This window comes from Silene latifolia, chromosome 8 (genome assembly GCF_048544455.1).
Source record: "Silene latifolia isolate original U9 population chromosome 8, ASM4854445v1, whole genome shotgun sequence".
Classification (NCBI taxonomy): Eukaryota; Viridiplantae; Streptophyta; class Magnoliopsida; order Caryophyllales; family Caryophyllaceae; genus Silene; species Silene latifolia.
Genome location: NC_133533.1, coordinates 57536668 through 57608756, shown reverse-complemented (window position 1 = coordinate 57608756; position 72089 = coordinate 57536668). Strand labels below are relative to the sequence as shown.

General features: G+C 37.3%; 1 pseudogene; it reads left to right on the top strand.

Annotated features, from left to right (window-relative positions):
• Window positions 1-14030: 14030 nt before the first annotated feature.
• On the top strand, window positions 14031-47873 carry LOC141595233 (potassium transporter 5-like; annotated as a pseudogene).
• The last annotated feature ends 24216 nt before the right edge of the window (window positions 47874-72089 follow it).

The following is a 72089-nucleotide window of genomic DNA, read 5'->3' as shown; positions in this document are numbered from 1 at the left end:
CGAAGCCAGTTGCTGGAAAAGAAAATGTTCAAGCGTGGGCCGATGATTACGAGTCTGGATCTAAGATCGCGTCAAAGTCCGAGTCCGAGTCTTAGGCTTTCTATCCCATAATTGTTCTAGTATTTTTCTTCGTGTCCATTTCCATTTCTAGTGACAACCTGGGGGCTGTCCCACGAGTCACATGTCTTTTTGAGTTTATGTTAAATATACATTCATTATTCATTTCAATAAAAGTACACTTTTCAATCCACATACTCTATCCTATCTCTTCATTTCCTCTTTTCCTGTCACAACAAGAGTTGATTTGAGACATTTTAAAATAAACGACAACGCATAATAGTCGATGTGAGTACACTTAAACGATGTTCCATTCCAAGTTGTAGAGGACCTGAAACTCCGTGTCCATTTTTCTTACCTATTCCATGTCTGGCAATAGAAACCTCGCTATAACCCCAGTTTAGGACAAGCATATTTCAAGAGATTCTAGGACGAATCCAAACCATCTCCCTTGTTAACGATCCATGACGGAAGGCAAGCCCATCCCCCACAATAAACAACCCGTGTTACTGGAAACCAACCCGTTTCACACCAAAGGTGTTAGTCTGACCCAAATCCATGGTAGCAAACAAATCCAAGGCGATACGAGCCATGATCAAAGACAAAGGCTCAATCAGAAGAAATGACCAAAGATCAATATCCAAAACAAAAAAGTCAAAAGAAGAAGGCTCAATCAAGCAAGTCAAGTGAATATCCAAAGTTAAAGTTATCTTCAAAAACCCTGAATCAAGAATCTGAGCAAACATCCAAGATATATTCTAGACAAAGAACCTGAGTCTGAATCAAGAACAAGTCTGAAATCAAATGCTAAACAGAATAATGCTGAAGTCTATATAGAATCAAGACGTCAATAAGATGGTCATCTAGCACCCTCACTTAGCCTTCCACACATCACACACCCTAAGTCCTTCTCGAGAACGTTACAGGGAGATGGTTAGGAATTTTGAGAATCCTCTCAAACTCGTCTAATATACCCATCCTTTAGGGCCAAGACATGAAAACTTGAACCCACGACATTTTAACCTACCTTTATGTGCTCAGGCTACATCAAGCCAAGAGACTCCATTTTCAAACCACATTACAAGCCATAATCCCATCGAGCCTTAACTCCACAAAATCAAGCTCCAGAGATTTGTTCGTCAAAGCCTCTTATTTCCGATCTTCACATTCCAAATATCCAATCCAGTTTCACCTTGACCCATACACGAAGTATTCAAATACTTTACTACCTAGGGCAGGACATACCCATATCATCCTTAGGGTCCACTTTCAAGTGCGCTCACACGACAAGGAAATTTTTACAAAACAAGTTAATCCTCTTTGGTCTATGATCAAAGAGACTTATCTCAAATCAATTCTTCGAGTCACCAAAGGAATATACCCTCGTGACCCATGCACTTTAAGGTCCTAAGCTTAGGCACACACCTGAACTATGATCTGGTTTGATTTCACTTCACGTGAATATGTAGGCAGTCCTTTCTTACACAAGAAGGATACAACCACAACACCCAAATAAATTAACCAAACCCATCAACTACGATATTGTTTGATTTCACTTCACGTGAATACGTAGGCAGTCCTCAAGGACACAACCATCCCAACTTTCAACCTCAATTATCAACTTTCAACCTCAATCATCAACCACCTCAATTATCACCTATCAACCTCAATTATTAATCACACCAACCGTAAACATTCAACCTCAATTATCAACCATCCCGATTTTCAACCTTCCAACCTCAATTAACATCCCTTCCACAACCAACATCTCTATACTGGGGGCTCCTTCTTGCCGCCAAGTCTCCTTTTTACCAAAATCAGAGTCAACTTCTCATCCTGGGGGCTTCTCTTCTGAGAAGCCACCCTTCCTTCGCCCTTTTGGTCTTCAAGTCTCATTTAAGTCAAGCTAGTTCTTGGTCCGGAGAATGACAAAGGTTTTAGATCGACTCTCCAAGTTATCGTGCCTCAAGAGGGGTCTCTTTTACAGAAAAACGGTGGCGAAAGACATCCAAGTAGACAGCTAATCCATGGCTCATGCCTTGCCTCTTTCTTATAATTCTTCTACCTTTGGAACTGATGCGCATTGTCACCCACACCTGGCTTGGGGTTGCGCATACTTAGGCAAAGTCTGTCAAGGTCATCCCCTGTGTCGCGTCAAATCTAAGTCAGTGTTGCATCAGTCTATTGTCTTGCATCCTAGTGAATTGATGTTGTGTCAAGTCCTGTGACTAAAGCCCATTTGAATATGCATAACGCATTACAAACGACAAATTTCTTTTTGCAAGTTAGAAATAACTTTTGTAAAGAAACAAATTTTGCAAAACCTATGTGTTTCCTCATTCGAGGTCCGTGTGATAATTGCTTATGTGCATATGTGTTTATGTGCTATTTGCCTATTAGATTGCGTTCTTTTGTGGCCACTAACCATGCAGGTAAGTATCAGAAGCAGTGCTCGCTCCAACCGGGGGCTTCGCTCAAATCCGAGTAGACTGTGAATTGTCGCAGTACTTTATCAAAACTTCGCTTGCAACAACGAGCGGATATTCTCTGACAGGTGTTTTGACACACCTCAATTATGTTCACCCAGCGAGAGTTCAAGACAGCCAATTGTCCCTCTCAACACGTGGAGTTCAGCATCAATCTCAAGTTTTTACCGAAGTTTGTTTGAAGATCGACCCAAGCAGATTTCTCCCAGCGAGAGTTCAAGACAGCCAATTGTCCCTCTCAACACGTGGAGTTCAACATCAAGTTTTACTGAATTTTGTTTGAAGACCTACCCAAGCATATTTCTCCCAGCGAGAGTTCAAGACAACCATTTGTCCCTCTCAACACGTGGAGTTCAACATCAATCTCAAGTTTTACCGAAGTTTGTTTGAAGACCAACCCAAGAATATTTATCCCAGCAGTTTCCACCATCGACCTTAGGTTCATAAACCCATAAATCCGTTTGGAGTTCTCATACCTCAGAAAGCTTAAACGCACGCGTTTAAAATAAGAATTAGTAACCCAGTAGTTCCTAAACTTAACCCTAGGATCCCCATTCCTCTTAGGTTCATAAGCCTTTAAATTCCCATACTAGCCGTCCTTTTAGGTTCATATGCCTAGGTTCACGCACCCACCTCTTTAGGTTCCCAAACTCTCTAGAGTTCATAGACTTCTACCCTTAGGATCATAATCCTTTAGGATCACCTTTTCTTAGAGTTCCTATACCCAAACCTTGGATACCCCTTAGGTTGAACTTATATTTGACCTCCTTCCCGTCAATGCGTTCCTATAGGGTCCCATACCCTAGCACAATCCTTATATATCTTTTAGGTCTTAACCTTAGCTCCTACACTTAACCTTAGCTCCTACGCACCTCCAGAAACATCTCGAGAAAGAAGTCTAAGGTATAATTTCTTCTTATGGCTGGCGAGCCTCCTCACGTAGTCTAATGGACTTTAAACAACCCTCCTTGATAGTCGACAGACTCTAAAATGTTTCCGACGATAGGTCCTTGGCTCAGACCCCTTGAGCCGCCTCGCGTCGCCATAGTCGTCAGGTTGTAATCTTCGATTGACCTGATGGCTATACTTTGACTTTCGCCTTGTCTAAGCCTCAGTCAAAGTAGAGGCTCTGTAGATACCTCATTTATGCACCTCCCGCAAACCACCCGGTGATGATTGGGCCGCATGTTTGGTACACGCAACGATTTATGACAGTTCGTAAGTTTATCATCAAGTGATAGCTAAAATACTTGTGTCAACCCCTTGGTCGTCATCTACGCGCAATTACGGTCATTTTGACAGTAATTAGAGTACATTTGGAGTCCGGGTCAAAAATCGTCTTCATTATCTAATAACCGTTTAAAATGCTGAGTCAGAATATTCTAGAATGTTCCGGATATTTCTATTCCATATTTTCAATCTTTTAATCTATGGTAAATTATATCCCGAAATTATATTATAAATAATAAGGAAATCAAGATCAAACCACAATTCCATAATAGAAACGCGGAAATCTTTCTTCCGCAGGAAGAAACCCTTGAGGAAAGGACGCAGCAGGTGCTGCGCCTCTTCCAAGAGACGCAGTGGCTGTTGCGCCTCTTCCCCAGCTCATTTCTGCGTATTTTAAGATCTTTTCGAGATTTACTTTCAAAGTTTCACCGAAACCCTAATTCCTCCATATGATTAGTATAAATAAGAGCCTTCATTCCTCATATTTCTCACGCGAGTGTCCGCCCTTCTCTTCTCCCTTTGCATTCTAAGACCACGCTCTTGCTTTTTGGCGTCTACGTGCTTGAACTTTCGACCACGTAAGCTCGGATCCTTCTGAGTACCAGCCTCGTTTTGTATGACCGACCAATTTGACCAACTCCACACCAATCAACTCAATCAATCTTATTTAATTTCCTCTTAGAGGGCACTTTCATCGTACATTCGAGTCGAGCATCACTAAACGTTAACTTAGTTAATCTCGTTTCGTCAAACATGTAAGTCTGAGGGTGTAAATCCCATCTTTTATTATTGTACTTTATTTTTGTAATCATTATTGTAAGGTTTACGTCGAAAACATATTCAAAACCGATTTACAAAACCTTTATTCAAACCCTTTTTACGGATTAACGGGAGACAGATGTCGAGAAGGAACGCAGCACCTGCTGCGCCTCTTCTTTAGGCCGACGCAGTTCCTGCTTTCCTTCTTCTTCCTTCGTCTTTTGTTTAATTCGTTTGTTTATCTTGTTTCGTGTTTGCTTGTTCTTATTTTATTAACATAATAATTTTAACATGTAAATTATTAATAATCTATCATCATTAAATTCCCGACTTAAATCCCAAGTAATTAATATTTGCGGGTTTTCGTCATTAAAATCAATTCGGATTTTTAGAGACTCGGTTCATCAATGTCAAGTCTCTGAAATTCACCTTTGTATACTTTCTTCTGTTATTTATCATCACCATCATTAGTTCCTCGATAATAACCTATTTAATTTAATTCATTATTAATCCTTGTAATTAATCTTGTAATTAATTTGTTCTAATTAGCTTTATCTCATCTTTTATCGTTTTTTTGACCAATTCACATGTAAATAATATATTAATCCACTTCTATCCGAGTCAAATATCAATAATCGATCGTTTAAATTACCAATGAACATTAAAGATATGCAATTCCGGCTTCACAACCAGAATTCACCTCAGGAACAAACACAGTGAGCACTGCACCTCTTCCAAAGGACGCAGCAGTGCTGCGCCTGTTCCGGGTTGAATTCTGCCCCTGAACTTCCGTTGTTGCTTTGACATAGTTATTAGCTTACGTATTAATTAACTATTACTCGTATTATCGCCTAATAATTTGTTCGTCAATTTATTTTCCCTTTCTTTTCTAAAACCATCCGTTTTAAATGTATTTTCGATGTAAATCAATTAACCCGTTGTAATTATTGTAATTTTTATTATTGTACTTTGTTTTATTCTTTATTATCGCTTGTTTGTATGTTTTCATATGTAAGCAATCTTATTTCCTACTTCGACCTAATGTTTGCTAATTACGTGTTCACCGACTTAGTTAATTCTCACATGTTAGGATTAATCTAATGGATGTTGCATTGCATGCATATAACCTTCAACATATCAAGTATAGACGATTTTCCCTAATCATTAGTAGAGGCCGCTATCGAGGCGGGCGGGATTAGGTGTTCGATCAAAAGAACTTCCTAATACGTACCCTCACCCCTTACTCCAGATCTCTGTGAACATCCGTGTTCATTGACATTCACGAGAGTTATTCTAGACATAGAATGCTAAGGGTAACGAGTTCTTGGTGTTTATGTCACTATTTTGTGTCTTGACATGGCACGAGGTATTCGAACGATTTCCAATTTTCCACAATAAATTGATGGCGACTCCACAAATGCAAAGCTTGCTCGTTTTCTACCCGAGCGACCCCCCTGTGGGTCCGCGTCCATAGATCCACACTTGTTACGCACACTTACACTAGATCCTCAAATTCTTTTCTTTTATTACTGCAAAACTCATACATAACTTAACATGACACTAATTCTCAACACCCTACACTCACTGTCTAAACAAAAGATTATAAACCACTTGCAGCTCTCAGATCATTACAACACATGTTCCACTATTCACTTGCCATTACTATGTCTACCAATGCCTCATCTTAAAGCAAGATCAAAATTACTGTAGCAACCTCTCACAATTGTGTCCCATCAACAGAATATCGCTATACCATGCCGGCAACAGAAACATACACAACTCTCTTCCATATCATACTCTACCCTCACACCCAAGCTGAAACTGGTAAGAAACATCAATAAACAAAACAACTATCTATATGTACAACCCGAAACTCATAGGAAGCAACATTAAACAAAACAACAATCTATGTATTACTAGTATGTACTTTCGAAACTCGAATCGTAATCATCCCGCCTACTCCACCACAACCGGTGACGGCATCGCAACACCGCCTCCAACAGCCGCACCGCAACGCAAAAATACCCGCATCACAACACGAAGTGCCATGCCCGGATCACCAACCGAGGCACAACAACCACATTGATAGACATCGCCACTTACACTATTCTCATACACACTGACTCAGGACAACTTCCCGGACAAGAAAACTTACTCAAAACCGCTTTACTAGATCACAACACAACATATTGTATGGAATAAACAGATAAGCACCTCATGAACATCATCCCTACCATTTCACGGAATACACATGTATTATCAATACACCTACAATTATAACTAGCCATGCCAGATCAATCAAATTATTACCTTTTTGAATATCATTCAATTAGGTTACCGTACTCAACATATAGAACATTTAGATAACTTTATAACTATCACACCCTACCACTTCTCGTGAGGTCAGAACCTCACACAAATATTTATACACATCATAGACCCGTAATCACATCCAACTAGTCAATCCTGATCATGTAAGTTACCACCTGATAAAGGTTACCTCTCGCCCGAGCTTAACTCGTATGCCTCTCATAACACATTCTCCCATTCGCATAACCATCACCTCCTGCCAAACATAACCATACCATTAACACTCAACTACTAGCAACCGCCTCCTATAACCACATCTTATACTTCCTCATAACCATACACATCAATCGGGTCTCTACAAAACCAACCTCTTTAGAATGGTCATCTTTCCTATTTATCACCGCCCTTAACCACTAGCGGCAACACCTCAACACTACCATCGTTCGGACATCAAACCTCTTACACCCATCTCTAAACATTACGATTTCTTTCCTATCTTTAGCTAACATCCCAAATAACGAACATTAAACCCATCAACATAATTACCTAAACATTATTCGCAATACTATCTTAATTTTATTGTCATCCAACCCTCCACCAAATATCTCGTATCGTGCAAATACTCCACCAACTTCTTACTCCCTTAATTCCTCGAAACTCATGATTAATCATGTTGTCCTGAAACTCCTATATAACCATTAATTAACATCCTCATGATAATATCACACATCTCGACGATTCATTACTTCTTTATCATATAACTCCGGTCAACATTTCTCCCAGCTTACTTTTTACCCTTCTTTTCCCTTTACACTCAACAATACCAATTAATAGTTCAACTCCTTATTACTTCTATCTAACTCTTTAGTGCTCCGGTTACCATCTCATTGCTCCAAAACTCGAATCCCATTATTTCATATCAGTATCATCTCACTCTTTCTTACCATGGATCTTCTCTTATCATGCTATCACTCACACTTATCACCAATAAGTCCAGACCATCTCATGCTATCACTCACACTCATCACCAATCATCATTTTTTTTTGAATTCCAAAACTCATTTCTTGCTGTTTCTTGCCCAAGGAAATCACACATTAGTTTCACCTTTTGATACTACAAATTCCCAAACTCATTCACTATCTGTAAATTCACATCATGACATGTCTCCATTAAGTCCACTATATACCACTATTCTCAATCCCTCTAAAACGTTCTTTCATTGCATATATTCTTAACCAACACAATTCCTAACCATCTCCCTCCATAATTCTTTACACAGCTCAAGTTGCTACTATCCACATCCTTCCTTTCAATCTTTTCATTCTCACGTTCCTTAGACTCACATCATCCCTTGCCCATCTTCATTTACTTTTACATTACTCAACACACAATCATATCACTCATGTCATCGCACCAAAACATGCTCCATGCCTCAATAAGTCTTACCAATCTTCCTTTTCTTTCCCACTACCTATCACAACCACATATAACTCATGTCCTCCCTACCGAACTCGTACTCACCACGGGTGCCACTCCTTACATCATAAGATTGGGTAACTTACGCATTCGGACCAACACATACGTAAAATAATGCATGGAGAAGCCAAAGAACACCTTTGAATTAAACATAATATGCAACAAAGTCAAAAGATAAGCAAATGACCCAAAATAGGGGTCACTAGATCGAGTACAGGCCACTCGATCGAGTGAGTGACTTACTCGATCGAGTAGGTGAAGGTCAGAAGCACGTAAAACAAATTACTAGGGCTACTCGATCGAGTAAGGGTTACTCGATCGAGTAACAAGAGGTGCACTCGATCGAGTGAGGGCCACTCGATCGAGTACCCTACGCATTTCTCTGCACTGTTCAAGTTTCGTAAAACGGTCATAACTCACTCGTTTCTTGGTCGTTTTGGGCGTGTGACCTATCGTTAGAATCGTAATAGAACATTATATCACCTCCAATTGGAATCACATTAAAATAATTTATGCATCTCAAGTTATAACAGTTTAAAGACAACTTCGCTGTAATCAGACGACATAACTATTCGATTTTTACTACCAAACAACTTAAACAACAACAAGGTAAACAAAACAACTCAATACTCATAAAAATAGTATCCTTAACCATATGTTACTATTTAAAATGCCAAACAACAACTTCCATCATGCACATATATTATTCAACTTGTCAATCATGTATTACCCACATGCTTTTATTCTATAACTTTTCGTACAACAATGACATAATATATAACATCAAACTCTCATTCGTGTGTTACTAACATATCAACATTACAACAAAAAATCCACTTCAGTCATATAAACATGCTTAAATCTTGAAATCATATTCTTATGCAACATTATCCATCATCTATCATACACTTTGTCTAAACTATGCATATAGTATATACCTTTATTATATTACTTTACGGAAACAAAATCATGCATAACCATATCACATCGCCTAATGTCATGTTACTAAAATTGCAACCTTATAAATCATTCATCCTGCAACATCATTATTCATCACATATTATCATATATGAACTACTTCCTTTTTCCACCACATCATTCATCATTCTCATATACTTTTCCAACAATTCCAAACAACATTGTAAACCAACTATCATGCAACATGCCTATTCACAACACTTTATCATTTACCACATCCTCATTCCACAACAATCATTTTGAAACATTGCTATACAACACATCATTCAACATACGCAATAGAACATTAGCAAACACATAGTGGTCCCATGACACCCCATAGTGACCGGTTCAAAATTGTAGGGCGAGTTCGCCACTTTAGGACGTCTCCCAAGTCTTTGCATTAGCTTCTACAACTTCGACCCGGGTTCATTTTAGTTTGACTCCCTATGTTCATTAGGTTCATTGGTTACAGGTTTCAAGATCGTCGCTCTGATACCACTTTGTGACACCCCCATACTCCAAGTGCCTTACCAGGACCACTTAAGGTATGAGAACGTCACCATCTCTTTTACCCGAGGCAATGATACTCAAATAGACAATAACGAAACGTATTTAAATGATAATAAAGTTTAAGTGATACAAGCTAAACTCCAAAACTGTTAAAAAGAAAAATACAAGGTTCTGAAAACTGTCAACTACTAAACAACTACAAAAAGTTCGACACAGCGGAAGACTTCTAAAACTGCTACGTGATGACTCATCCCAGCTATCCCATGCGCATCGTCTCATACCTGTTCAATAACTGCTCACCACCCCCGAATGGATCACCATAGTTTTTAAAAAATTTAAACGGGGTCAGTACTAATTACATAAAACAAATACCATAAAGGAACAATATCACAAACAGCACAAACAGTTCAACAAACCCCAGTCTCCATCTAAAATCTCCACACAACTGACTACACACTAAAGTGTGTAGCCCTGCCAGAGTACCCATCGCAACAAGTACTCCACGCCGCCAGCGGGGGACCGCAGCCGTACCCACCAAATCCCCGCTCATCTCTATCGAGCGATAAACCCAAGTTTCCTTAATGTGCACATCCCCTCCTGTGGCGGGTTCCACAGAGGGCGAACCAAGGGCGTGAAGCCACTCCCTCAAGTGACTCCACTCAGCCAGGGACGCGCCCTGAAGATCACAGACAGTTATACAACAACAATCACATTACACTACCAACAATCACCAAATCAGATTCCAATGCCAATACGATATACAACAACAACAGTAATCACCAACTACACTTATGTAATTAATACTGAGTAGGGAAAACCCCACCTGGAAAAGCAACCACCACAGACGATCTAGCAGCTAATCAGAATTCTCCTCTACAAATCCTCCTCCTATAACATGTATACATTCAATTACTACCACATACATATAAATTACCCAAAACCCTCAAAATCACCCAATTAAGGTTTTAAAGAAACTCAACCAAATGCTATAAAAATTATACAAGGAACTTACCCTTGACACGATGATCACAACGGCGTAAAGAACAAGATGATCTGACTCTCCTAGCCTTGGGGATTTGCTAATGATGCGATGAATCAACTTACGTAACTTCTTTCTCTCAATTTAGGTTTTTAGAATGATAAAGAGGTTTAAGAAAAGTGACGGAACTCATTATATATTAATCTCGCATCATTAACAAAACCCGTCAAAACTCAGCCCGTAAACTCACTTACTCGATCGAGTAAGGCCCTTACTCGATCGAGTGCCCCCTACTCGATCGAGTACCCAACTTACTCGATCGAGTGCCCTACAGGGAGACTACTGTTTTGCGTTAAAAACTACTTACTCAACAGAGTAAGTCCCACTCGATAGAGTACCCAAAGACATAGAAAATCGTAGTATTACAGGTCCTAAGTCCCTACTTACCTAGCTACATAAAGAGTCTTTATTCCATTCAAAAGCTAACTCCTAATTATTTACTTCTAATAACATCTAACATAAATAGTAGTAACTTAAATATATCCAAATATAAAGACTCTATATGTTACTAGTCTTAAGTCTCATTCAACAATGTTGGGGTTACTACCCAATAAACCTCCCCTTAAGCTCAACATTACTTTGGACTTGTCAATCATCGAGCGGAGCGACCCAACCTTAACCCCGGAGAACCACCCCTTGAACTAACCCATCTTCAATCCATCTTCCATCAAATGTGAATAAGTTAGTCTTACCTCTTCTACCATTACGAATCACCTTGCCATTTTTAGTGACCTCCAAAACACAATTCTCAACATGAATAGTACAACCCAATCCATCTAATCTACCCAATGAGATTAAATTTCTACTAGTGTTTGGTATGTATCTAACATCACCAAACCTTCTAACTTGGCCATCATGAAGTCTTACCTTCACCTCACCAATCCCTTCAATCTTTGCCTTTTCACCATTTGGAAAACTAATCATCTTTCCTTCATATTCTTCATAAGAAGAAAACCACTCTCTTCTTGCACATATGTGATAGGAAGTTCCCGAATATAACACCCAACTCTCACTAGGTTCCTTTTCACCATGAACCATTAAGAGCTCACCATCATCAACTTCTGCCATAGCTGCAACCCCACTAACACGAGTCTTTTTCAACTCTTTCAACTTTTCTTTTGTCTTAGGACATACAGTTTGTATATGGCCTAACTCATCACAGTAGAAGCACTTGATATTAGGGTTGTGATTTTTCAAACCGCCCTTCTTCTTGCCACGATATTAACCCAAAAAAGCTCATCCCTCACTTGAAGAGCCACAACCTCCTTGCCTCATCAACTTTTCGGACTCTAGTAAAACTACCACGGTCTCATCTAAGGCTAATGTTGTCTTCCCCACAAGTAAACTAGTAATAACCATGTTATACTTTTTGGGAAGAAAAGCTAGCAACATTATTGCCTTGTCTTCTTCTTTGAATGTCTCATCCAAACTCGCCAATTGGGTAATCAAGCCATTGAACTTGTTTAGAAGGTCTCTCAAATCGTCGTCATCTACCATCTCGAGTTCAAAAAGATCTTTCTTCAAGAATAGTTTTTTAGCCAAGGACTTCGCATTATAAATGCTACATAACTTGATCCACAACTCCTTAGGATTTGTCTCCTCTACTATACTTGATTTCTGGTGCAAGGGCTAAACGGATTGTACTAACCGCGCACAACTTCATATTCTCCCATTTGAGAAATTGAACATCATCGGGCCTTTTGTCTTCAAGAGTCACATACAACCTCTGTTGTATGAGAACATCCTTTATCATGCTTTGCCATAACGAGAAATTGTTCTTGCAATTGAACAACTCCATCTCAAACTTTGTACCAAAACATTTCTCCATCGAGCCGTTGCTCTGATACCACTTGTTGGGGATTTTTGGTACAAAAAATATTAAATGCAAAGACACACAATATTTTGTTATGGACTTAACCACAACCCAACCTTGTATTATTATTCAAACACTAACAATAATATAATTTCAATCCTCCAACACTTAGATACTAGCTAAGATTTCCAACAATGCTTAACTCGGGATATTAAGCATACACTCTCACATATCCAACATGACTAATGACCTCTATTCACAAGGTCCCAAGTCCTAACTTACCTAGCTACATAAAGAGTCTTTATTCCATTCAAAAGCTAACTCCTAATTATTTACTTCTAATAACATCTAACATAAATAGTAGTAACTTAAACATATATAAATATAAAGACTCTACATGTTACTAGTCTTAAGTCTCATTCAACAATGTTGGGGTTACTACCCAACAAAGCATATTTGGCAAAACTTCCGTAAGTAGAATTACTTAGGAATGTATTTTATTATTTCGTTATATTTTAGCTCATAAAATTGATTTTATGGTTTTTTTAAAATTTTATGTATTTGGTAGTATTTTATATGTTGAATCGTGTTTTCAATTAAATTTATTTATCATCAATGAAATTGTCTTTCACTTTTTATAATTTTAAAATTGTTATTTTTCCCCTAATGTAGTACAAAATAAAATTAAATAGTAATTATTTTATTAAGATGTTTATAAAATTACAAAACTAAATTATTTATAATTGTTAGTACTCCGTAAATAGTAATGGAAAAATTAAGAGAGAGGTTTTGGTGGGGTAGAGAATATGGGAAATAATTGAAAATGTGTGGATGTAAAAAATGATTGGATTAATGACCTAGGTCGTGACTTTATCAGAAGACATCTCCGTCTCCGTCAAATCTCAGATATAAAAGGAACTACGTACAGTAGCTGATAAAAACAAAAATAGTTAAATACATCTACCTATTGAATTAATTGTGTTAAAAGAGTATGTCTTAATTATGAGAAACTGTCTCTCAATAATTTGACCGTCTCTCCCAAGACTTCGTGTAATTATAATCGATTTTGCCTGACCACCATTACTTCATCAAATCCATGAAACCCTTTTAGCATGAAATGTGATTTTGATTACGGCTGTGGCATGACTGAGATGGGTAGGATGACGAGTGACGCAGAGCAAAACAAAGTTGAACATTAGTTGAATAAGAAAGCAGTATTATAGTTATGCCTTCATTAATTAGTTAACTAATCCCTAAATATAAGCTACAAAAAGATTAAAATACCTATCTAATTTACAATAATACCTGGGGTAGTACTGAAAATGAGTACCATCCGGTGGTAGTATCTTATCTTGGTAATGTTGGGAGAATGGGAGGGAGATTTTAGGCATGGTTAGCTTGTTTTTGGACATTGAGTTTACTTTCATACGGAGGGATGGTAATCATGTACACAACTAGAATATGGATTGACTCGGGGCAAGAGGTGATTGCTATGTTTGTAGAGTCGGATGCTTTAATTGATCCAGAATAACTAAAACCATGTCTTTTCCACACACACACACACAAAAAAAAAAAACAGAGGACACAGATTTATACTTACAAGTCAAAGTAATGACCTACCTAAGTGAAGACTTGCAGGTGTTAGATTATAGCAATCCTAATATTTTTGGTTGAATAGGTGGGACATTTGCATTATATTCCTTGTTATGTTAAAATTCTGATGTTGGATTATTACCAACTAAACAAACCGAAAGAAAATAAGAGCCATCAATGAAACTCCAAAGATTTTTAGAGAACAACTTGGTCGCCAAGTACATTCTGCTAACCGTCACCATGCTCTCGACTTCCTTGGTGATCGGAGATGGAGTTTTCACCCCCTTTATATTAGGTTTAATTTAATATTATATTTCTCTCTCTCTCTATATATATATATATATATGTGTGTGTGTGTGTGTGTGTTGTATCAAAATAGTTGATAGAGAAATGTTATGAATTCATTTTCTTGCAGTTTTATCAGCGGTGGCAGGTTTAAGAAGAGTCTCGTCATCTGTTTTTACTAAAGTTAACATATTGTTGATTCAAGTACAATTTTGACTCAACACGACTTGTATTTAACACTGAACATGATCTGTTTTGAGTTAAATAGGTTAGGCGGATTGAGTAAGATGAAATTGACTTAAATGGGTTAGGCGGATTGAGTAAAAAAAAATTGAGTTGAACTACAAATATGATAATCTTGGCTTGCTATTCGTTCATTGTATAATTCGTCAATAAAGAGTAGGGGTGGTCATCAGTGCGGGTTAGCCGAGTCCGGGCCGGGTCGGACGTGGCTTGGAAGGCCCAGAATCGGCCCGAGATTGAGGACGGGTTGAGCGCGGGTCCGGACGGGCCGGGTCAAATGCGACCCGTGAGGCAGGTTTATGGCGGGTTTTAGGGCGGGCCTAGGTCAGGTCCAAGTTGGGACGGGTCGTGCTTGGCGTTGGGGGAAATCGGCCAGGATATAGGTGTGGACGCGGGCCCACGGGGGCGAAAAGCGAAGCAAGCTTTTCACTCTTGGTTTGTTTGCATTTGTGGAGTCGCCACCAATTTATTGTGGAAAATTGAAAACCATTCGAATACCTCGTGTCATGTCAAGACACAGAGTAATGACATGAACACTAAGCACTCGTCACCCTTAGCATTCTATGTCTAGAATGACTCTCGTGGATGCCAATGAACACGGATGTTCACATTGATCTGGAGTAAGGGGTGAAGGTACGTATTAGGAAGCTCTTTTGATCGAACACCTAATCCCGCCCGCCTCGATAGCGGCCTCTACTAATGATTAGGGAAATTGTCTATACTCGATATATTGTCGATTATATGCATGCAATGCAACATCCATTAGATTAATCCTAGCATGTGAGAATTTAACTAAGTCGGTTATCACGTAATTTAACATGCAATTGAGTCAAAGTGGAGATTTAAGTTGATTACATGTGAAGGCATACAAACAATACAATAAAAGAAATACAATAAAGAAAAATTACAATAATTACATCGGATTTAATGATTTATGTCGAAAATACATTTAAAACGGATGGTTTTAGAAAAGAAGGAATAAATGAATAAACGAACAGAAATTAGTGATAATACGAATAAATGTTAAATTCAATACGTAATTAAAACTAGGTCAAGGCAGAAACGGGAGTTCAGGGACAGAAATCAACCGGGAACAAAAGAAAGTGCGTCCCTTGGAAGAGGCGCGCAGCCGATCAGCTGCGTCTTCTGGTTGAGTTCTGGCTGTGAAGCCGGAACCGCAACTCGTTAATGTTCGTTGGTGAATTTAATGGTTGATTAATGAATAATTGACTCGGATGAAAGTGATTAACATATTATTTACATGTGAATGAAGTCGTAAAAACGATAAAACACGAATGAAATTGATTAGAACGAATTATTTGCAAGATTAATGAGATTATTAATAAATCAACAAACTAAACAAATTAATTAGACTAAACATATTATTAATGATGAATTAATGATGGTGACGGATGGATAACAGATACAAGTATATCAAAGATGAATTCCAGAGATTCAATATGGGTAAATCGAACCTATAAAACCCGAATTGATTTAATGACGAAAACCAGCAAATATGGATTATAAGAGATTTAAGTCGGGATTTTGAAAGTTGAATTAATTAATAATGAATTACAATATTGATTACAAAAATAAAGAACAATAATAAAATAAGGATTATACACCCTCAGACTTACATGTTTGACGAAACGAGATGAACTAAGTTAACGTTTAGTGATGCTCGACTCGAATGTAGACGAAAGTGCCCTCTAGGAGGAAAACGAATAAGATTGATTAAGTGGATTGATGTGGAGTTGGTCAAATTGGTCGGTCATGCAAAACGAGGCTGGTACTCAGAAGAATCCGAGCTTACGTGGTCGAAAGTTCAAGCACGTAGACGCCAAAAAGTAAGAACGTGGTCTAGAATGCAAAGGGAGAAGAGAAGGGCGGACACTCGCGTAAGAAATATGTGAGACCGAAGGTCTCTATTTATACTAATCACAGGGAGGAAATTAGGGTTTTCGGAGAAACTTTGGAAGTGAATCTTGAAAAGATATGGAAAATACGCAAAAAAGGACTGAGGAAGAGGCGCAGCAGGCACTGCGTCCCTTGGAAGAGGCGCAACACTTGCTGCGTCCTTTCCTCAGTGGTTTCCTCCTGCGGAAGAAATATTTCCGCGTTTCTATTATGGAATAGAGGATTAATCTCGTTTCCTTGATATTTTGTGTGAATATTACGGGAGATATTTTACCAAAGATCAAAAGATTGGAAAATATGGAATAGAAATATCCGGAACATTTCAGAACATTCGGACTCGGTTATTAGAAAATGAAGATGGTTTTTTGACCCGGACTCCAAATGTACTCTAATTACTGCCAAAACGACCGTATCGGCACGTAGATGACAATTAAGAGGTAGACACAAGTGTTTGAGCGATTACTTGACGATAAACTTACGAACTGTCACAAATCGTTCCGTATACCAAACATGCGGCCCAATCATCACCGGGTGGTTTGCGGGAGGTGCAGAAATGAGGTATCTACAGAGCCCCCACTTTAACTGAGGCTTGGACAAGGCGAAAGTCAAAGTATAGCCATCAGGTCAATCAAAGATTACAACCTGACGACTATGGCGACGCGAGGCGGCTCAAGGGGTCTGAGCCAAGGACCTGTCGTCGGGAACATTTTAGAGTCTGTCGACTATCGGGGAGGGTCGTTTAAAGTCCATTAGACTACGTAAGGAGGCTTGCTAGCCATAAGAAGAGACCATACCTGAAATTCCTTGAAACTCTAGGGGAAACAAAACGCGATATTGGGAGGAGGCAACATGACGTAGTCAGGAACTGCTGGGAGAAATCTGCTTGGGGTCGGCTTCAAACAAACTTCGGAAGAGCTTGGGGTCGATGTTGATGTCCATGTCTCGAGAGGGACAATTTCCTGTCCGTGAACTCTCGCTGGGGGAACATAATCGGGAACTGATCTCCATGTCTCGAGAGGGAATATTTGTCCGTGTACTCTCGTAGGGGGAACATAATAGAGGTGTGTCGAAACACCTGTCAGAGAATATTCGCTCGTTGTGACAAGCAAGGTCTTGGTAAGAATATGGCGACAGTTTGTTGTTGGCTTAGAAATACGGGTCCGGGCGAAGAATAAATGTCAAACGGACCAGATATATGATATGACATCGAGGAAGAGGCGCACCAAAGATGGGCCCACAAAATAACGAACTTATAATGAATCTTCGAAAATTCATATGGAGGGAAACTGAGGAAGAGGCGCAGCAAGAGCTGCGTCCCTTGGAAGAGGCGCAGCACCTGCTGCGTCTTTTCCTGAACGTGGCATTCCTGAGTAAAAACTCGATGAAACAGGGGTTTTATTTCATAATTTTGAAACATAATTCTCTAATTACTCTCTCAAATTCCAACTATTTCTCGTCAAAATTTGATCAAAAACTCGCATTTGCCATGACTAATCGAGGTATGTGTATTATTCTTGCATTAATCTTCTATAATTGATCAAATCAGACCGACAAAATCAGGGTTACAACCCTAATTAAGTCGAAAATTTGGGGCTTTTCCCCCAAATGATTTTGCTTTGCAAAATTGACCTTGTAAATGGTTAATTGGTAGTATAAGGATCATAACCATGTATTTGTTTCAAATTTTCGTTGAGTTTTGAGCATTTGAGTGAAATTGAGATGGTCTCACAGCTAAACTGTAAATCACTTCGAAAATAGCCTTAGGATTACCCATTTGCGACGAAACTTGTTATTTGGAATCCTTGCATGATGGGTAAACTTCCTATCATCTCGGAATTTTGATTTGTGACGGCTTTTTCAGGACACTTTCTAGGGCATAATCGTTGTTATAACGAAATGCTTTCGAAATTCTGACTCGAACCCATGACTAGGCTTCAACTTAGGCTTGACTTGACCCAAATTACCACATGAGCGGACGAGTTTGTGGGAAAATTGCCAAAGATGCCGAGAAAAGAGCGATTTCGGAGCTCCGAAAACTCGAAAATCCCCTAATAGCTTGTCGTCATTTGACGCGACGTAAATTCACTTTAATTTTGCAGGTGATGAGGCTTCTACGTCACGGAGAGCTCCCATGGACGTGGATACTACTATTGACCCTTCTCGTTTGCTTGAGGAGGCGTTAGAGCAGGCTTTTACTGCCGCGCTGATGGCTGTTGAGGACGAGGTCCTTGAGGAGGAGGTTTTTGAGGAGGAGGAGGCCCCGAGACGGGCCAACGTTGGACGGGGTGGTCGCCAGCTGAGGGGAGCCCCTGCGTGGGCTGAGACTTGGGACAGCAGGCACCTACTTTGGGCTGCACAGGGTCACCTGTCCTACAGGACGGTGAAGAGTTTGGTAAATCGAATTCATCACCCTTCATTCATCTTCTTTCATTTCTTCTTGTTATTCCTTTTCTTCTTCATTCAAGCTAAAGATAGCTTTTGTTTCGAATCCAAATAGGAGGCCGGGAACATCAGATCGTTCTCGGGCTACACGACGGCGATGGGGTGCTACGAGAGGCTGTCGACTGAGGAGCGAGCCATCATGAAGCGGGGAGTGTTTGGTGCTTTAGTGCAGGCTTAGAGGGATATCACGAGGAGGAAGCTTCGGGCTAACCTCAGCCTGGTCCGAGCCTTCCTGGACCGGTTTTGGGATACGACCTCCACATTTCACATGCCTTTTGGTGAGGTGGGGGTCATGTTAGAGGATTACAGCATGATTTCTGGTTTGCCGTGTGGAACTGAGGTGGTGGAGTGGCCGGAGACAGCCATGAGGGTAGACTCGGCTGAGGCTAGGAGATTGATCGGCTGGAACTTGATGCCGAAGGCTGCTGCGGTGCCTGGATTGGTGCCAAGTTCTTACGCCTGGGACTATTTTGCGGGGAAGACCCCGGCGTCGGTGGTGATCGAGGGGAGGGAGACTCCTCCTCCTCCCTGTACTGTAGAGCAGAAAGTCCGTTTGTGGCTCTGGTGGTTCATGTCTTCGATCTACCTCGGAGACAAGGGAGAGAGGCTATCGACGAAGCTCCTTCCCTTTCTTTCTGACCTGAGCGACCTAGGCCGTTGGGACTAGGTCACTACTGGTTTTGCGGTCCTCATTCGCTTTATGAGGGCCATGGTTCGTCCGGAGTTGATGGAGAAGGGGATTTCTCCCGCCGCTGTTGGCCCTGGACTGTTGTTGGAGGTATAAACCTTCATCTTATTTCATGAAAGATCATTTCCTTTTCTTATCGAATCATGAAAGATCGTTGTTGACTATCTTGTTTTACAAGCGTGGGTGTACTCTTACTTTCCGAGCCTCGCACCCAAGAGGACGGAGCCGGTGGAGAGGGCCTATCCCGTTGTGAGGGATTGGGTGATGTGCCGTACGAGGAGCCGGCGTTCCTTCCACGACATCTATCGACGGGAGGTGAACACTCTTCAGTTGGACGGCGTGAGTACTTTACCTTGCATTGTTTGTCTTTCTTTTTTACTTTTTAGAACTGATCATAGGAATGACCCTTCGTTTGCTTTTCTTAGTGGGTGCCCAGGCCTTAGGAGGACTATGCTGGCGCTCCTCCCTTTGTGGCTGAGGTCCTTCGACCTAGGAGCTCGATCCGGTTGCTGCTTAGGACGTCGATGGGTCCTGTGTGGTACTTGGGCGAGCGTTTGGCCCGTCAGTGCTCTCGGGATGTCTTGACGGTTCCCATCGATCCTTCTCGGACGATGTCCAGGGAGCCTTCTGAGGCTGAGAGGGAGGCTGACGTGGCTGGCGTTGGTGGTGACGCCCTCCTTCTTCCTGGCGAGGACTACTCGGCGTTTCTCTACGGGAGGCTGGCGTACTGGCCGGTCGTGGTAAGTCTTTTACTCCTACTTTTGATCATTTTGAGAACACGATGAATGATCATCGGTTAATGAAAGTCATTTGACTTTGCAGGAGGTCGAGGCGGCGGGCATCGAGCCCCCAAAGTACCTCGAGACCCTTGAGTACACTGACACGACGGGGATGACGACGATCTCCGAGCTGCGCGACTTTGATGCGGCGGTGAGAGACGCTGCCTTGGACGAGTGGCAGCATCTGATTCGGAGGGTGAGTCTCCTAACTTGTATAATTTTGTGTAAGAACACATTTGCCTGAGTTTATCCAATTGTTAGGAATCTCTTCTTTCGAAATGTAGGTTGCGCCATCCCGATTCGTGGCTCGCGTGAGCTGGAGCGTGAGCTTGCCCAGTCCCGGGAGGAGACAGCTAGCCTGCTGAGGGAGCTCGAGGTCCGCGACGCCGAGGTTGTTGTTCTCGAGGCGAGAGTTGCTGAGCTAGACGGCGACCAGCAGTAGTTTGCTTGTTTTTTTTTTTTTGTCTTCGGCTGTATTTTGCACATTTTGTACATTTTTAGGACCCACATTTTGAACATTCGGAGTTTGTTTTGGGGCTCGAGTTTGGTGTACATATCCCCTTTTGGTTGTATATATGATGGTCTGAGTGCCTTTACTGCTGGGTTGCTTTGTTTGTACCTGCAGGTTAGCTTTGAACAGGTTTGGTAGATGACGGTATATGCCGTCATGCTGCCGAAATTCACACAGAAATCACATAGAACATACATTTGTACACATGGCCTAAGTTAGCGCAAAACAACGACTCAGAAATGCAAAAACAATGCAAAAAAATTGCCGGAAATGTCCGGACGGTAGGGAGGGCTACCCCCTAAAAAAAGAAAAAAATAGAAACATATAAGTTTGAAATGTAATGTGGAACGAGAGTGAAATGATTCCCCAAAAAAGAAAATTAAAAAGAAATGTATAAGAATGAAAATGAATAAATTAAATTGGTGAAATGATTCCCCGAAAAGAAAATTAAAAAAAGAAATGGATAAGTGTGCTAAGATGACGAAAATGTCGATATCGCCTCGACATGCGTGCCCGTGGAATTAGGAAACACGAAACATGGCAATTTGACGGATTTACCAAAATAATAACCCGTATGAATAGGAAATTATTATTTGAGGAATTAGGAAAGATCCAATGCGGAAAAACACAGAAAGAAGGCTGAGGAAAAGGCGCAGCAAGAGCTGCGTCCCTTGAAAAGGCGCAGCTGGTGCTGCACCTATTCCCCAGTGTATCTGTCCTTACAGATTTTAGGAAACAACTTTTAGTATAAATATGGACGTCGAGGGAGGTTTTATTCACATAATTCTTCCGTCTTTCCTTCGTCTTATTACATAAAAGCTCTCTAAATAAGCCTACATCATGAACACTCTCGAAATTCGTCTACAAGAATGGACAAATGAGTTCTCTAATGTGGAGAAACACGGCATGGGTGCTTATAACTTTGGATCACTTTTGAGCTTGAAGTTGATCAAGGTGGTCAAACCGTTCCTAGATGCTTGTCTTGATTATTGGGACCCGAATTATCACGTATTTGCCTTCCCCGGAGGCGACATTTGTCAATTTCCCGAAGAAATTGCTGCGATTGGTGGTTGGGACCCGGAACATTTGCCTGCTATTCCCTCCACTTCTCAAGGATATAAGAACAAGTTTAGGGATTTGCTTGGGTTGACAAGTGCTGAGGTGGACCGTCTTGTGACCTCAAAGGGAGTGCGAATGTTGGACTTCATTGATCGATTCATCAATAGGGCCGATCTCACTATCTCTTATGTTGCCAGGCGAAGGACATTCGGGTTTTGCCTACTACATGTATATGTCCTTCAAGGGCATGTGGATGAGGATTTGAGAGGTGATCCTCGTTATTTGAGCTTGATTGAGCAAATGGAGCTGCGCAGGAGCCCAGCTTGCCTGTGCTTAGGAGAGATCCTGTTGGGTTTAGATAACAGGAAAGCCAACCATGACCTTCCTTATCTGGGAAGTCCCATTATTTTGCAGGTAAAAGAATTTTTCTTTTCTAGTTTTTTTTTTTTTTTTTTTTTTTTTTTTTTTTTTTTTTTTTTAATACCTGCTTTTGGTAGGTCTGGCTGATGGAGCGTCTTCGATTGATCGAGCCCCCAGTTAATGTTCCTGCTTATCATGCTCGCTCAATCGCGATGAGGACCAGGCTCTACATGGTGGATTTCACTCTACTCTGTAACTATTGGGAAAACAAATTGAAGAGTGATGATGGTCCCTTGATTAGATGGATCGTACCATGGTGGCATCTCAAATCTGTCACTGGAGTATCATCCCTGGATCCTACCCGGTCGGTGCGCGTTTCTGGCTTGGAGTTTATGGTATGCATCTTCCCGGAGAGGTTGATGAGGCAGGTTGGATTGAAGCAGATGATTCCGAAGCTTGACACTATCCCGCAGACTGCCGTTGCGCTTACTACTGAGAGTCGAAGAGAATAGGCCATCAAATGGGCTCAAAGAAATGTGTGGTTCTTGAACTCTTCTGTTAGTGCTCTATGGGTGTCGGATTCCTATTTGCGGTGGAGGAAAGCTACTACTCCGGAGGAGCGCGAGAGATTGAGGAAACGTGAGCCTGTTGACTACAAGGTTCGTGATGTAGAAAAGGAAAAAGAGAAGCATCTGACTGAGGGAGAGAAAGAAGCCGGGTTTCGAGTTGTTCATCCTTCGAAGAAACCGAAGACTTCTCCTGCCGTCGAGGTGGTGGTTGACAAGAATGGCAAGGCTAGACCATGAGAGAGACCGTTGGTGATTAGGTCGGAAGTGGCAAAAGAGCGTCCGGCTCGAGGTCAAGACAAGAAATATAATAAAAATGACAAAGGCAAAGGGAAAATGGAGGAATAGCCTAAGTCTTTATTATTATTTATTATTATTATTATTGTAATAAGTGTTGGAATATGTGTCCTCCGACAATAATGCGGTCACAACTGTTGATCATGATGATCACATGTTTAAATCTCATTATAAAGAATACAATTGGGAAGTAATATTTACTGTCAACTGATCAACATATATCGGTAATGATTGGCTGACTAGAGTTTGACATTACTGTCGTGCGACGGTGGTGATTAGTTGATCCCCTAGGTCATACCTATAGGGCAACACTCTTAATTAATCAATTAATTGATCGTATAACGTTACGAGTCAATTAATTTAATTAAAATTGACGGACGATTTTGGAAGTAATATTTACGTATCTCATTGAAATTGATTAAAATGAGATACAGTCTGAGTAATCGAATTGTATCATTACTCAGATGAAATTATTGTTTAAGGAAACAATTAAATTTGAATGAATTATTATAAATACAAATTGTTGTGATTTATATTTGGTAAAATATTTTGGTACAAGTAATTATGAATTACTAAGTCGATTTTTGTATATGACGTATTTTTATTAATACGTTGATTTTTAATACGTTAAAAATACATAACAAATTTATGTAACATATGACATGTGACAAATTGACAATTGACAAAAATAAAATGGATTCCATGTTATCCATATGTGCCGAAAATATGAGGAAGATTAGGCAAATATTAAGTTAATTTTGTTAGTGGTAAACACCATGATTACCTACTAAACTAGCCTTGCATACCTATTGCTCATTGTGAAGAACAACTAGAGCATGCATTGGCTCCCTCCCATGCCCTCTTCCACCCGGTTTTAGAGGGGCAAAAACCACTTTGGTTTTTCCTCTAATTTTTACCTTATGCACAATAATGTTATTGTTGTTCATTCATTCATTCATCTCATCAAAAATATTTTAGAGAGATAAAATATTTTCACCTTTCTTTCTCCTCTCTCTCAACCGGTTTTGGGAGTAAAAACCAAATATTTTTGGGTCAATTTTTCTTACAAAATTAATATTGTCTATTATTCATAATATTAATTTTATTAAGAGTGTGCTTTGGGTATTAATCCTTGGGAGAGATCCTATACTTGGGTCTTTGTTCATCCATAAAGGAAAGCACAAGAACAAGAGAGAAGGAGATCTCTCTTGTGCCCTAGAAACCGAAATCACAATGTAAGATGAACACTTCTTCTTTATATTGTTTATTAGTTTGCATGCATAAGATCACTTATTAATTTTATGAGTAAATTAACAAAAACATATATGAATATGTTTTTTCTTTTTTTTTGTGCGATCATATATGAATATGTTAGTATATAGATCTACTTTTCCTTCAATCGGTACCAAGAGCCATGGTTGTTTGCATGCAAATCGGTTAAAAGTTTTTCCGAGTTATAAGAATAACATATAAAACTTGTATATTTTGTGCTATTATGATATATCACGAAATTAATTTATGCATGTTAAAATATCTGGTCCTAAAATGTTTTTAGGATATTTTGGTTAATTTATGGATTTTTATTGTTCATTTTATACAATAACGGCATTATAATATGATTTTATGAATAAAAATGTCATTTTCGGACTAAAAATAGCTAAACTTCGAATTTTCCAGTGAGTTTTGGATATGTTATCACATATATTATTTTGAGATGACCTGTAAAGTTTCATAATTTTTGGACTTCTTATGCTCGAAAAATGGATTTTTCATTATTAAAATCGGATTTAAGTGATAAATAGGTTAATATGAGATAAATTTCGAATCTGGTCATAGAAAATTAGTATGTTGTCACATGCAATTTTACAAGATGTGTGTAAAATAATAGGCTATATTGAAGTCTTTGTGCATGATTTATGGTTTTTTGAAGAAAAATAGCATAAATAGTGACATTATTAGTGAAATATTAATAAAACATAATCTATGACTAAGGAAAAACGTCACATATTGCATTTTATTATCATTTTCAGATCTAAAATTTAAAAGTTGGTGAATATAATTTTTCTCATGTTTTTATGATTATTTTGTTAAAAACCAATAAACCGGAACATTGTTTTTCCGGATAAATTTCGAAATTTTTAACCTAAGTTTTTGAACATTATGAGTGTCATGGTATTTTTACAGAATGTTCATGAGTTTAAATTTCAAATTTTGAATTTATTTGAAATTTTGTGATTTATTTGAAGTTTATAGCTTATTTTTATAATTTTAAATCCATTAATGAACAAATTTTAGAAATATGAGTTAATTATGGTCAAATAATTAGTGAAGACTAAATTTTGAGTCCTAAGAGGTTAGGGTAATTAACTTATGCATAAATATGAATTTATGTAATTTTGTGATTATAAAATGTTGAAATCACGCAAATCCGTAAAAACCGAGTAATATACGATATTGGCTACTTAAAGGCGATTTAGCATAAAATTGGGCATGTTCATACATATTATAATGCTGCATTTTCTTTATGATTGTCATAATTTTATTTATGTAATTTTTGAATTATGTAATTTTACTTAGTATGGCCTTAGTTTTTTAATTGGTATTTCCCGAAATGTATGGGAATATCGATTCGGTTGTAATTTATTGTGATCTCGTATCACCGTTTTGTAATTTAATAGATTTATTTTATTTTAGTTACAAATGTATAATAGGAAATTATGTAATTTGCTATGTAATTTAATTTATCTCGGAGTTCCCCAAGACGGATTTCTTCAAGATGGCGATACATAAAGACGGTGTTACCTCGAGATGCGTGCCACAACCGAAGTTCAAGGGACCAATGGAGTTGGTTTCCGAATATGTAATAGTTAAATAGTTTTTCTATTTTAGGAAGGCCATACTAGGATTTATTTTATGTTTGCATTTTATTTATATGTCGCATGCATCGCCATAACTAAAACATGCATTGTCATTTTATCGAGTTTATCGACCGTGTCAATTAAAATTATCGTAGTTCATCGCTTTAGTTCACTTAAAACGTGATAGATAATAAATTGACATGACCTCTCGCTAAAACAATTAATTGAGACATAGCCTTACCAAATAATAGAAACCATGAAAACCTATTTCGCGAGAGAGTGCACTCGGCCCTGCCGGGGTACAAAACTTGTTACGTAGGGGAAGTGGGTGATAAATGTCTATCCACCGAATTCATGTTGCTAAGGGATGAATCGGCCCTACCGTGCCCAAGTTGATGTGGATTTGGATCATGGACACATTTATTCGAAATTTGGATTGAGCTCAACGGAAGTACGTGACCGTAGTCGCATGTGTTCCGAGCTATAGATAAACATTAGAGTAATTTTATCGACCAAGAGTTATAAAAGTAGAATCGATTAAACGTTAATCCACCGAGTTATATTGATAAAGGATGAATCGGCCCTACCGTGCCTAAGTCGATATGAATTTGGGTCTTGGAATCATTTATTATAGTTGGGTAGAGGTCACTATATAAATGTTCATATCTTGTTAATTTATTTGCAAGTATGATTTAAAAAGACAAATGTTAATATTTCCTTTTCCTCCATACTTGTAGTTCATTACAATGAATCCATAACATGCTACCGCACCGATAACTATTGAGTCTTACCACAATGTTTTTGACGACGTTTGCTCCAACAATGATTTCGACACTACTAGAGAACTTCATTTTGGGATAGGTTCGGATGGAAACCTTAACTTCATCACTTCTTCTAAACCACCTACTACTACTACTAGATCACGTGTGAGCCCGTCTCAGGAAGACTACCTCATACAATCTGTAGGATCTTTGTCTCTGGAAGATAAAGATGCCAAAGCTAGTGGGAGCTCAAGCAATCAAGCTCTTGCTTCAAAGGGCAAAAAGTTCAAGAAGAAGGGAAAGAAAATCAAAAACTTCAAGCAAGTTAATGATGAGTGCCATTATTGCTATGGCATGGGACATTGGCTTAGGAATTGTCCCGTATATTTGCGAAATATAAGGGAAGGAATCATCACTCCAAAAGGTAAAATTCCTAAGGAAATTTATGTTATTGATATAAATTATACTTCCACTACGACATGGGTACTAGATATCGGTTGTGGTTCTCACCTTTGTAATCATTTACACGGTTTAAAAGACGTGAAGAGGCTTAGCAAGGGAGATGTGGATCTACGCCTTGGAAATGGAGCTCGGGTAGCGGCCGAATCCAAAGGAACTTATGTTTTAGCTTTGCCTAACAGATTTGAGTTGTATTTACATAATTGTTTTTATGTGCCTACGCTCTCTAAAAACATTATTTCAATCGCCATGCTACACATGGACGGTTTTTATTTTGTCATTAAGAACAATCGTTGTACTATTTCAAGGAATGATTTGGTTATAGGCCAAGCTTCTTCCATCAATGGCATTTACATTTTAGAGACCTCAAATCCGACTAATGTTATCTATAACATTCAATCAAAGAAACTCAAATCAAGTGACCCAAGTGAAGCGTTCATTTGGCATTGTCGATTAGGTCACATAAACGAGAATCGCATCAAAAGATTAATTTCGACTAACGTGATTACACCATTTGATTATCAATCATATGGTACATGCGAATATTGCCTACTTGGAAAAATGACTCGTAATCCTTTTAGTGGTAAAGGGACACGAGCTAGTGAACTATTGGGACTCATACACACCGATGTATGTGGACCAATGAGTATCACCGCTCGTGGTAATTATGACTACTTTATAACCTTCACCGACGACTTGAGTAGACATGGGTATGTCTATTTAATGAAGCATAAGAGTGAAGCGTTTGAGAAATTCAAAGAATTTCAAAACGAAGTAGAGAACCAATTGAACAAAAGGATTAAGGTACTACGATCCGATCGTGGTGGAGAATATCTTAGCCTTGAATTTGATTCACACTTGAAAGTTTGTGGTATTATATCACAACTTACTCCACCCGGAACACCACAACTCAATGGTGTTGCCGAAAGGAGGAATTGAACCCTACTTGATATGGTTCGATCCATGATGAGTCAAACCGAGTTACCGAACTCGTTTTGGGGATTTGCGATTCAAACCGCAATTCGATCTTTGAATAATAGTCCCACAAAGTCCACCGAAAAGACTCCATGTGAGATGTGGACGGGAAAGATCCCCAATATATCCTATATGAAGATTTGGGGATGTGATGCTTACGTCAAGACTAAGAACGACAACAAGCTTGCCCCAAGATCCGAAAAATGCATCTTTGTAGGTTACCCCTCGACCTCTCGAGGATACTACTTCTACAAACCTCAAGATAACAAAGTGTTTGTGTCTTGCGAGGCTGTCTTCTTAGAAAGAGAATTTATTTCTAAGAGACAGAGTGGGAGAAATTTTGAACTTGATGAAGTTCAAGAGCCACAAACCGAGCTAGAGACGCAAGAAGAAGTTCCTTCGTCGTCTGATACGGTTATTCCTCCTCCTCTTAGAAGAACGGGCCGTGTTTCTCGTCATCCTGATCGATATGTGGGACTTATCGAAGAAGATGGAACACTTGATGTGTTGCTTATAGAAAGTGACGAGCCCGCTACCTACAAGACCGCAATCTCTAGTCCTAATTCCTCCTTATGGCTTGAAGCCATAAAGTCCGAAATGGATTCTATGCATGAAAACCAAGTTTGGGACTTGGTAGATTTGCCTAAAGGGGCAAGACCTCTTCAATGCAAATGGATATTCAAAGTCAAGAATGGCATAGAAGGACATGACGATGTCTACAAAGCTAGGCTAGTGGCAAAAGGATTTACCCAAGTCCAAGGTCTCCATTATGATGAGACCTTCGCCCCCGTAGCCATGCTAAGATCCATACGGATTTTGTTAGCGATTGCCGCATTTCATGATTATGAAATATGGCAAATGGATGTCAAAACCGCTTTTCTAAATGGGCATTTAGTAGAGGAGGTGTACATGATACAACCCGAAGGTTTTGTTGATTCTAAAAATCCTAACAAAGTGTGCAAGCTTAAGAGATCCATTTATGGTCTTAAGCAAGCATCTAGAAGTTGGAATCATCGATTCAATCATGTTATAAAGGAAAATTGTTTCAATCGAAGTGTTGAGGAACCGTGTTTATACATGAAATTTAGTGGGAGCAATGTTGTGTTCCTAATCTTGTATGTCGATGACATACTACTCATTGGAAATGATATTCCAATGTTGTCTTCTGTTAAGAAGTGGTTAGGTAACCACTTCCAAATGAAGGATTTAGGAGAAGCACAATGCATATTAGGTATCTGGATCCATAGATATAGATCCAAAAGGATATTAGCACTAAGTCAAGAGTCTTATGTTGATAAGATTCTTCGACGGTTCAGCATGGACAAATCCAAAAGGGGTTTGGTACCTATGGTAACTGGGACAATATTGAGCAAGACTCAATCTCCCTCCGAACCCCATGATGTTGAACGCATGAAGACGATCCCTTATGCTTCCACCGCCGGATCAATCATATGTACGCCATGATATGCACACGTTCTGATGTCTCGTATGCCTTGAGCATGACGAGTAGATATCAAGGAAATCCAGGTGAGAGTCACTGGATTGCTGTCAAGAACATCCTTAAGTACTTGAGAAGAACTAAGGATTCTATCTTAGTGTTTGGAGGAGACACCGAACTTCGTGTAAATGGTTACACGGACTCAAGCTTCCAAACAGATAGAGATGACATGAAATCACAAGTTGGTTTTGTTTTCATGCTCAATGGTGGAGCCGTTAGCTGGAGAAGCTTCAAGGAAGTCAGAATCGGATTCAACAACGGAGGTTGAGTACATTGCGGCATCGATCGCTACCAAGGAAGTCTGTGTGGATCGGGCAATTCACGGAAGGTCTAAGAGTAGTACCTACCGCCAATGATCCCATCACTCTCTATTGTGATAATAGTGGGACAATCTTCCAAGCTAAGGAGCCGAAGTCTAGTAATAGATCTAGACATGTACTTCGAAAATATCATGTAATAAGAGATTTCATTGAAAGAAAGGAAATTGCGATTTGTAAGGTTGGGACGGATGACAATATAGCCGATCCGCTCACCAAGCCTTTATCGCAGGTTAAGCATGATGGACATGTTGCGTCCATGGGACTTAAACGTGTACCAAGTTTCTATTAGATTTTGAAATGAAATAAAAGTGTTGTTTTGTTCATGTTCACAATCACATTTGTCTTTTATCTTTAATTTATACCTTGTTATCTCCAAACGGGTTGTAGTGACAATTGAACCCCGTTAAAGTGAACACGGATTAACATAGTATTTGCCCATAGTCACTTGTATGAGGTGACGTCTCGAAGTGACTAGAGTGTGATGCGATTGATGGCAAGTTCAAGTGCCATAGAGTCATGTGAGATGATTAGTCGATCACATAGGCGCATCATTAGGAACATTTTGTCGGGCCTAATGACCGCTTATAGAGTTACGCAAATTTATACAGCTGGTCGTGGCGAGAGCTGCTATAGTATTCAAATGAGTCGATTCTTTTGACTAAAGGCTATTCGCCTAAGATGGCACAGTTTCAGATTAACTTTGATTTGTGTTACTACGACCTTCGTAAATGGGGTCAAATGGGCATATTTTGGGTTATGATGGCTGTGGCTAGTTGAAGGGAATAAGTGCGATAGGAATTGTCCACCCCTAGTCAGGGTTATAACAATATCTCAGGGCCACTCGAGGAGTAATGAACTGGAAATGCGTGGCCACGCTCGGAAGGTATCTATGATAGATAAATCCGGTCAATCAGTTATTCTCCAGATCGAGGAAACCACTCTCGATATGATCACTTGCAAGTACGACCTGAAAGACACCTTGCATTGAGTGGGAGATAGTAATAGGACAAGAGAATTGGTGACGCACACTTGTCGAGGACAAGTGGGAGATTGTTGGAATATGTGTCCTCCGACAATAATGCGGTCACAACTGTTGATCATGATGATCACATGTTTAATTCTCATTATAAAGAATACAATTGGGAAGTAATATTTACTGTCAACTGATCAACATATATCGGTAATGATTGGCTGACTAGAGTTTGACATTACTGTCGTGCGACGGTGGTGATTAGTTGATCCCCTAGGTCATACCTATAGGGAAACACTCTTAATTAATCAATTAATTGATCGTATAACGTTACGAGTCAATTAATTTAATTAAAATTGACGGACGATTTTGGAAGTAATATTTACGTATCTCATTGAAATTTATTAAAATGAGATACGATCTAAAATAATCGAATTGTATCATTACTCGGATGAAATTATTGTTTACTAAACAATTAAATTTGAATGAATTATTATAAATACAAATTGTTGTGATTTATATTTGGTAAAATATTTTGGTACAAGTAATTATGAATTACTAAGTCGATTTTTGTATATGACGTATTTTTATTAATACGTTGATTTTTAATACGTTAAAAATACATAACAAATTTATGTAACATATGACATGTGACAAATTGACAATTGACAAAAATAAAATGGATTCCATGTTATCCATATGTGCCGAAAATATGAGGAAGATTAGGCAAATATTAAGTTAATTTTGTTAGTGGTAAACACCATGATTACCTACTAAACTAGCCTTGCATACCTATTGCTCATTGTGAAGAACAACTAGAGCATGCATTGGCTCCCTCCCATGCCCTCTTCACCCGGTTTTAGAGAGGCAAAAACCACTTTGGTTTTTCCTCTAATTTTTACCTTATGCACAATAATGTTATTGTTGTTCATTCATTCATTCATCTCATCAAAAATATTTTAGAGAGATAAAATATTTTCACCTTCCTTTCTCCTCTCTCTCAACCGGTTTTGGGAGTAAAAACCAAATATTTTTGGGTCAATTTTTCTTACAAAATTAATATTGTCTAGTATTCATAATATTAATTTTATTAAGAGTGTGCTTTGGGTATTAATCCTTGGGAGAGATCCTATACTTGGGTCTTTGTTCATCCATAAAGGAAAGCACAAGAACAAGAGAGAAGGAGATCTCTCTTGTGCCCTAGAAACCGAAATCACAATGTAAGATGAACACTTCTTTTTTATATTGTTTATTAGTTTGCATGCATAAGATCATTTATTAATTTTATGAGTAAATTAACAAAAACATATATGAATATGTTAGTATATAGATCTACTTTTCCTTCAATAAGAAGGTGGGGTTTTTAGAATCCTAGCCTATTTTATTTTAAAATCTTTTATTATGTAGCGTATTATTATTAAAAGAAATGAAATAAAAGAGGTTGATTGGTTATGAAACCGTTACGATTTTCTATCATTATTCTTGTCGAATTCCAAATGCATTTGCAAATGTCCTTCTCTTTACATTTAAAATAATTAATGGGTTGTATCCTGTGAAGGATTGCCTACATATTCATTTAAAAAATAAAATCAAACCCTTGCGCGTAGTTTAAGTAAATGTAAAAGAATAATTGTTCTAAGCAAGAGCTTGTAATGAACTTAGAAAATAAGCATGAGCTTTCACTTACTCCTAAAATGCATTTCAGTTTATTTGATGATATGAGGATGACAAATTGTCAAAATGCAAGAGCAAGATGACATTAGCTTAATTCAGCTAGGCCAGGGGCCGTTTATTTTGTGCCACAAGAGCGACACGTGAGGTTACACGAGGCGCGTTTTTGCTCCTATTCTAGGCATAGTAATGTTTCAGTTGGTCGAGGTTTGTCGGGTTGGCAAATTCGTTCCCATCTAAGTCTGTGATCCTAACCGCACCCCCTGGAAGTATGGACTTCATTAGAAATGGCCCGGCCCAATTAGGTTTGAATTTTCTTCGTGGATCGACAGGTATAAGAGCTCTAATTGATTTGAGGACCAAGTCTCCTTCTTTGATGTTCCTTGGCTTAACCCTTTTGTTAAAGGCTCGTTTGATACGTGCCTGATCTGTTTGCACACTATGTAATGCACGTAATCTTTGTTCATCCAGGAGGATGAGTTCTTCATATCTATCCCTCTTCTAATCGGCTTCTGGGATTTGACTTTCGAGTAAAATATGCAAGGATGGTATTTCTAGCTCGACTGGTTGTACAGCTTCCATGCCGTAGGTCAAATAGAAAGGGGTGGCCCCAGTGGGCGTCCTAACGGATGTACGGTATCCCCATAAAGCAAAAGGTATCTTGCTTGGCTAATCTCGATAGTTGTCAATCATTTTCTTGAGAATCGTGACAACATTTTTGTTTGCCGCCTATACTGTGCCATTAGTTTGTGGTTTATATGGCGAGGAGTGGTGATGCTTGATTTCTTATATATTTGGCTAGCAATTGCTCAGTCTCAGCTTGGAAATGTGATCCATTGTCACTGATGATCTCATGTGGGCAACCGTATCGACAAATGATGTTGGTTTGTATGAACTTTGCCACGTTCTTGGCTGTAAGACTGGTGTAGGAAGCCGCTTCTACCCACTTGGTGAAGTAATCGATTGCTACTAGGATGAAACAGTGACTCCCTGTTCCGGCTGGAGTGATCTTGTCGATGATGTCAATTCCCCAAGCAGAAAATGGCCAGGGAGATGTCATGGTGTAAAGCAATGAAGGAGGGACATTGATGCGTGTCCTAAATATGATGTTTTACACCCTATTTTACACGCATTTCAGAGCTCAATTATGTAGTTTATGCTACTATTTTCCCTATTTCCGTCTACTTTCGTGTTTTTGTATAAAATTGCAGAAATGTGAAGAATCCAGCGGAAAATGAGCCAAATCCGTTCCCGAGTGTTTAGCACAAGATTTGACATGAGGTATTGACTGGAGGAATGAGCTTGGTGCGCGTTTCAAGGCCTAAAGATAGCAAAACCATGGGTGCGTACAAGTTTAACAAGCGAAGAAGTGCTTCTCGACATTGCAGGCTGCTTTAAATGGCCATATCTCGAGTTCTAGAGCTGATAATCGAGTAATTCCAATTGGAGGTGAAAGTTTATCCTCTTAGGTTTCCAACGCCGTGTAGAACGCCTGATTTGACCAAGTGACGAAGAAACGGCGGCTGTTTTAAGATTGGTGCGCGTTGCAGGAATCGTCAGAATGCACTACTGTACAACACTCTTGGTCGATCGACCACCCCACGAGCTGATGCGCAATTTAAAAGATGAGAGACCGAAGTCCAATTATAATTAGGTTTAGGAATAGGTTATGTTATTTTCCTATATAACGTAACTTTACCTGCGGCTTGACACATCTATCATTCATTAGCTTAGTATCATAAGTTCCTTTCATACATTCATATCTTTAGTTTAGAATTTTGAATAAAGTTCGCATCTTTGCTTTTGGATTCATCTTGTTCCTTTGCATCGGTAATTTTAATCTTTAATTTCAGTACTGTTTTATTCGTTTCGTAGTATTAATTCTTGCTAGATAGAATCCCAAAGCCAATTTCTCGTTTTATGTTAGTAATTTATTTAGTTAATTTAATTATGAAATCATCTTCTTTAGTTGTTAATTTTACTGTTATTATTATTGCTAGTATGTCTAGCTAAATACCCTTTGCTAGGATGTAGGCGAGCTATTAGCGTAGATGGCATTAGAATAGGTTACCCACGGATTAGGGCTAGGTCGACCGACTGGCTTATCTGGTCGGTCGACTGAGTCGGGTGGTCGGTCGACTAGGGTAGCTGGTCGATCGACCATCTTCATGTTTGATTTGCTTCGTTTGTATCGTTAAGTGCAATATCTATCAATGAGACCTAACGGAGACTTGTTAGATGCTTAGCTTTGACCAACCCGTAGATCGAAAGATAGGGAAGGACTTAGATTAACTAATTAAGACGGCTAAATTGCTAGACTGAAAGGGTAAGTGATTTAGGCATTAGGATCACTAGTCAAGAACGAAAGTTAGTATTAGTGACACCTAGGGAATAATAGCATAGACCGAGAGGGGCTATTAGTTGACTTGGACCGAGAGGATTTGTCATACCCATCACCACGACTGTGTTTCGAGACTTACCTAGACTTATCTGCCATCGTAGCTGTAGTGACCCGACCATCCTAGCTCCTTTTTTTTATTATTTGTTCACATCATTTATTTTCATTGCTTTTTATTGTCTTTTTACTTACTTGTATTTAGTTTAGCTATTAATCATATCAAAATCCCCCTCATAGTTACCCTTAGACTAAAATTGAAAGCAACTATTATCTCCCTACCTCCCTGCGGATCGACCCTTACTACCGCTTGCTAGTAGTAGTTTGGAATTATAAATATTATTTTTGATACTAAACGACGGTATCAGACATATTGCACATTCCCGAAGATTTGGCAATTGTGGCAATGTCTTACATATTTGATGCAATCGGATTCCATTGTGGTTCAATAATACCCCAAACGTGTGATTTTCTTTGCCATCATGGGTCCACTCATGTGAGGGCCACATTCTCCATCATGGACTTCTTCCATCACTTTCTGTGCCTGTGAATGATCAAGACAACGTAGGATTACACCAAGAGGTGTTCTTTTGTATAACTCTCCTTGCATGAGAACGTATTGGGAAGCTATTAAGCGGATATCGCGTTGTCCCCTTTTGTCTATATCTGGTGGATAGGTGCCGTTGAGTTTGAAGTTTAGGATCACTTGGAACCAAGGTTCCTCTGTGATTTCCTCTTCATCGGTGATTTGGTGCACATAAACTGGCTCTGACCGTCGTTCGATGCATAAAGGCATTTATACCATGCTATCCGGCATATTAATCAAAGATGCAAGTTTTGCAAGAGCATCTGCAAATTGATTCTCCTCTCGAGGTAGGTGTAGGTAGGTTACTTGATCGAAGAATTGGGCTACTTGGTCTATTCTTGCTTGATAAGGTTCTAAGCTTTTCCTTCGGATTTTCCAAGATCCCGTAATTTGGTTGATGATCCTTGATGAATCCCCATGCACTCGAAGATTGTTGATGCCTAAACCTACTGCTGCTTGCAATCCAATGAGACAAGCCTCGTATTCTGCAGCGTTATTTGTCACCTCGAAGTCAAGTTTGACAGATATTGGTGTATGCTCGCCTTTAGGAGAAATGAGCAACACTCCTATTCCAAATCCTCTTAAGTTCGATGCTCCATCAAAATAAAGGTCCCAGGAGTCTACATCGGTTTGGAGTATATCCTCATCTGGAAACGACCAGGTGTCTATTGTTTGTGTATCATTAATGGGATTTTCTGCGAAGAATTCGGCAACGGCGCGCCCCTTTATAACTTTCAGAGGTACATACTTGAGATCGAACTCTGAGAGCATCAAAGTCCATCTTGCTAAGCATCCATTGAGAACGGGTTTCTCGGAGAGGTATTTTACAGGATCCATTTTGGAGTATATTTTGACGGAGTAGCTAAGCATGTAATGGCGTAGCTTCTTCGTTGCCCACACAAGAGCGAGGCATGTCTTCTCGAGTGGCGTGTATTTACACTCGTACTCTAAGAACTTCTTACTAAGGTAGTAGATAACTCTTTCTTCTTTCCCTATGGTTTGAGCTAGCATGGCGCCCATGGCCGTTTCAGTTACCATGAGATATAAACCAAGAGGTTGATCTCGTTGAGGTGGCATGAGCACTGGTGGTTTGACTAATATTTCCGTGATTCGGTCGAAAGCCTTCTGACAGTCATCATCCTACATGGTTTGATCTGTTTTCTTTAACTTCTTGAAGATAGGTTCGCAGATCATGGTGAGTTTCGATATGAATCGACTTATGTATTGCACCTTACCTAGGAATCCTCTAACTTCTTTCTCCGTTTGAGGTTGCGGCATTTCGATTAGAGCTTTGATCTTAGAAGGGTCTATTTCTATTCCTCGTTGGCTAACAACGTATCCCAGGAGTTTACCAGATGTTACTCCGAATGCGCATTTCTGGGGATTGAGCCTCATGTTGTACTTCCGTAGCCTTGAGAAGAATTTGCGAAGGTTCGCAATGTGCCTCTCTCTATCCTTGGATTTGACAATCATGTCATCTACGTATACCTCAACTTCTTTATGTATCATGTCATGTAAGAGCGTTGTTGCGGTGCGTTGGTATGTAGCTCCGGCGTTAATTAACCCAAACGGCATAACCGTGTAGCAATAGGTTCCCCATTGAGTGACGAAGGCGGTCTTATGCATATCTTCTATGGCCATCTTGATCTGGTTATATCCTGCATATCCATCCATGAAGGATAGTAACGCGTGATCTGCTGTATTATCCACCAATATGTCGATATGCGGTAGAGGAAAGTCATCCTTAGGACTCGCTTTGTTTAAGTCTCTAAAATCAACACAAACACGGATTCTCCCATCCTTTTTGGGTACGGGTACTATGTTAGCTACCCAGTCTGAGTACTCGGAAACTTTGATGAACCCGGCTTTGAACTGTTTATCGACTTCTTCTTTGATCTTGAGAGCCCATTCTGTCCTCATTCGACGAAGCTTCTGTTTCACGGGTTTGAAACCTGGTTTGATTGGGATTCTATGCTCTGCGATGTCCCTGTCGATCCCTGGCATGTCTTTGTAGGACCAAGCAAAAACGTCTTTGAAATCGTGCAGGAGGTCTATGAAACTGGCCCTTTCGGTAGGGCTCAAGGTCGTCCCTATCCTAAGTTCTTGGGGTTCTAGTTCGGTTCCTACATTGATGGGTTCAGTGTTTTCTATTACTGGTCCCCCTTCCCCCTCTTGTAGTATTTCTTTGCCTATGTAGGGAGGTATCTCGATCGAGTCTGGGTCTGGGTCATCCTCAGTATCATCGTAAACAGAATTGTATTCAAGATAACACGAAGAGTAAGCAGAACCTGATTTATTCATATTAAAATTTGAGAAAAGTTGAAACAAAGAAGCCATCTAATCTATAGTCAGTGGCGGTAAAGGGACAGCCGTTGGGACATTTCCCGAACTACTGTTACTACTTGATACTAAGCTAGGAGAAACAAGGGGAGTGGGAATGATGATAGGAGGAGACTCTCTAAGAACTTCTCTAGACTCCGACTCTGACTCTGACTCTGACTCTGACTCTGACTCGAATTTATTGTCTTCTGGTTCTCCTTTGAACATCTCTCCTTCTCCAGTGGTGAGCTTGAAGAGTCTTCCTTGATTGTTTGTCCACTTGATCGACTTTCTCTATCCTTTCTGCTGATTGGTGTTGGTTTCTGTGATTAATGCGGTAAGGTTGAAGTAATCGTCTTGAAGTATCATGGTAATGATCTCATCCTGCGCGGCTCTAACAAATCGACCTTCTCCGAATAGTAGACTAACAGCTTGTTCGTCTAAGCAAGGTGCTTGACGAGTTTTGACGGAAGAAACCGTTTCTGGAGGAATGAAGTAGCAATCGTGAAAGATCTCGATTCCGGCTAGCTTTTGTTCGAGATAGTGCCAAGGCTCGGGAAATCCGTGAAAGATATCTTGACTTCCTTCCCTAACGAAGTATCCATTTAGGGTAGGGAGGTACGGTCGCATTTGGATTCCGACATTCTTACGGTTTTGAACTTGAGCGAGCATCTCGAGAACTTCCTCTTTAGTGGGTTTGTATCCTAGTCCAAGTGGTATTCTTTGTGAGTTGCCTTCTTTGTAGGGTGCAAAGGTATTTATTCGGATAGGATTTAAAGGCATTCCCGGGAAGTATCCCTGGGATTTGAGCATGTGGTTGACCACTAAATTAGAGTAGGGATTGAAGTACAAAGGTGCCAACTTGCTTTCTATGACGTATATGCTATGGAAGCCCCCAAGTACATATACTGGATCCGCAAGGACTTTATTATTTGACTTCTTTTCGATTATTGCCTTGATGGGTGACGAAGTGATTGTCACCACTTTACCATTTAGTGGGATTTTGATTTTCTGGTGGAGGCTAGATGTTACCGCTTTGGAAGCGTGAATCCAAGGTCTTCCCAGAAGTATGTTAAAGGATGCTTCAATGTCCACTATTTGGAAGTTAACCTTTCGCTCAATCGGCCATGTGGCTATGGTTAGGTTAACAAGTCCTACTACCTTTCGTCGTGTGCCATCATATGCGCGAACACCTTGGTTGGTAGGGGTCCAATCCGACTCTTTCATGCCCAATTTGTATGCCGTTTTCAAGGGTATGACATTGACTACGGAGCCATCATCTACCAAAGTCATTGGCACATTCTTCTTTAAGCAAATGACAGTGATATAAAGAGCCAAGTTATGACTAGAACCAAAGGGTGGCAAATCTTCATCCGAGAAAGTAATAGGATTACTTAGCTTTGGTGATTCTTGGAAGACCAAGTTGACCACGTCGTCGGGTGTGGAGTTATGTGCCACATTTAGTTTGGCCAAGACTTGCAGTAAAGCTTGGCGATGTGGGAATGAGCTTGCCACTAGTTGCCAGATTGAAAGATCAGCCTTTGTCTTCTGTAGTTGCTTTAGCAAATGGTCGGGGAGCCATCTTCATTATCATTTGGTGTGACCACATTGGTTGGAACGTTCGCTATGGGACCATTTTGAGAAGTGTTTTGGTATGGGCGTCCCGAACGAGTAAGGTGGTCTACATCTTGATCTTCACAATTTTGGACTATTTGCTCACTGATTTTGACTAGATAGTGTTCGGTGAGATACTCATCTTCATCATCATCGGCCCATATTCCATTGACATTAGCAAGTTCCCTCATTCTTATGATTTCGGCCTCCAATTGGATAATTTGGTCGACTAGTTCATCAACCATGGCTACTACTTCTTGCATCGTAGTGTTTCAAGAGAAGACCAGTGGTGTACGTTCTTTAGATGTTACGTTGAGATCACGTAGAGTTGCCACTGCACTCTCTAGTTCCATAACTTGCCTATTCACACTTTTTGCCCATGCAATGAAATCGGTGATGGTTGGGGAAATGGTAGAGTAGTTCCCTTCATTCTCTATCGCATGAATTTCATCTTCGACTGGAGAAATGAGGTGTGAACAATCTATGGTAGATTCTTCACTTGTAATCACTAGAATTCAAGGGAAGGATTCTGAGTGTTGTTAGGCTTACCTCCAGGCGGTATTGGTAGGCGACCGTCTTCAATCATGTCTTGAAGTACATTTTTCAGTTTGTAGCATTTCTCTGTATCATGTCCCTTGCCTCTATGGTATTCGCAGATGAAATTCTCATCCCGAACTTGGATTTCTTTTACTCGGTTGGGTGTAGGGCCTATGGGTTGAAGTTTACCCAGTTTCATCAACCTTTTTAGAGCATTGGAATATGTGTCCCCAAGATTTGTGAATTTCGTTGGTGGGGTACTCTTCTTAGATGGCTCGAGAAGGTTAACTTCATCAGTTTTGCTAGTAGAGCCGTAAGAACGACTTGTTGAGCCTTGATATCCACAACCTACCGTTTTGGACAAGAGCCCTTTACGGATGTCATCTTCGATCCTTGTTCCTAGTACGGTTAATTATTTGAAGGTCTTAATGTTTTGGTACCTCAAATGATTTGCATAGATGGGCTTAAGGTTGTCCACGAACTTCTCCACGAGGGTAGCTTCATCTGGACGTTCAACAAGTTGAGTACTAGTCTTCCTCCACCTACTTAGGAAGTCGGTGAAACCTTCTTTGTCATTTTGGGTAAGAACCTCTAAAGTGCGCATGTTGACTTGATTTCAGCATTATCCGCATATTGCTTGGCGAATTCAATTGCGGCATCGTCCCAGGTAGCGATCTTCTTATGCTCTAGAGAATAGAACCATTGTTTTGGGATGGTGTCAAGAGATGAAGGAAAGATCCTTAAGAACATCTCAGGTTTAATGCCTTTGATAGACATGTAATCCTTGAAAGCACGGATATGATTCAAAGGGTTTTCATGCCCCTTGAATTTAGGGATATCCGTCATGTTGAAGTTGGTTGGCAACTTGGAACTCACGGCTTCATACTTGCGATTATTTTCCCTATAAATGTCATCCCCTTTGAGGTACATCAATTGCTCCTCCAAGTATTGGAGTCGTTTCTCAGTTGTAGTCATACCTATGGGAGGGTTTTCGTCCCCGAAGTTATTCACAAATTCATCAGACACTTCACTTTCTCGACGAGGCATCCTCGTTTCCACAGCATATATCGGCCTTCGATTGTGTCAAGGCGATCATACACTTGGTCTTGAGTGACTTGGAGACGAGCTAGTGTGGCTAGGATTTGATCATTACCATTCTGGAGTTGGTTGAATTTCACGTCACTTGTTTAAGGCATCTTGGAAACTGGATAAGAGATCGACGACGAATCAAAACACGATCGACCATTCTAGCACACTTACTCAAAAAGAAATGTTTTGACTCGTGAAGTGGGAGTGTGCCACTTGTGTCAAGTGAGTTTTGAGGAAATGACAAAGTTTGAAAATGTTGGTCCTAGTCAACTTTAGTGTAGTTGGAGGAGTGGACTCGAAGTGAGGTTTTGAAATGGGTTTTGAGGCCCGAATTTTGACTCGACAATCGGACAGAATTTCGACTGGTTTTGCGCTAATATTAGGCCTATGTTTTGAAAATTTTACATTTTAAAAAGGGATTTTGATTTTACAAAAATCGTCATGGTTTTGTTTAGAAATGGTTATCACATATGGTACAGATATTATACAAGCATTATAACGGGATGCTGAGTGCATTTAGAAGGGTTTTGGCGTTAAAGGGTGGGTTGCCATACCGAACAATCAAACCCGAGGTCTGTGGAGAGGCTCGTACCAAACAAGAGTAAGGCCGATTCCTAGTCCATTTCCTCAAGTAGTGAAAGTCCTTGATACAAACAAGAGTAAGTACCATGGTATGGATGACGTCAATCGCTATCCATCCTTAGGCCCAAATAAGAATTAGGACCGTTTAGACGGGAAGATTGGTCGAATGGGTTGGGTTAGGCCTAGGAAGGCCGAATGAAACGATCTATGAAGACCGAGTTATGAAAACCAACAATTGTCTTGTAAAAACTATTCCCTAACCTTATTCAAGTTTCACCCTTTTGGCTACACGTAAGTGTATTATCCCCAGCGGAGTCGCCAAACTGTGGACGCGGGTCCACGGGGGCGAAAAGCGAAGCAAGATTTTCACTCTTGGTTTGTTTTCATTTGTGGAGTCGCCACCAATTTATTGTGGAAAATTGGAAACCGTTCGAATACCTCGTGTCATGTCAAGACACAAAATAATGACATGAACACTAAGCACTCGTCACCCTTAGCATTCTATGTCTAGAATGACTCTCGTGTATGCCAATGAACACGGATGTTCACAAAGATATGGAGTAAGGGGTGAGGGTACGCATTAGGAAGCTCTTTTGATCGAACACCTAATCCCGCCCGCCTCGATAGCGGCCTCTACTAATGATTAGGGAAATTGTCTATACTCGATATATTGTCGATTATATGCATGCAATGCAACATCCATTAGATTAATCCTAGCATGTGAGAATTTAACTAAGTCGGTTATCACGTAATTTAACATGCAATTGAGTCAAAGTGGAGATTTAAGTTGATTACATGTGAAGGCATACAAACAATACAATAAAAGAAATACAATAAAGAAAAATTATAATAATTACATCGAATTTAATGATTTATGTCGAAAATACATTTAAAACGGATGGTTTTAGAAAAGAAGGAATAAATGAATAAACGAACAGAAATTAGTGATAATACGAATAATAGTTAAATTCAATACGTAATTAAAACTAGGTCAAGGCAGAAACGGGAGTTCAGGGACAGAAATCAACCGGGAACAGGCGCAGCAGAGCTGCGTCCCTTGGAAGAGGCGCAGCAGTCGCTGCGTCTGTTCCTGGGTTGAGTTCTGGCTGTGATGCCGGAACCGCAACTCGTTAATGTTCGTTGGTGAATTTAATGGTCGATTAATGAATAATTGACTCGGATGAAAGTGATTAACATATTATTTACATGTGAATGAAGTCATAAAAACGATAAAACACGAATGAAATTGATTAGAACGAATTATTTACAAGATTAATGAGATTATTAATAAATCAACAAACTAAACAAATTAATTAGACTAAACAGATTATTAATGATGAATTAATGATGGTGACGGATGGATAACAGATACAAGTATATTAAAGATGAATTCCAGAGATTCAATATGGGTAAATCGAACCTCTAAAACCCGAATTGATTTAATAACGAAAACCCGCAAGTATGGATTATAAGGGATTTAAGTCGGGATTTTGAAAGATGAATTAATTAATAATGAATTATTTACATGTTAAAAGTATCATATTCAAATTATTGTGTTAAAATAAACAATGAACAATTGATAACAAAGCGAAAAACAAAAGGACGAACAAAAGACGAAGGAAGAAGAAAGGAAGCAGGAACTGCGGCCGCCTCACGAAGAGGCGCAGCAGGTACTGCGTCCCTTCGAAGAGGCGCAGCAGTTGCTGTGTCCTTTCTCAACGGTTGTCTCCTGTAAATCCGTAAAAAGGGTTTTAAAACAAGGTTTTATAAATCGGTTTTAAGAATACTTTCGACATAAATCTTACAATATTGATTACAAAAATAAAAAACAATAATAAAATAAGGATTATACACCCTCAGACTTACATGTTTGACGAAACGAGATGAACTAAGTTAACGTTTAGTGATACTCGACTCGAATGTAAACGAAAGTGCCCTCTAGGAGGAAAACGAATAAGATTGATTAAGTTGATTGATGTGGAGTTGGCCAAATTGGTCGGTCATGCAAAACGAGGCTGGTACTCAGAAGGATCCCAGCTTACGTGGTCGAAAGTTTAAGCACGTAGACGCCAAAGAGTAAGAACGTTGTCTAGAATGCAAAGGGAGAAGAGAAAGGCGGACACTCGCGTAAGAAATATGTGAGACCGAAGGTCTCTATTTATACTAATCACACGGAGGAAATTAGGGTTTTCGGAGAAACTTTGGAAGTGAATCTCGAAAAGATACGGAAAATACGCAGAAAAGGACTGAGGAAGAGGCGCAACAGGCACTGAGTCCCTTGGAAGAGGCGCAGCAATTGCTGCGTCCTTTCCTCAGTGGTTTCCTCCTGCGGAAGAAAGATTTCCGCGTTTCTATTATGGAATAGCGGATTAATCTCGTTTCCTTAATATTTTGTGTGAATATTACGGGAGATATTTTACCAAAGATCAAAAGATTGAAAAATATGGAATAGAAATATCCGGAACATTCCAGAACATTCTGACTCGGTTATTAGAAAATGAAGACGATTTTTTGACCCGGACTCCAAATGTACTCTAATTACTGCCAAAACGACCGTATAGACACGTAGATAAAAATTAAGAGGTAGACACAAGTGTTTGAGCGATCACTTGATGATAAACTTACGAACTGTCACAAATCGTTCCGTATACCAAACATGCGGCCCAATCATCACCGGGTGATTTGCGGGAGGTGCATAAATGAGGTATCTACAATAGGGCGGGTCGGGTGAGGGTCCATGCACGGGTTAGGCGGGCCTGATTCATACACGGATCATAGGCGGTCTGGGTCCGGGTTAGCAAGGTCGACCCGCTCTAATGACCAGCCCTACTAAAATGTAGCATGCATTCATGCAATAACCAAAGTCAAAGGGTGGACTTATTGTAATTCAATATTTTCATTGTCAAATAACAAAATAACAGTGTCTTACTATCTTAGACAAAATGATCAACGACCAGAAAAACAAGAATTTGTGTTAAGAACAAAGTCTAAGAATTTGTTATCAGAATGTTTTTTAGAAATGTCCACTATAAATTAGATTTTTTGTGCGCATTTTTTTCTATAAGATCTAAGATGAGCATGCATAGAAAGAGATAATTTCTAAAATAAAATTAATAAAAAATAATAATTCTATTATGAGTAAATATTGATTAATCATTTGACATTATTCGGCCATTAAAATTCAGATAAGGTCATTAAAAATACGGAGTAAAATTGATTTGGTATGATTATGTCATGTCCCTGATTAATTAAGTATGATTTCCTTCTTCGAGTTTCGTTTATTTACATTTTCATTTTTAAGTATGTAAACGTTATTTTTAATCCCATGTATATATTACAGTACTTGTTTGCCATTTATGTTTTTGTTAAAGCATAATCTCTCATTTTTAATCCCATCTATATCAGGAGGCGCAGTGTGGATCGATATCCGTGGCAATCCTGATCCTGCTCTTATGAGTACAACACTTTGTGACAGGGAAAGTAGGATACATTTTTGCGCCAATCGTCAGTCTTTGGCTCTTGATCAATGCTGGAATTGGAATCTACAATCTCATCAAATATGATCCTGCTGTCCTGAAAGCCGTCAATCCATGTTACATCATCGACTATTTCACGTGGATGGTAAAGAGGCTTGGATTTCCCTCGGTAGCTAATTGTTTTGTTTATTTAATAGGTCCATTGTATTGGCCGATGTTTGTGATAGCTATTGCAGCAGCAATCATAGCCAGCCAAGCTATGATTTCGGGGACGCTCTCCATCATACAACAATCTCTGGCTCTAGAATGCTGCTTCCCTCATGAAAAGATTGGAAATGCGTCTGGTATGTCTCAGACACTCTATCTCCCATCTCCTGACTTTTAGATTTCATACACATTTTGGTATATAATCGAACATGATTCATCATTATGGTCTATTTGTTTAAGATGTTGTCAATGTAATTTGTAATGCAGGAATTGCGGTTGCGGTTGTATTTGCCGAGGGAATTACATCATCATTTATGATTCTTGTTATACTAATAATATGGAAAACAAACATATTTTTAGTGATAGCCTACATGTGCTGCATCATGTCCGTAGAGATGACCTACTTGAGTTCGGTGCTATACAAATTTCCGCACGGCGGATTCTTCCTTGTTGCCTTTGCATGCTTCTTCTGTGCATAATGCTTACTAGGTTGAAAGCCCATGCGTTGCATGGGGTAATTAACTTAGTTATAATGAAAAAAATATTATAAGGCTTTAACTTTTACATATAATTATTTGTTTACATATGATTACAATATTCCTTTCAATGAAAATAGAAGATAAATACATATAGCCTACAGTTTATTATTCATGCGAGAAAAAAAAATAATAAATAAATTTTGCTATTGTAGATATAATAATAGAAACTCTAATAAGAGACCTCTAAGACAATACTTAAGAGAATCAAAGGATTTTAGGTTGCTGACACGTAAGTTTAAAGATGACTCATATTTATAATCATAGGAATAAATGGTCAAATAAAATGTAAAAGCTTTCATGTAAAAAATAGAAACTTACGTATCAACATATTGCAGATGGTTATAAATGGAGGGTGATCCTAAATGTAAAAGTTTTCATGTAAAAAATCGAAACATGACTTGGATATAAATTAGGAAATATATACTATATACTATATACTATATACTATATACTATATACTATATACTATATACTATATACTATATACTATATACTATATACTACTCCGTATATACTATATTCTATATATTATATATTATATACTATATATTATAATAATTAAAAGATTCTCCACTTTATTCTTTACATCAAAAATTATTATTTATGAAAGTTTCCTAAATTAATTTTTGATGATGCAGACACCTTATAATCACTCGAAAAAAGCCTCTTTTATAAATATATTTAGATTTGGAACTATGTCTATCGCAAAAGGTATGACTATGAGTTAAGGGAGATTACTTGCAAGACTAATTTCTATCGCATTCCGGGAATGGCCATCTTCTACTCAGACCTAGGAATTCCTACCATCTTTGAGCATTATGTTCATAATGTTCCGGCTTTGCAATCGGTGGTTGTCTTTGCCATGGTCAAGACATTGTCGGTGAGCACGGTACCAATTGAGGAACGATTCTATTGCGTTGTTAGCTTTGGGTACATGGATTCTCTAAATGACGATGAGCCATTCGAGAAGCTTCTAGTGGAAAAGCTTACAGAGTTTGTGAGGGATGACTCGATCCGTGCAAAACGACCAAGTGATGTTGATGTCGACCATGTTATGGAAGTAATTGAGGAGCCACACAAGGACTACATGGACATTGGGGTAATACGATCTTATTTTACAAGCTCTTCCCAACAGCTATCCGAGCCACACCAACGGCTATCTACGCCACACCAATGGACACATCTTTGTATATTGGGCAATAATCTTCCTTGCCTTTCTTAGTTTATCTTCTAGCTTTAATAGATAATTTGTTACCGTAAATATGTTGTACACCAGCATATATATTCGGGATGTATCTTTGTATCATACACAAGTTCGGAATATTTGATATATCAAACGTACAATCTTTCCAACATATAATTCTAATAAGGGGAAAACAAGTAGGAGCCGGTGAATTTCAACGAAGGTTTGTTGGAGAGCGACCTGGAAGTTATCGACATAGCCTATCGTGCAGGCATTGAACACATGATGGGTGAGTGCCAGGTTACTTCACGCCAAGGAGCAGGGGTCGCGAAAAGGGTTGTGATTGATTGCGCATATAATTTCATCGAGAGGCTTTCGAGGAAAATCAAACACAGGGCTTTTGACCTTTCTAGGGAGAGATTGGTTAAACTTGGAATGATATATGAGGTTTAGTTTCTATGTTGGTAAAGTAGATTAATTTCTAACTTGGTAAAGTGTTTAGCAAAGTATGTGTGCATTCTTTTGGTGTAATTTGCGTCGTTTGTGTGTAAACATTGTACTCCGTAATTAGAGTATGCTCGACCAACTTGAAGATCGTCTGTAAGCATTGAATCATATATATATATATATATATATATATATATATATATATATATATATATATATATAGAGTCGGGATCCGGTGAGAACCCCTAAATATTTGAGGATTGAGTAACGGATACAATATCGCGCATTAAACTAAACAATATCACGTAAAAAAAGGTAACAAAAAACACGCACGCCTTTTGAAATTCATAACCGCGCAACAGTTTTTTCAACTTCTCACTTTCTCTCTCTAAAAACTCAAAAAACCACTAAAATTCCCGATTATTAACGCGAATCAACAACAAATTACGGGAAAATACTAATCATTGTTCAATTCAATTGCATTTTCACTGAAAATCAGGTACAATTTCTGTCTTAATTCTCTCGAGGACTTCAATTTTAGTGAAATCATTGTTAAAATCGAGTATTTGTTAGTTTAAGTATCAAAATTATTGATAAACTTCGTTAATTTCCAATAATTTTCATATAATTGTACAACTTCGTAGTTGTTAATTGAATGTTTTTCTGTTACAGTTGAAATTGCATATTTTCCTCTTTAAATCTGCTAAATTAGCGTTGAATATTGTGCGACTGCGAAAAATTAGGGTTCGACATTGTTCGAAATGCAAAATAAGTATTTCAGATCTTGTTTTTATCAATTAAGAATAGGTTTTAACATATTCAATGAAGAAATTTATGTTTAAACACTGTTCCATTGTTTATTTGTGATATTCAAAGTTCGACATTGTTTAATTGTGAAAAATTAGGGTTAAAACGGGTTAAAAAACTGTTTAACATAATAAACCGTTTAATTATTCGTTTGAACACTGTTCGATTGTGAAATTGAAAGTTCAAAATTGTGAATTTGTCAAAAAAACGGTTGCAAATTGTTTGAATCGCGAAAATTAGGGTTAAACGTTTGGTTAAATGTGAACGAGTACAATTTCATAACACCAATTGAATTTGTTTGACAATGAGGTCCATGAATTGAGAGTTTCTGTTCAAAGACAATGAATAACGTTGATATATGTGTTGGCAATGAGGAAGACAAACTTGTAATACTATTACTTGTATGGTCTGATATTGAATCTGAATATTAGTGGTACTGAATCTTCATGAATTTTGTGTAGTTCTATTATTGATAGTGTTTACAAAAATACAAAACTGTATACTCCTTTTAAAATACTTATTACCAGTGACATACAATAGTGATGTTGTTTTGAATAAGGTGTGAAATTATGTCTAATGAAGTGTGATATTGATTCAGCAGAATGGACTTGACAGCTTCAAAACAACCTGAAAAAACATACACGAGAAAGAGGAGATCAAAAAATGATGAGGTTGAACAACCAAGCAAGAGGTCAAAAAATGGTAATGAAAATAAAAGTAAAGTGACGAAATGGTGTTACAGATGAAATTGAAGAGCATCCTCGTCACAACAAAAAAAGGGCCAACCATCAAAAAAGAAATCAAAGACCGATAGAAACAAAGATGCCGAATTGGTGGTACAGGATGCAGAGGTAGAACAGCCTGAGGTAAAAACGAAGAAGGTGCAACCGTTTCAAACTAAATGTAGGACACTGAAATTGGTTGAGTTGATTGCCAACTTAAATGAAGAACAAAGGAAGGTCAAGTTTTCGATGTTGGCTTTGGTGGATTGTTAGAGTTGAAACTAACAAAAATTCCACATGGAATTCTGAAAATGCTGCTGAAGGCATTTGATCACACAAGCAACATGTTCAAAACAAAGAAATTTGATTTCCTGTTGACGAAAGACGATGTGCATGACATATTTCAACTTCCTCGACAAGGTCGGAAAGTGGACGTCGCTCACATGGGAAACACCACTTTGCCGTGATGACACAAAGCTGAAAAATGCATGGAGGGCAAAGTTTGGATTGGAGAGTACTTCAGCTCCAATTATGGTCAAAGATGTGCATGAAAGACTGATGGAATGTAATGATGCAGGGGATGAATTTAAAAGAATGTTTGTAATTTACAGCATGTCTATTTTCCTAGTACCGTCTTCAAATAAATAACTGGATTTGAAACTGGTAAAGGTTGTTGAGCATGTGCCAAGGATAAGCCAATTTGATTGGTGTGAATACGTATTTGAGGAAATGGTTAGAAGTGTTAGGGTGTTCAAAGAAGGGGGAAAGTCAACTGTTAGTGGATGTGTAATAGTTATTATGCTAGCATATATGCATAGGTTTGATTTCAAGGGTGATGTTTTGGAACACACTTTACCACTCATCCAACATTGGGACGATAAAAAATTGTCAAAGAGAGTGGATGATGAGAAAAAAACAGATCTTTGGGGAATGCTCCAATATCAAAGATTCAAGACTTACCCCATCCGTCAAGAACAAGAAGTCCCTAAAAAGACACCATATTCTTCAAGACTCCAGAGATATTACCGACTCGGACGTCGATCATGAAGCTGAAGTGGAAACAAAAGAGGGGTATATGATGGTGAAGTTGCCTAGTGGTGTTGAAACTGATGAACAAATCAGAGCAAGGGCAATGGATGTAAGCACTAATGACTGATAATTATTTTAGCTATGATATTAAAATATTATTGTGATATTGTTTTTGAACTAGTGTGATATTGTTTTGAGTCTGCTGTGATATTATTATGATATTGATATTGAATAAAAGCATTTGCTCTGATAATTATTTTAGATATGATATTGTTTGATATATTGTATGATATTGTGATATTCTTAATTGATAATTGTGATATTGTTTAGAAAAGCAAATGATATTGAATAACAGATTGTTGTAATATTGATTTATAAATTGTTATGATATTGTTTTTGCACTAGTGTGATATTATTTGTAATAGGCTGTGATATTGTTATGAAAGTTGATATTAAATAACCTTATTATTGTGTCATTTCTTCTTATTATCAAAGAGTGTATTTTAGTGTTTAATATATTTATTTTGTAATTTGGCAGCGTGCTCATGAAATTTATCTACGTATGAAGAGGGACAATGAATTGTTCATAGGTAGGTATGTACGTAACATGAGAAAACTGATCACTATGAAAGCAAAGAGTTCAATGGGTGAAGCAACTACATCTACACAATCTGGTGCGAAGGTAGATGGTGCGGAAGATGTTGATCCTAAAGAACATGTTGCTGCTGAAGAAGAAATTGGGAATCCTGAAAAGAGTACAACAGAGACTCAAACGCTGCCTTTCATGAAAGATGTTGGGTATCATAACTTGGTGGACATGTTGATAGCGAGGTCATATGAAATGAAGAAAGCAAAAGAAGGGATGCCAAAGATTTGATGTTTGGACTGAAATGTTGAAAGTGCAGTACAAGGAATTGAACAAAAAATACGGTGGATGTACGGATAAAGATCTACGAATGTGATGATGACTTGGAATGTGATGACAAACAACAGGATGATGATATTAATGATGTTACTAACTTGGACAGTGGTGATGATGAAGACGAAGATGATGGACTGGATAATGACATGAATTCAAAATTGAATGATGTTATATTTAGTATTGGTGTAGGAGTAGGAAGTCCCGTTGAAGAGTTGAATCGTGATACACTAAATGAAGAAGACGGTGAAAAACAGTGTGGAAAAATAAATGAGGAGACAGATGTGTTGACACAGCTTGATGAAGGTGTAATCAATGTTGGTTTAGGAGGGACCAAGACTGTTGAGAAGGTTCATGAAATGAATGAGGAGGCCATAAAAAGGGATGGGAAGACAAAGAAATGTTGAGGACGTAACAAATGTTAAGGAGGGATTTGGAAAAGATGTTGAGGACCCGAATAATAAGAACGTGGAGTCCGGAAAAGAGGTCAGGGAGAAAAATGATGATAAAAGTGTGGGGTCTCATAAGAAGGAGGTTCTTCCAAATGTTCAGTTGGAAACAGAGAGAACGTGGAGCATCAATGACTATTTGTTGCACGCAGACAAAGCATGAACAAAATACCTGAATCGCGATATGGTACCTCATAATTTGGGGTGTACTATGGACTGTGGTTTACCAGACAGGATCTTTGCACTTGTCTCGATTTCATGTTCGACAGGACCAATTATTTGAGACTGTCTTGAAGCGTCGGAAGGAAGTAATGGATTATTGCTTCCTTACAGATCATGCGATTAAGAAGACGTAAGTTTATTTTTTGAATATAAGAAATTAATTAATCTATTACATAAAAATAATTTAAAAACTAATATGCTAATTTTTTGGAAAATGGTACAGGGAGATTGTCTGTGACTTTGGTATTTACCATAACATACCAAAGAGCGATATTGAGTCTTTGTTGCCTGACACTAAAATAGAAGCAGTGGTTATTGAGGCATGGGCAATATTGCTCAATGAGTTTGAAATGGCGCCAAAAGACAGCAACAGACCCACAAGGATTTTCTATGGCCTTGCCCACTCGGTATGGAAAACATAAACCTCATGTGTTCCTTGTGTTTTAAATTACGTGGAAAAATCTGTCAACACGACTAATCAATTCTGTTATAAACAAACAGGGTGGTATGGAGAAAATCTTATTGGTAGATGAAGAAAATGTTGATGAACTGACAAGACTGAAGGAAGACGTATGGAGGACATGGGATACGTGGTCAAATCAATATAAACAGCCACTGAATTTAAATTCAGATATGGTAAGAATTTAAAAGTACTTTTAGTTCTGATACTGTTAAGTTAATTATCTAATACTGTTAAGTTAATTATCTGATATTGTCAGAAGTAAGTATTGAAATTGTTTCTTAAATCAGGTAGCTATTTTAGTTGTGATATTGTATTATATATTCTGTGATATTATTACTAAGTACTTGTGATATTGTATGCTATGGTCTGTGAATGACTGTTATTTTCTATAAAATATTTCTATAGGTGTTCATACCTTTGCTATATCAAGACCACTACATTTGCGTCTGTATTGACAGCAAGAGGGAAAAAATGTTCTACTTGGACAACCGAGATTATGATCATTTTGAGGACGAGGAGCATGTACACCTTGCTCATTTAACTGTAAGTACTATATTTAAAAATAAGAACTAAGGATATAATGCTTTTGTTAGCTAAAGAATGAAATTTGATAGGTATTTTCTATAAACATAAACAGGAGTCATTTACGGGCACTACCTCAACAGTAAAGGTTATGCAAGTGGGGCGAAAGTACAGGACTATGTGCTGACAAATGTCGCCTTTGATTGGCAAACAAAAGAGTTGAACCTGGATTGTGGATTATTCATGATGTTCCACATGATGTTTTTTGTGGGTGAAGATTTTAAATGTGAACTGAACGATCAAAAGAAGAGGCATTGTACGGGGAGATTGCAGCAACGCTTGTGTTGAGCGATTTAAATAAATGTAGGAGTCAGGTCCCGAGGAAGGTTACAAACCTTAATGCAATCAAAGGGACACTGTTGCCTAAATTAGTAGCAAAGAGGAAAGCGAAGAAGCAAAAGAAAGAGAGGGAAAGGTGGGAAAAAGAATGTTCAAACTCCCGTACAAAAAAACAGGTTATTTTCTTCAACACTGACTTATTTTAATTATATATAAGCATTATATATTCAAATAACAAAAATAAATATTTTTGTAGGTGTGGTAGAAGATGGTTCTGCCAAAGGTGGTGGGAAGCGAGGGAGGGGGAAATCAGATGGCCTTGGTAGCACATACAACTGTGGTGTGGCAGATTCTAACGTGGAGGTCGTCTCAAGGTTTATGAAGGCTAACAAATCACTGTGTGCAAAAATGTTGACAATGAGGAAACAAGTGCTTGACTACTGCCTATTGGACGACCACAGTTTCCCATTAGAGTATGTTTACGTGATATCTTTGTTTCTTGAAGAGTGTGATATTGTTTTCAGAGTAGTGTGATATTGTTTGCACTATTTAAATTTGATGGTACTTTTATTTTATCATAACTGCTATTTTTGTGATACTGTTTCTTAAGGGATGTGATATTGTTTTTAGAGAAGTGTGATATTGTGTGCACTATTTTAATTTGGTTTGTGTTAATGTTTGGAGCAGTGAGGTGGTTGCCAAATTCAGTAATGATCAATATCTTGTCAGAAACGATATATTGTCGTTGCTTCCAAATGAGCATGTCAGTAGCAATGTGATTGAATGTTGGTCCCTCATTCTGAACCATATTGAGCACACAGAAAAATGTGAAACAAGTGTGATGTTTTTTGGGATTCGACACATGGTAAGCTGTCCATTTAGTTTGTTTAAATATAATCACTCTTTAAAACAAAAATAGGACTTGTAACATATATATTCAAAACAGGAAATTAAAACCGAAGGAGCTGGAGACAGGGAATTCATTAAAGAAAAGATGTTTGAAGAATGGGACGAATTCATTAGAAGAAACACAGTTCCCTGTAACCTGCAAGCAGATCTGGTTTTTATTCCAATGGTATGGAAAGAGCATTATTTCTGTGTTTGTATAAATTTCAAAACCGAGACAGTGGAAGTGCTGGACAACACAGAGTACCCCGACTGGGAGCAAACACAAATACACAAAGTTGCAGATTTGGTGGTATGATTAATTGATAGTTCTTTAAAGTATTGTTGTATAGTAACATTGAAATAATGGATTTTCTGTGTTTGTGAAATTATTACTAATGGTGAACCGTAATATTGTAGGCGGAGCACATGAGTGACTACTTAGCAAAGAAGAAAGTGGAAAGAGCAGATGATATAATAACGTTTGATGTTGTCAACATCAACTTCCCTTGGCAAAAGACAGAGATGAACAATACTGAGTCTGGGAACTTCTTAATGATGCACATGATTCGATATGAGGGTGTAATGTTTGAAGCCGACCTGAACCAAAAAGTGTATAGGCGATACTACTGGCTAGAAATGGCAGCAGCATTGCTTTTAGCTGACATAAATGAGAACAGAACACCTTTGATCGAAAAAGTAAAAGAATTTTCAGATGGGAAGGATGAAATATGGAAGACATTGAAGCAACAGAGGAAGAACAACGAAAAGGCGAAAGGGAAGCAGAAAGAGGAAGTACCAATGGCAGAAGTTCAAACAAAAGAGAATGTTGATGTTGTTGTGGAGGAGGCAAATAAAGAAGATGTTCCGGAAACAGCAAAGGAGGATTGTACTAAGAAACCGATTATTAACACAGAATTGCCAATTCTTCGGCAATCTCCTAGGAAAAGGTAAAAACAATTTACAATTGTATATACAAAAAGATAGATAGTAATTAGGACAAAGGTGTCCGAAATAATAAATGACTTGTTGGTATGGATATGCTTTACAGAGGAACAGATTCCGGAAAAGATGCTGAAGATCGTAGGAACGAGCCCGCAGTAACATACAAACGTGGTAGGATTAAGACCGTTGCAAATCCGAAGAACCGCGGGAGAGGAAGAGGAAGGAATTAGCACTACTATATTTGTTAGAACGAAGTTGTAATTAAAGTAAAGGCTATGTAATGGTAGTACAAAACTGATGCTAATTAAACTAAAAACGAATTTAATGGTAACTTTTTATAATGGTAAAGTATTGATGCTTATTTTGGATGTCATCTAACTGATGCTAAAGTGTGATATTATTTCACGTTTGGTGTGATATTGTGTAATAGTTGCTGTGATATTGCTTCTCAATATCACACAGGGCTAAAACAATACCACACTGTTTACTTTTAAATATCACTATGGATATGGATTGTTAAATCTCACGTTGATATTGTTTTTAGAATGTTGTGATATTGTTGTGTACACAAAGTTGATATTGCTTCTCGATATCGCACGATGTTAAACAATATCACTTGAATGTATAAACAATATCACAATATGAATATGTTAGTTTAAGTCTTACGTTGATATTGTTTTCACTATGTTGTGATATTGTTGTGTACACAAGTTGATATTGTGTTAGAAAACTGCCATATTATGAACTGCCATATTTTGACAACACACAAAACACAAGATGTGAAAATCTTAAAGCAAAAGGCATATATAATACTCCTGATGTAGTGATACTGTTTAGAGTAAGATGTGAAATATATAAATGTAAGGTGTGATATTGTTTCTCAGTATCACAAAATACAAAAACAAGACAACTGAGACAAATAAAATAATCAAATACTATCCGAGTACGAGTACTTTCTATTAAAAATAAAGTATAATCTATACTTTAATGAATGTTGTAGGCTATATTAATATACTAGTCATATAGAATGTCGTCTATTTGCTGCTGCTATAATTAATGAGCGCCATCAACAAAAACTCCTTCGACCGATCAACCATCATCAGCATCATCCTCATCTGAACTACCCTGAAAACACAAAAAGGTGAAACAGTGATATTATTTTATATAAGGAGTGATATTATTTCAAATGAAGTGTGATATTGTTTCTATCTCAGAACAATTACAAACAATATCACATTCTGTTACCCTCAAGCGGTGATACTGTACTACAAAAGTGTGATATTATTTCTAACAAAAGATGTGGTATTGTTTCTTAAATTACCAGGAAAATATAAAAGAAAGTTAAGACAGATGTGTTGACACATTCTCGTTATCCTCAAATAATATCACATTCTCGTATCGTCAAATAGTGATCTTTTTTAGCAAAAGATGTGATATTATTTTAAATAACATATGGTATTGTTTCGACTCGTGACCATACAAAAGATAGATAAAAAGTTTCATACATAGACTGTTCATGGTGAACATACCTTATTGTCGGCATCAGGTACAAAAGCATTAGGACAGTTACGTTTATCATGGTGAGCCATTTGTTTGCAATTACGACAAAGCCTTTTAGGCTTCTCCGCTTTAGCTATGCATTGTTGCTTTTTGGAGATCATTCTCTTCCCGCTACCCTTGTTCTTTGCCTGACGAGGTGGTAAAATCCTCACCTCGGTTGAGGAACGCACCCGAGAAGCATCTTCAACTCCCGCTCTTTGGTCATTGACTCGATTGCGGATTGAGTTTCACCCCCGAATTGTTTAAGGGTGTCAACAAGATCAGTGATCTCCTTCGTAGGCACATTCTTGAGCACACTGATGGTCGCGTAGAACTCCGACCATAACTTGCACATTTCCATCTTTCGTAAATCAGTGGCATCAAAATCCTCAATTAACTCACCATGTAGACCATAAAGAAGGATCTTATGTGCATTCTTGGTCCACCGCATAAGAATGTATTTATCGGGCAAAGTGTGGACTTGTTTTCCGAGTAAACCCGGATAATGTGTCTACAAATAATACCCTTCCTGTTGAACAACTTGCAAGAACATTCAGCGTCATTCGTTAGAGAATTGTAGACGACTTGGTAGGTCTTCTGTGTTTTGGCATCAGCAATACCAATTAATTCTACACCGTTTGCAGGTGGTGTGAAGCCACCAACACTAAGGGAACAAATAGAAGCAGAAGCTTCTACTTGAAAATCTGAGAAAGCAAAGATTTGTATAAACCTTGGAAGCATGAGCTTTCAACTTAAGAGAAGTCGCTAATTGTGGAAGAGTACAATCATCGTCTCTATCAAGTTGTTTTTGAGTATGGCGCTGTACATCAATGGCACTTTGAAACCGCATCAAGAATTCAACAAGTGTACCATGTGCATTTTCAAAACGCTTGAAAAAATTATTCTGACTCTCAGAACGTTGAGTTGTTCGTAATAGACAACCCATAGGAACATCACGAAAATAAGCTGGGATCCATTTCCTCCTTTTTCTAAACATGGTTGACAACCATGAATTACCATCAAGATTATGCTCATTGACCAACTGACACCACTTTTCTTCAAATTCAAGAGGTTCTAACTCAGCAATCCCAAACAATAGCATTCAAACGGCTGACAAAATCAGTCTCTCTCGAAATTGCAGGCCCAACCTTATCAGTAACCTTTTGCATGATATGCCACATGCAATATCTGCGCTTAGCATGTTTGAAGACAGCACGCAAACCCAGCTTTATTCCAGCACACTGATCAGTTATTATACAGTGTGGCTCTCGCTGTCCCATAGCATCAAGGAACTTTTGAAAGACCCATGTGAAAGAATCTTCATCCTCATGAAATAGCAACGCAGAAGCAAAAGTAACTGACCTTTTGTGGTGGTCTACGCCAGTAAAAGGAGTGAAAAGCATACAATACTTATTCGTACTGTAAGTTGGATCGTAAGTAATGTAATCACCAAACAAAGCGTAGTTTCTACGAGACTCTGCATCACACCAAAACGCACGAACCAAGCATTTACCGAATCCACCTCATAAGCAAAGTAAAAACCTTCACCGGTATCACGTTTATCCTCAAAATAGTTAACAAACAACAGCATCCCGGTCTCCTATGAAACATTTGATATCCCTTCCAAAATTCTTAAAATCAACCAGTTGAGCTCCAACATTCTCATAGCCATCTACATATTCCTTGACATTTCTAAATGCCCTTGTTGGCCCTTGATTAACCCTTGAATGATCAATAATTGTCTTTTTATGGTAAAGATGGAGGTGCCTGTGTTTTTTTTTGAAACTGTTGATTTCTAAGTGAACAAAGACGGTGATTATGCCACTCACGAAACTGAAAAACAACATAACCATCCCCATTATAGCGAAACTCAATCATAGCAGTACAACCAATCCTAGTTAATTTAGTGTTCCCCGATATCAAAAGGCCTGGGAGTTGCCTGCTCCTTTCCACTATCTAAAACAATAGCCTTCCTCTTACGATCTCTAAAACCTTCACGGTTGCAAACAACATATTTATACTTCACATCACCGAGATACACCCTTTTTGAGAAGACTTCCTAGGTTCAAAACCACATGCTTCTGCATACACATCATAAAAACTAATAGCTTCTGCCAACGTCCCAAACAACTGGCCAATATAAGGTTTAAACTCAGGTGCAACATTCCTTGTCCACAATTCACTACCACCAGGTGTGGAGTCCAAAAGTAGTTGATGCACACGAGAAGGAACAGAATGTTGTTCAACATATGGAGTAGAACTAGATGCATCGGTGGTTCAACAAGAGAAGTAAGTGAAGAATCAACAATAGCAAGACTATCTTCGGCGTAATGGCAGAGACATGAAGATCATTACAGGAAGAAGAAGTGAAATTACTTGTAGGATCTGGCAAGAAAAGTAAAATGTAAAATAACAAGAAAAAGTCTTAAAGATATGAAGGAAATCAAAATCACACAAGTGGCTGAACAATATCACATATCCAGGAAAACAATATCACGTTGTTTGGGATAAATATCACACATGAAGATGGAAAACGATATCACTAGGAATGTTGCAGGAACAATATCACACACGTGCCTGTACAATATCACATATCCAGGAAAACAATATCACGTACTCTAGAACAAATATCACACATGAAGTTGAAAAACAATATCACAAACGTGAATAGACAATGGTACAGATCAACAAAACAATATCACCAGTTGTAGAAGACAATATCACATATTGAGCAAAATAAGAACGTCAATGAACATAAAATATTTACCAAAAGTATAACGAACATGTGATTGAAAGTTGAAAGCACAAAATAAAGAGAGAATACACAGAGATTTCGAATCTACGCTGAAAGTACAAAATTAAGAAGAATAACATACCGACATCGCAATGAGGATTGAATACGCAGAGATTTGAGCGGAAAATCTGAAATCAAACAAAACGTGCCGAATTTTAAGGAAGCACAAAAGTAAACTGAAAATAACAAATAAATCAAGATGAAATTCAAAGCATATAAACGAAAAGAAGAACAAACAGAGTAAGATAAGAACGAAGGCGAAACATAAGGACGAAAAACAAAGCAATTACGTACACAACAAAGGAAATAATTGGAATAATATGATAATTGTGAAGAATGAGCGACAAAACCTGGAAATACAACAAAAACGTCATCAAGTTTGAGGAAACACAAAATTAAATTGAAAATAACAAACAAAAGGAAGATGAAATTCAAATTATAGAAACGAAACAAGAACAAACAGAGTAATGTTACAACGAATTAGAAATTTAGGGACGAAAAACGCCAATTACGTACTCGAGCAAACGAACTAGTTGGAATGATATGATAATTGTGAAGAATGACGACGAAAAACGGAGATGACGCCTAAATTCTAGGGTTTTCCACTCAACAATGGAGGAAGAAGCTACGAGAGAGAGAAGTTGAAGGGAGAAGAAGAAAAAAGAGGAAATAACGGTATTTGTTCTAAAACGTGGTTTATATAGGGGAGTGTTAAATTACAGATTTGCCCTTCCTTGTTTCTACCCTAAATACCTATCATAGTATTAATCCTCAATCCTCAAATATATAACTAATACTCACATGATCCCATTCCTATATATATATATATATATATATATATATATATATATATATATATATATATATATATATATATATATATATATATAGAGGTAGGATCCGATGAGTCCACCTAAATATTTGAGTCCATGAGTCCATAAAACAATATCACGCACTATACAAAACAATATCACGAAATTTTTTTTTAAAATTTTTTTTTTCGAAAATTTTTTTTTTCAAATTTTTTTTTTTCGAAATTTTTTTTTTTCAAAATTTTTTTTTTCGAAATTTTTTTTTTCCGAAATTTTTTTTTCCGGAATATTTTTTTCGAATTTTTTTTTTTCGTGTAAGCTGTGATATTGTTTAGCATAACTTGTGATATTGTATTACAAAACAATATCACGAAATTTTTTTTTTCAAAATTTTTTTTTTCGGAAATTTTTTTAAACAATTTTTTTTTCGTGAAAGCTGTGATATTATTTAGTATAACGTGTGATATTGTTTAGCATAACGTGCGATATTGTATTACAAAACAATATCACGATTTTTTTTTTTCAATTTTTTTTTTCAAAAAGTTTTTTTTTTCTAGCTGTGATATTGTTTAGTATAACGTGTGATATCAGAAGTCGTGATATTATTTAATATAACATGTGATATTATATCATGGACTCACGGACTCAAAAAGATAGGGTGGACTTATGTGATCCTAATTCTATATATATATATATATATATATATATATATATATGATCATCTAAGTCCACCCTTTCTTTTTGAGTGCGCGAATCCATGGTACAATATCACACGTTATATTAAACAATATCACAACTTATACTACCAAAAAAATTCGTGATATTGTTTTGTAATACAAGTATCACAAGGTATGCTAAACAATATCACAGCTTACAATATCACATGTTATGCAAAACAATATCACAACTTACACTAAAAAAAATTCGAAACAAAAAAAATTTCGAAAAAAAAAATTCGTGATATTGTTTTGTAATACAATATCGCATGTTTTGCTAAACAATATCACGCGTTATACTAAACAATATCACAGCTTACACTAAAAAAAAAGTTTTTGAAAAAAATATTTAGAAAAAAAAATCGTGATATTGTTTTGTAATACAATATCACACGTTATGCTAAACAATATCACAACTTACAATATCACACGTTATACTAAAAAATATCACAGCTTACAATAAAAAAATCGAAAAAAAAATTGTGATATTTTTTTTTTTTTTTTTGTAAAAAACATTTGTGGTATTGTTTTGTATAGTGCGTGATATTGTTTTATGGACTCATGGACTCAAATATTTAGGTGGACTTACCGGATCCATATCTTTTGGAGTCCCGTGAGTCCACTTATGTATCATACGTTGTACATGAAAATATCACGATTTTTTTTAATTATTTTTTTCAAGTCTAAGCTGTGACATTGTTTAGTATCAGCTGTGATATTGTATCTAGTCCACGAGTCCGGTAAAAGAGTATCACAAGTTATACAAAACAATATCACACCTTACAATAAACAATATCACTGGTTGTACTAAACAATATCACGAGTTATACTATAGAATATCACAGTTTACACTTCTTACGAGTACATCATTAAAACCAAATTGAAGTATGGACGACTATCATATGCTCGTTCACTATATCTAACAATTACTTCACTCATCATAACGAGGTAAGTAGTACGAGTTGGAGTGTCCCCGACAATAATGCGATCACAATTGTCGATCACGATGATCACATGTTTAAATCTCATTTTTAAGAATACGTAAGGGATGATTCATTTTATAGTCAACTGATCAACATTAATCGGTAACGATTGGCTTGCTAGAGTTTGACGTTACTGTCGTGGGACAGTGGTGGTCAGTTGATCCCTTAAGGTCACACCTAAAGGATGATGCCCTAATCTGTAAAGTTGATTAATTGTATGATGATACAAGTTAATCAATTCCTTAAAATTGAACAGTTCAATTTGTAAGAGAGAATATTGATATCTTATTATAATGGGATTAAATAAGATTTATTTTAGTAATTGAAATATTTTTTTACTTAAATTGTTTATTGTTTGTGAAACAATAGAGATGAGAATGAATGGTTAATTATAATTACAAGATGTTGTGAATTATAATTAAATGACCCATTTTATTTATGTGATCAAGTATTACTAGTCAATTTGTTGTATGTAATTTAATTAATTCATAAAATGATATTTATGTGATAAATATGCATTAAATTAATTAATAACATGTATCATACTATATGTGACATATTGTGTGACAAGTGACAAATTGACAAAAATAAAATGGTAGTTCATTTTATGTATATGGACCGAAATATTGGTATTGAAGTAGTTAATGGGTGAATTATTTTATGAGATAAAATAATGTAATCATGCCTAACCTAAAACTAGCTTACACACCTATACTAAGTAGACTCACATGCCTACAATTTGGAGAAGTGAAAAAGCAAAAAAGAAGATGCCATTATTTGGCCTCTTCCACCCGTCCACTTCCTCTATCATAATGAGAATTTTGTTCTCATTTTTTACTACTCCATTATTCATTCATTTTCACATGCAATTTTCATCATCTCTCTCATTTTTCTCTCTAAAATTTGTTTTAGATTACATGAATATTGTTCAATAAGATTACTAATATTATTAGTGTAATATATGAGTATTAGTAATCAATATTAATGTAAACTACTAAACTAATATCTAGCTAATATTATTTAGTGGGGATAAGGGATAATCTTGGGTGCAATCAAGAGGAGTGGCTTCTATACTTGAGGTATTTGGAGGATCATCCTAACATATGGAAAGCTCAAGAACAAGTGAGGTATGAGACTTCACTTGTGCCCAAAATATCCGAAATACTCACATGTACGGAACCGTTTTTCTCCTTACTCTTGCATTTGTTTTGCATGCATAAGATCTTTAAGTTTTTATGACTAAGACTTTAAACCAAAATATGTGATATTTAAAATATGATTTCCAACAAGTGGTATCAGAGCATTATGGTTGTTGCATGCAAGATCGGGATCGTTTTTCCGAGATAATACGATTAACGAATAAAACTTGAAATTTGTGTTTTATGTTGATAAATCACAAAATAATTTTGCATGTTAAAAGTTTCTGGTCCTAAATGGATTTTAGGTCATATGGGACGATTTCTGGATTTTTATTGTTCATTTTATATATTATTGGCATTAAAATGTGATTTTTAGGATAAAAATGTCATTTTTAGACGAAATATAGCTAAACTTCGAATTTTTCAATGTTTTTTGGATACATTTTCACATATATTATCTACTGATGACCTGTAAATTTTCATGTTAGAATAAGTTGTTTTGCTCGAAATATGAATTTTATAATTTAAAATCGTATTTAAATGGGTAAATAGGTTAATATGAGTTATATTTCGAATCTGGTCATGAAAATTTAGTATGTTGTCACATGCAATTTTAAAAGATGTGTGTAAAATATTTGGCTATAGTGAAGTCTTTTTGCATGATTTATGATTTTTTGATGAAATATCACATAAATAGTGACTAAAATTAGTAATAATGCTAAAACATACTTCATGACTAAAGAAAAACGTCACATGTTGCATTTTATCATATATTTCAGATCTAAAAGTGAAAAGTTGATGAAAATAAATTTTCTCATATTTTAATGGTCATATTTGTTAAAATCGATAAACCGTAACATTGTTTTTCTCGATAAATATTCGAAATTTTTAACCTAAGTTTTGAACATTATGAGTGTCATGGTATTTTTCCAGATTGTTCATGAGTTTAAATTTCAAATTTCGAAATTATTTGAAATTTTTATAATTTAATTTGAAATTTATAGCATAATTTTGTATTTTTGGGTCCATTAATGAACAATATTAAGAAATCAAGTTGAAGTATTGTCAAAATATTAGTGGAGACTAAGTTTTAAGTCCTAAGATGGTTAGGGTAATTAACTTGTACATAAATATGAATTTATGTAATTATTGTGATTTTAACAAGTTATAATCACGCATATCCATAAAAACCGATAAAATATACGATATTGGCTCTTTAAAGGTGATTTAGCATAAAATTAAGCATGTTCATACATATTATAATGCTGCATTTTATTTATGATTGTCATATTTTAATTTTTATGTAATTTTTGAAATTATGTAATTTTACTTAGTATGGCTTTAGTTTTTAATTGGTATTACCCGAAATGTATGGGAATATCAATTCGGTTGTAATTATTGTGATCTCGTATCACCGTTTTGTAATTTAATAGATTTATTTTTATTTTTAATTACAAATGTATAATAGGAAATTATGTAATTCATTTTGTAATTTAATTATTCCGGAGTTCCTTGAAGACGGTGCCATTCGAGAAGGCGATCCATCAAAGAAAGTGTTGCCTTGAAGTGCGTGCCAAAACTGAAGTTCAAGGGACCAAAGGAGTTGGTTTCCGAATTTGTAATAGTTTATTAGATTTACTTTTTTAGGAAGGTCATACTAGGATTTTATTTTTATGCTTAGCATTTTATTTATATGTTGCATGCATCGCTAAATCGCCATAACTAAACATGCATTTTAATCGAGTTTATCGACCGTGTCAATTACAATTATCGTAGTTCACCGCTTTAGTTCACTTAAAACGTGATAGATAATAAATTGACATGACCTCTCGCTAAAACAAACAATTGAGACTTAGCCTTACCAAAAAGTAGAAACCATGAAAACCTATTTCGTGAGGGAGTGCGCTCGGCCACACCGGGGTACAAACCTTGTTACGTAGGGGAAGTAGGTGATAAATGTCTATCCACCGAATTCATATTGATGAGGGATGAATCGGCCACACCGTGCCCAAGTTAATATGAATTTGGATCATGGACACATTTATTCGAAATTTGGGTTGAACTCAACGAAAGTATTCTCGACCATAGCCGGATGTGTTTTGGGCTAAAGATAAATATTAATGTAATTTTATCGACCAAGAGTTCTAAAAGTAGAATCGATTAAAGAGTTAATCCACCGAGTTATATTGATAAAGGATGAATCGGCTACACCGTGCCCAAGTTAATATGAATTTGGATCTTGGAATCATTTATCATAGTTGGGTAGAGGTCACTATGTAAATGCTTTACTTGTTAAATTGTTAAATTATTTACAAGTATTATTATTATAACGATAAATGTTAGTTTTCATCATTCCGTTGTCGCATCGTTCGCATCGTTCTATTTCTTCACCACAATTTATATACGATATCATTTCGATTCAAATCTCCATTAAAACTTCGTAACTAAAGACAAAATTTGAATTTTCTTCTAAAAACCTCGTAATATCCATTGAAAGGATCTCTTATGAAGAGTATATATGAAAGTTATTCGTGATCAAAAGGGTTATTGATTTTCGACTAACATATCTACTTACAATGAATTGTTTCTCATATGCTTAATTGAGTTAAGTACTTTGAAACGTTACATCATTTTGGTAACTAGATTTGTAGGAAATCAAAATTGACCAAAATACCGCAACCACTTGAATGAAAGTTTTAAGACTAAACAAATGAATTGAAGAGTAGTCTTCATGAAATTCAATTTTGCTTCTCTAAGCAAAGACTCATTGAAATGAGTGGGAGCATTCTCTTAACCGTTAAGATAAGGACGAGGTTCAAAGAAGTAAAATTAGAATGGAATTGATACAAGGTAATGTTAAAAGTAAAGTTATTGAAAATAACGATACTAAACCTATCAATCACGACCAATAAAGTTTCCATTGTCTTAATTGTTGGACGCTAGAAAGGAAACTACCCCAAATTATTGAAGAATCAGCAAGTTAGTTGTGGGACATCTAATGGGACCTTCTTCTTTAAATGTTTATTTGATTAAAATAAATTTTGCTAGTACTACTTCGTCAATATTAGAAACCGATGGTGGTTTTCATCATTGTATTCGATACATAAGATGATTATAATATGACGACTAGCATCAAATAATATCGAGAGATAGAGTCATTGTGTAATCAATCTAGTTTTGGGTTTATAGTTGTACCTTAATTATGACTGTTAAGTGCATAAACTCTGAATAAGAATATAATCTTGTTAAGATACAAAAGAGGTTTCACTTTTGTGACCCTATACACCACGATTTGATGTATGGCTAGCCCATTATCAAGGTGAATATATTCTAAACCAAACTAGAATGATACATCATGTAGATGATACAAGACTCAAATTGGTAACCCAAGATTAAACTTTAAATTCTGGAATGATGAACGCAAAGAGTTAGAGAGCACTCTTGGAACCATTAGATTGTTAATCTTATGGTGTATGCGTATCTTGTATTCAAAGCAAGATGTCTCGTGCCTTTTGGTTGAAAAGGAGATCGAGGTTGTAAATTATTGATCCAAAACAGGTTGATCACTCTATTTTACCAACGATTTAAGTTGACGCTAATGTGTTCACTTAATAAGGTAAATAGAGAAATCTTTGAAGAAGTTCAGAGAGTTCAAAGAATCACGATTTAGTCGTGATGGGATTATCAAAGTGAAGACTTTGATATAAGCCAAAGGAAATGTGATATAGTATCACAAATTAATCTCTCTTAGCACGCATTATGGGATAATATGTGGTTGGATAAAGAAATCAAACGCTATTCAATATGGTTTGGACATCAATCAAGTTACTTTGAATTACTTGATCCTTTTAGGGATTTTATCATTTTGTCTAAATTATTTTTCCACTAAATCTAAAACGAATCATATGAGATATGAAATGGTAGGGTACCATGTTTGTAAGTTTTAAAAAGAAACAAATACTCATTTTTCCTTACTATAATCACGAGTACAAAGGGTTTGTGGCTTGTGAAGCTGTCTTTCTAGAATACAAGTTTATTTCTAGAAGACAGAGTGGGAGAAATTATTCAAGAGCCACAAAGAATGTTATGTCGCAAGAAACTGGTGTTTCTTGGCTACATAAGACGTTTTGTAGCAGACGTTGTTTCTTCAAATCCTAGGAGGTTAAAGTCATCACTTGTTGAAGATGATGAATTAGTGTTACTTTTAGAAAGTAAAGAGCTTGTAACTTACAAAGAAATTGTTTGATTCAAGTTGATTACTTTTGGAAAGTAATGAACATATGACTTACATGAGAGTGTTTAAGTCACAAATCATTACAAGGCTTAGAGCCATGAAAATCCAAAATAAATTCCAAGTGCATTGTTAGATATCAAAGCTTGATTGGTTGCAAAGGGTTTTGCACTAGTTGAAATGCTTAAGTCTAATTGGATCTTCTTAGGGATTGTTTTTCATTATGAGATATATTTATAGCGAGTGAATCTAAAACCCACTTCTTCAATTAGAAGGAATGTATTCAATACATGTCTTGAGTTTTGTAGATTTTTGCAATCCTAAGATAATGTGAAACTTAATAGAGGGTCTTAAGTAGGACATCAATGAGTTGGAATAAATGTTTTGATCATGTTATAAAACTTTTCTCGATAAGTCGAGAAGTTGTGTTTATACATGGAGTTTAGTGGGAGTTACGGTAATTTTAATTAGTCTAATATGTGGATGACATATTGATCATTGGGAATGATTTAAGACTTGGAGATATATAATACTTCTTTAATATCCAGATTTATGGAGATAAATCTACATGATATTAGCGTCAAATAAGAAGTCTTATGTTGATAAGATTCATGATTAATTCAATCGAGTTGAACATATTTGATTGATTCCATTTGCTTTTGCTGCCGGATTAATTAAATAAGTAATGATGTATAACAGTTCATATACTTTGAGTATGATGAATTGTTTCAAATCGAATTTAAGTAATAGTTACCTAGTAGCCATATAGATTATCCTTAAGTACTTGAGGAAGCATTAAGGATGCAAAGTTAAGTGTTTTTGCAATTCACAAATTTGTGAAAGGGCTTACACTAATGACTGTTGAGATTGTATAAGGTTTCGGACAAAAACCGTATTCGAAACACCTAAAGATGGTTAAGGAACCATTGTGGATATGTTATTTAAAGAACAATGAGAGATGCTTACAACGGAAATTAAGTACACTTGCTATCATGAGATGTGCAAGAGGATGGATCCCGCACACTGTGAAAAAAGTGGGAGCTATTCTTAGGCTAGAGAGCTTATGTCTAGATTGGATCTAGACACGTACTCAGAAAGCTTTGTATTGCAAATGTATACATTACAAAGGAAAACGAGTATGTAGTAAGGTTGAATAAGGTACAAGAAGTTGATAAAACCTACTAACCAAAGCCTTCTCATAGGCTTAACATGATGAGTCATGTCATATGTCATTTCAATTGCATTGAGATGAACAACTACATATAAGATGAAAATTGATTATAAAATTATGAAGTAGTAATCAGGTATTGACTATTCATATGAGATAATCACATTTGTCGTTCGAGTTTTTAAATCTAAAAAAAACCCCTTTTATACTTTGTTACATCCAAACGGATTGTAGAGACAATATTGAACCCCGTTAAAGTGAACTCGGATTAACATGGTATTTGCCCATAGTCACTTGTATGAGGTGACGTCTCGAAGTGACTAGAGTGTGATGCGATTGATGGCAAGTTCAAGTGCCATGAAGTCATATGAGATGACTAGTCGATCACATAGGCAGACTGTTAGGAACACTTTGTCGGGCAGTGACCGCTTATAGAGTTCTGGCAAATTTATAAAGCCTGGTCGTAGCGAGAGCTACTATAGTATTCTAATGAGTCGATTCTTTTGACTAAAGACTGTTCGCCTAAGGTGGCATGGTTTTAGATTAACTTTGATTTATGTTACTACGACCTTCGTAAATGGCGTCAAATGGGCATATTTTGGGTAGATAATTCCGGTCAAATCAGTTATTCTCCAGATCGAGGAAACCACTCTCGATATGATCACTTGCAAGTACGACCTAAAAGACACCTTGCATTGAGTGGGAGATAGTAATAGGACAAGAGAATTGGTGACGCACACTTGTCGAGGACAAGTGGGAGATTGTTGGAGTGTCCCTGACAATAATGCGATCACAATTGTCGATCATGATGATCACATGTTTAAATCTCATTTTTAAGAATACGTAAGGGATGATTCATTTTATAGTCAACTGATCAACATTAATCGGTAACGATTGGCTTGCTAGAGTTTGACGTTACTATCATGGGACGGTGGTGGTCAGTTGATCCCTTAAGGTCACACCTAAAGGATGATGCCCTAATCTGTAAAGTTGATTAATTGTATGATGATACAAGTTAATCAATTCCTTAAAATTGAACAATTCAATTTGTGAGAGAGAATATTGATATCTTATTATAATAGGATTAAATAAGATTTATTTTAGTAATTGAAATATTTTTTTACTAAAATTGTTTATTGTTTGTGAAACAATAGAGATGAGAATGAATGGTTAATTATAATTACAAGATGTTGTGAATTATAATTAAATGACCCATTTTATTTATGTGATCAAGTATTACTAGTCAATTTGTTGTATGTAATTTAATTAATTCATAAAATGATATTTATGTGATAAATATGCATTAAATTAATTAATAACATGTATCATACTACATGTGACATATTGTGTGACAAGTGACAAATTGAAAAAAATAAAATGGTAGTCCATTTTATGTATATGGACCGAAATATTGGTATTGAAGTAGTTAGTGGGTGAATTATTTTATGAGATAAAATAATGTAATCATGCCTAGCCTAAAACTAGCTTACACACCTACACTAAGTAGACTCACATGCCTACAATTTGGAGAAGTGAAAAAGCAAAAAAGAAGATGCCATTATTTGGCCTCTTCCACCCGTCCACTTCCTCTATCATAATGAGAATTTTGTTCTCATTTTTTACTACTCCATTATTCATTCATTTTCACATGCAATTTTCATCATCTCTCTTATTTTTCTCTCTAAAATTTGTTTTAGATTACATGAATATTGTTAAATAAGATTACTAATATAATTAGTGTAATATATGAGTATTAGTAATCAATTTTAAGGTAAACTACTAAACTAATATCTAGCTAATATTATTTAGTGGGGATAAGGGATAATCTTGGGTGCAATCAAGAGGAGTGGCTTCTATACTTGAGGTCTTTGGAGGATCATCCTAACATATGGAAAGCTCAAGAACAAGTGAGGTAGGAGATTTCACTTGTGCCCAAAATATCCGAAATACTCACATGTAAGGAACCGTTTTCCTCCTTACTCTTGCATTTGTTTTGCATGCATAAGATCTTTAAGTTTTTATGACTAAAACTTTAAACCAAAATATGTGATATTTAAATTATGATTTCCAACAGTACGACTGTACGAAACAATCTTACATATGAATATGTATAAATACCTGCCTCTTTCTATATTACTCAGATCGTACCTTTATACGTAATAGACAATCAAATTAATCACTTTAGGCATTATTAAACGCTTATTATTTTGGGTCCAAACCACCTAGTGACCTAGGCATTATTAAATTCTTTTTGCAACTTGCTGGATTAACGTAAAAATAGATGGGAGGATCTAAATCTTGTGTACAAATCTTAATCACGCTTAATCTCAATGTCAAGAACTTAGGGAAACGAAAAAAGATACGTAAGCGTGATTAATGCGTATGTGAAATTGACCTTTTTTTTTAGTCACAGTCAATGTCTATGTGATATGCTTGTTCGTTTGCTCACATGCTATACAAAAAGGATACGTAATAGACAATCTAATTAATCTCAGGTGATTTTTTTTTGAAAATTTGTTTATTCAAATCTTGCGTGACTGATATTGTTTTGTATAGCGTGTGATAGTTTTTTGGACTCAGGGGACTCAAAAAGATAGGTGGACTCACCGGATATTTTCTATATATATATATATATATATATATATAGAGAGAGAGAGAGAGAGAGAGAGAGAGAGAGAATAAGATCATCTAAGTCCACCTCCAAACTTTGAGTCCATAAGACTTATTATGAGCCTTTGGATCTTGAAAATGAAGGGCTAAGATGAAAACACAAAAAAGATGGTTAATGACTTAATGCTCTAATTTTGCTCTCTTCCTCTAATTTTCTCATTAACTACATTAGTTCTCCTCACTAATCATTCATCATCTCATTATCACATCTCCTCCTTCTCTCTTTATATCTCATTTCTCCCTATTCTCTAAAAAAAAAAAACCAATAAAAAAAACCTAAAAAACCAAACAAATAACAAAACCCAAAAAATCCAAATAAATCATTCACTCCTCTATACCTCATTCACCACCCACTTACCACCAGCCACCCAACACCACCACCGCCGCCATCACCCACCAATGACGCCTATGACGCCAACCACCCTCCTCGCACCACCACTCACCGACAGCCAACCCACAACCGTCCTTCCTTCTCTTTTTTTTTCACAGATTTGTCGCCTCTCTCGTCCGCCGCCTCTCCCTCCTCTTCCTCTACCGCATCTCCTCATCATATGCCGCCTCCCTCATAGTCCCTGCTATCCCTTCCGACATCAACTCGTTTTTATGGTGAGTTTTTTTTCAGATTTGGGGTTTTTTGTGTGTTGGTGTTGATGTTATTGTTGGGGGTGGTGATGCCGTGCTGTTGGTGGTGATGTCGTGGAGGTGGCGTGGGTGTTGGGGACGAAGGTGGTATGGCGGAGAGCAAGGGATAGGTTGAAATGAGATGGAGGGGGCGGTGGTTGGTGTCGTGCGTGGTGGTAGGCCGCCTCCCTCTTCTTCTTTTTTTTCAAATCTGAGATAATAACTATATGGTGGTGTTGTTGGTCTT